Consider the following 72,089-nt stretch of genomic DNA (forward strand, 5'->3'; position numbering starts at 1 on the left):
ATCCTCCTCCAGCACATCGGCACTCTGCTGGGCTATATTGTGCAGGACGCAAAGACCACAACGATGCGGCCGTCTCTGCTTGCCTCGTATTGGAGGGCACCTCCAGAGTAGCCCAGGCACCTGAAGTGCATCTTCAGCACCCCGAAGCACCTCTCTATCACACACTTCCTCACACAATTGACATCATTGTAGCGGGTCTCCGCTTCGGTCTGTGACCTCTGTATAGGCGTCATCAGCCATGACTGCAACGGGTAACCCCGTTGCCCAGCTACCAGCCCCGCAGTCGGGGGGTTGTGTCCCTTGAACATGCCAGGATCAATGAATGCGCCAACACGATGAGTCATGCACACTGCCCGGGTACCGGGCGCAGATAGAACATAGAACATAGAACATAGAACAATACAGCGCAGTACAGGCCCTTCGGCCCACGATGTTGCACCGAAACAAAAGCCATCTAACCTACACTATGCCATTATCATCCATATGTTTATCCAATAAACTTTTAAATGCCCTCAATGTTGGCGAGTTCACTACTGTAGCAGGTAGGGCATTCCACGGCCTCACTACTCTTTGCGTAAAGAACCTACCTCTGACCTCTGTCCTATATCTATTACCCCTCAGTTTAAAGCTATGTCCCCTCGTGCCAGCCATTTCCATCCGCGGGAGAAGGCTCTCACTGTCCACCTTATCCAACCCCCTGATCATTTTGTATGCCTCTATTAAGTCTCCTCTTAACCTTCTTCTCTCCAACGAAAACAACCTCAAGTCCATCAGCCTTTCCTCATAAGATTTTCCCTCCATACCAGGCAACATCCTGGTAAATCTCCTCTGCACCCGCTCCAAAGCCTCCACGTCCTTCCTATAATGCGGTGACCAGAACTGTACACAATACTCCAAATGCGGCCGTACCAGAGTTCTCTACAGCTGCAACATGACCTCCCGACTCCGGAACTCAATCCCTCTACCAATAAAGGCCAACACTCCATAGGCCTTCTTCACAACCCTATCAACCTGGGTGGCAACTTTCAGGGATCTATGTACATGGACACCTAGATCCCTCTGCTCATCCACACTTTCAAGAACTTTACCATTAGCCAAATATTCCGCATTTCTGTTATTCCTTCCAAAGTGAATCACCTCACACTTCTCTACATTAAACTCCATTTGCCACCTCTCAGCCCAGCTCTGCAGCTTATCTATATCCCTCTGTAACCTGCTACATCCTTCCACACTATCGACAACACCACCGACTTTAGTATCGTCTGCAAATTTACTCACCCACCCTTCTGCGCCTTCCTCTAGGTCATTGATAAAAATGACAAACAGCAACGGCCCCAGAACAGATCCTTGTGGTACTCCACTTGTGACTGAACTCCATTCTGAACATTTCCCATCAACCATCACCCTCTGTCTTCTTTCAGTTAGCCAATTTCTGATCCACATCTCTAAATCACCCTCAATCCCCAGCCTCCGTATTTTCTGCAATAGCCTACCGTGGGGAACCTTATCAAACGCTTTGCTGAAATCCATATACACCACACCAACTGCTCTACCCTCGTCTACCTGTTCAGTCACCTTCTCAAAGAACTCAATAAGGTTTGTGAGGCATGACCTACCCTTCACAAAGCCATGCTGACTATCCCTGATCATATTATTCCTATCTCGATGATTATAAATCTTGTCTCTTATAATCCCCTCCAAGACTTTACCCACTACAGACGTGAGGCTCACCGGTCTATAGTTGCCGGGGTTGTCTCTGCTCCCCTTTTTGAACAAAGGGACCACATTTGCTATCCTCCAGTCCTCTGGCACTATTCCTGTCGCCAATGATGGCATAAAAATCAAAGCCAAAGGTCCAGCAATCTCTTCCCTAGCCTCCCAGAGAATCCTAGGATAAATCCCATCAGGTCCCGGGGACTTTCTATTTTCAGCCTGTCCAGAATTGCCAACACCTCTGCCCTACGTACCTCAATGCCATCTAATCTATTAGCCTGGGGCTCAGCATTCTCCTCCACAACATTATCTTTTTCCTGAGTGAATACTGGCGAAAAATATTCATTTAGTATCTCGCCTATCTCTTCAGACTCCACACACAACTTCCCATCCCTGTCCTTGACTGGTCCTACTCTTTCCCTAGTCATTCGCTTATTCCTGACATACCTATAGAAAGCTTTTGGGTTTTCCTTGATCCTTCCTGCCAAATACTTCTCATGTCCCCTCCTTGCTCGTCTTAGCTCTCTCTTTAGATCCTTCCTCGCTACCTTGTAACTATCCATCGCCCCAACTGAAACTTCACACCTCATCTTCACATAGGCCTCCTTCTTCCTCTTAACAAGAGATTCCACTCCTTTGGTAAACCACGGTTCCCTCACTCGGTGCCTTCCTCCCTGCCTGACCGGTACATACTTATCAAAAACATGCAGTAGCTGATCCTTGAACAAGCTCCACTTATCCAGTGTGCCCAACACTTGCAGCCTACTTCTCCACCTTATCCCCCCCAAGTCACGTCTAATGGCATCATAATTGCCCTTCCCCCAGCTATAACTCTTGCCCTGCAGTGTATACTTATCCCTTTCCATCATTAACGTAAACGTCACCGAATTGTGGTCACTGTCCCCAAAGTGCTCTCCTACCTCCAAATCCAATACCTGGCCTGGTTCATTACCCAAAACCAAATCCAACGTGGCCTTGCCTCTTGTTGGCCTGTCAACAAACTGTGTCAGGAAACCCTCCTGCACACACTGTACAAAAAACGACCCATCTAATGTACTCGAACTATATCTTTTCCAGTCAATATTTGGAAAGTTAAAGTCTCCCATAATAACTACCCTGTTACTTTTGCTCTTATCCAGGATCATCCTCGCCATCCTTTCCTCTACATCCCTAGAACTATTTGGAGGCCTATCGAAGACTCCCAACAGTGGGACCTCTCCTTTCATGTTTCTAACCTCAGCCCATACTACCTCGGAAGATGAGTCCCCATCTAGCATCCCCTCAGCCACCGTAATACTGCTCTTGACTAGCAGCGCCACACCTCCCCCTCTTTTGCCTCCTTCTCTGAGCTTACTAAAACACCTAAACCCCGGAACCTGCAACATCCATTCCTGTCCCTGCTCTATCCATGTCTCCGAAATGGCCACAACATCGAAGTCCCAGGTACCAACCCATGCTGCCAGTTCCCCTACCTTATTTCGTATACTCCTGGCATTGAAGTAGACACACTTCAAACCACCTACCTGAACACTGGCCCCCTCCTGCGACGTCAAATCTGAGCTCCTGACCTCTATACTCTCATTCTCCCTTACCCTAACACTACAATCCAGGTTCCCATGCCCCTGCTGCATTAGTTTAAACCCCCCCAAAGAGCACTAACAAATCTCCCCCCCAGGATATTTGTGCCCCTCAGGTTCAGATGTAGACCATCCTGTCTGTAGAGGTCCCACCTTCCCCAGAAAGAGCCCCAGTTATCCAGAAATCTGAATCCCTCCCACCTGCACCATCCCTGTAGCCACGTGTTTAATTGCTCTCTCTCCCTATTCCTCATCTCACTATCACGTGGCACAGGCAACAACCCAGAGATAACAACTCTGTTTGTTCTAGTTCTGAGCTTCCATCCTAGCTCCCTGAAAGCCTGCCTGACATCCTTATCCCCTTTCCTACCTATGTCGTTAGTGCCAATGTGGACCACGACTTGGGGCTGCTCCCCCTCCCCCTTAAGGACCCGGAAAACACGATCCGAGACATCACGTACCCTTGCACCTGGGAGGCAACATACCAAACGTGAGTCTCTCACGCTCCCACAAAATCTCCTATCTGTGCCCCTGACTATCGAGTCCCCAATTACTAATGCTCTGCTCCTCTCCCCCCTTCCCTTCTGAGCAACAGGGACAGACTCCGTGCCAGAGGCCCGTACCCCATGGCTTACCCCTGTGCAGGATCCGCATCTGGTGGTCACAGTCGGGGGGGTTCCTAAAAGGACATGCAGCGCCGGTACACACGGGGCCTCATCAGGGGCCACCACCCCCGCCTCCTCCTCCTCATCTTGTTCCTCCTCCTCCTCGCGGTCCTCCTCCTCCTCCGCGGTCTGTCGGGCAGGCGGCCCTCCAGCCAGCAGTTGCCACCTGTCCCTCTGCGGCCCGCTCCTCTGCTGCAGCCTCTGCCTCCTCACTGAGCCGCCAGGGCTGCATTAATGGGCAGAGGCCCCCAACACGGTGGCCAACATCGCTGGTCGGTAACCAAACATGATAATCTGCAGAGGGTGAGGGTGGAACATGTCATCATGGCTCATACGTTGATGCACAATCAGGTGCCATGGGCTACATGGTCACCACGGTTGGCGCCGCGCTTCCCAGCCACGCATGCCCCCACCCCTGCCCCACCCGTGGCCCCGCTCCTGGCCACGTCCCTGCTGCCAGGGCCACCGTTTCATGGGGCTGGTTTAGCACGGGACTAAATCACTGGCTTTGAAAGCAGACCAAGGCAGGCCAGCAGCACGGTTCTATTCCTGCACCAGCCTTCCCGAACAGGCGCCGGAATGTGGCAACTAGGGGCGTTTCACAGTAACTTCATTTGAAGCCTACTTGTGACAATAAGCGATTTTCATTTCATTTCATTTTCATTTCATTTCATTCACTGCCCTCACTGGGGGCTGCCATCGGTGTGGCACTGGGTGTTCCCCCCAGTGGGTGTCGCCGGTTGAGTGGGGTATCCGGGGAGGGGGGGGGCGGCACTCACCCATATGGCCGTTAACCCTTCGTTCACCCAGCTCCCGGGGTGGGTGACCAACAAAATGGCCACCGTAATGGGGCTCAGTATCTGGGCACCACCCTGTCATGTCGGTGGCTCCACGACTGCATGGCCTGCCCCCTCCCCCTTCCCCTCCCCTCCACCGACCCTGGCAGGCTTCCCTCCCCCGCAGAAAGCACAGCCGGTGTCCGTTACGACAGCCTGCAGCCCCCCCCCCCCCCGCCAACTCCTACCTCCTCTCACAGCCGCCTGAGCCAGCACAGCGGTATCACGATTTTTTTACAGGTGGTTAGATCCACGCTGTCGGGAAATCGGCCTATCCGGACCGAAGAATCGCTCAGGCCCCAGAAAATCGGTCGTCGGAGCACTTAATGCAATTCTCCAGCTGCGTGGCGGGCACTGCGATTCCGTTGTGTTGGTGCGTCCGGAGAATCTGAAATCGGCGCAAAACCGGCGTCAAAGACAATTTTGCCATCGAAGCCGATTCCCTGCCCGATTGCGTTTCGCAATTTCAGCGCAGAGCTGCGGAGAATCCAGCTTTATATATTAAACAAGGGACTGATGGATTATTCAGACAGGGCACAGATTTGCATCTCCTTCCCCATGGACTCACATGAGCAGAAAGAGTGAGAACTGGAATTTTATTGACTGGTGAAATTCCCATGTTCAGGGTATAATTGATATCGTCCAAGTGACTCCTTCGAAAATGTTTAAAATCTGACTTGTCTCAAATGCACAAAACATAGATGAGCTATTTAGTTGCACATTGATCTTGATTAGTGCAACAACAAGGCATTTGAGCGAGGAAATATTGTTGGAAAGTACATCCATCTATTGCTAAAAAGGCTATAATATTTTAAGGATGGATTTTAATTTGCCTTGGGTTTCCTGTGTGTGCTGGCAGGAGGAATTTTGACTCTCCCTGATCCATTGGAAAGGAACAAATGGAAGTGCAGTTAAAAAGGAACATCCCTATAATTGTTCTCTGTTCCCAATTCAACACAGCTGGTTTTGCTGGCGGGTGAGATTCCTTTCAGACTCCTCATTCAGAACTGTGAATTGGGTTCCTGGGACTCAGTTTGTCGGAGGTGTTTATGAATGAGATGTTTCATAGAGATCCCATCTACCTGTTCCAGTAATCATTTGGTGTACAGAAAGTTCCCCAGGGTCTTGCCCCCCAGAGCCCTCCCTCAACCAAAAGTGGATTATCTGGGCATTAATTTGCCGTTCACAGGACCTTGCCATGTGCATATTCGTTGATGTATTTGCCTGCATAATTTCAGGTGCCCCATTTATGTAACAGGATGTAATATGAATGTATGTCAGCATTCTCTCAAAGACCAAATGGATTATGAAAATTATTGTGACATATCAAAATGTATGTGCTGATGTGATAATTACATTTTCTCTGATGAGACACTTTATTGTAGAATCCATGAAATATTATTGTTGGCAGCCTGGTTCACATCAAATAACAACTTTGATTCAGAGCTAATGAGAATTCAAACAATATTACACAATAAAAAGACAAAGATCCATTAACTTATTTATTTTAAATCCTGGAAATGAAATGCGAATTCTAGGCAAAATAGTGAGATAAAGCTGCAGGGTCTGCCACTGCTCTTAGTTTAAAAAAGTGTTACACATTGTGGAACATACAGGATTAATAGAAACAAAATCCAATCCAACACATCATTTCTGGCTACTCAGAGAAGAATCTATTGCCAAGTAATAAACTATAAAGTTACACGTACATTATTACTCAGACATAAAGCTATTTGGAAAGCAGAATTCCAATTAATGCAATTAAATCATTAATAAAGAGTTGGCAAGCTTAAAAAATTATTGTCTAAATCTGTTCAATGTCAATGTGTTTCGGAGCTCCCATTCATTGAAACATACAAGAATCTGAAGAGGCTTTGACAGGATGGACACTGAGAGGTCGGCATGGTAGCACAGTGGTTAGCACTGTTGCTTCACAGCTCCAGGGTCCCAGGTTCGATTCCCGGCTTAGGTCACTGTCTGTGTGGAGTCTGCACGTTCTCCCCGTGTCTGCTCCGGGTGCTCCGGTTTCCTCCCACGAGTCCCGAAAGACGTGCTTGTTAGATGAATTGGACATGCTGAATTCTCCCTGAGTGTACCCAACAGGCACCGGAATGTGGCGACTAGGAGATTTTCACAGTAACTTCATTGCAGTGCTAATGCAAAGCCTACTTGTGACAACAATAAAGATTATTATTAAGTTGTTCCCCCTGGCTGGGAAACAAGGGGTCACAGCTTCAGGATAAGGGGTTAATCTTTTAGGACTGAGATGAGGGGACATTTCTTCACTCAAGAGAGTTGTGAACCTTTGGAATTTTCTATTGCAGAGAGCTGACGATGCTTCACCATTAAAAGGCTGAGATTGACAGATTTCTGATCATTCCGGGAGTGAAGGGGTATGGGAAACTGGTGGAAATGTGGAGTTGAGGCAGATGATCGGCCATGATCGTATCGTGTGGCACAGCAGGCATGAAGGGCCATTTGGTCTGCTGCGCCTATTTCTTATGCTCTTATGTTCTTATGTGCAATGGAGAGTAAAAGGAAGTAGAGACTTGCTGCAGCAGGTCTTCATGGGTTGTGGCTGCTCCAGCATTGAATGCATTTACGGCTGGAATATACAGATTTTTGGTCTCTCAGGGAATGAAGGGATATGGGGAGCAGGTGTGAAAATGAATTTGAAGCCCAAGATCAGCTATGATTGTATTGAATGGCAGAGCAGGCACATTGGGTTCTGTGATTTACTCCTGCTCCTGTTTCCTGTGTTCTTGTGGGACATCAAACATCATGTGTGTCCCAAAACACTGATGATGGGACCAATGTCAGGACATATCTCATGTAGGGCAATCTGTGGATTGCTCGGACAAATTGAAATAGAGCAGTACATCAGGCAACAATTATTTTTTTCCTTGGGGCCTTCTGGCTGCTGTACTATTCTTGTGCTGGTTTCATGCACTCCTGTTCCCATACCTGGGTTCTAGTGCAATCTTTTATATTGTGCATGAGACAAGAAAATTGGATGGACTGAAGTCTTGATAAACGAAACAGAATAATTGCTGGGGGAAGTTAGTGGAAGAGGAAAAATGGCTTCAGTGGGCTGAATTTTGCCATGAATGACAGGAAGCCAATGTCATTTCAGGGTTGTGAATGTGCTCAATACGGCAGCATGCTTTCTGGCTGGATTTCCTGGGAGGAGGTCAATTAGGAATGGCAGGCAAGTTCAGGACGCAAGGGCTGCAGGCAGTAAAGCCCACTGCACCAGAGGCCAGCAGCCCTCACTGTGTGTAATCAGTGGGAGCACTGCTGAGATTCAGGTAGCAGGAATGGGAGGATAGCGTGTTAAATCTGCCATCGGTATCAGGGAAGCAGCTGAGACTTCATTGAATCCATGATAATCAAAGACTTTTGTGTCCAGAAATTCCATACACATGGGAAGCTGTAACATGGGAAGATAGCAGCTTGCCATTTTCTGCTGGCAACCATTAAAACTCCTTCAGTTCTCGTGTAGCTCCACCCTCCTGGTGTGGAACCACTTCCATTAGTTGCCCAACTGTGGATAGACGGGTTGCAGGCACGGGCCAATTCCGCCCTTGGGAAAAGTAGCTGGAGGCATGACCTGGCTGGCAAACTGGCCCAATGCTGTTTTTGTGTTCAGAATTTGCTGGTGCTCCAGCCTCCAAAGGCCTGGGAAAATCTAACCCAATGTGCCTGGAAATTCTACAGCCTAATCTACTTGTTACATAGAATTAGATGGAATGTACAGCACAGAAACAGACCGTTTGGTTGGGCCAGTTCGTGCTGGCCTCCATGCTCTACTCGAACTTTATCCCATGCTCCCTCATCTAACTCTATCAACATTATTATCAGCTCTTTTTGCAATTTCATTGCTTGATTCCTCATAAATAATTGAACAGGAGCTTTCATTCACACTTACATTGTGCTTAAGTTTCTTCATCCAAATTACAGTACACAAAGTTTCAATTACCCTTTACCAGACTTCTCTTGTGGTACAAACAGATATTCTACTATCTGCTGAAATCACTTTTTTAATTGCTGAATTAAAATTATCCAAATCAACATAACCATTCTGATTAGAATCACTGTCAGCTGCCTTTTTTATACTTAAAAATCTAAATCATCCTCATCGAATTCAGTGTTACCAGGTTTCTTTGATCTGTTTTGCATTGAAGCTTCTTGATCTGGATCTGAATTGTTCCCTGCATCTTTCTCGTTTTCAGGTGCTTCAGGGCTTGTGCAGTTACTTTTTGTATCTTCATCTGATGAGCTTTGTGGGTACATTTGAGAAGATTTGTTTCCTGGACTGTTTGAGCTGCTACTTATAGCTTCTTTAGTGTCAATCTGAATATCACCTTCAGTGCCCTCCTTTGCAGAATTCTCTGGCATTCCTTCATCAGAGCGCTGTGGGCAACTATTGACATCTAAGGAATCACTCTGTTCTAGAGGTAACTTTGTATTCATGGTTTCTACCACCTCCTCATTTCGGCTTTTAATAACATTAGATTTTACAAGGATATCAGAAAGTTCTGAAACATTGTTATTCAAATGTTTCGCCTCATGTACCTCTTTGCTGTTATTCTCCACAGTATATCTTACATTGTTTCCTGACATCTCATATACTTGTTGACTATCAACAGAAAGCAGTTCTTCTAATTTGTTATTGTTTTCCATCTCAGGATCTGTATTATTGCACAACATATTATTTTCTTCATCCTGTTCCTTGTATTCCTCAGTTCTAATGTTAGTCACTTCATTATTGTATTCAGTATAATCATTTTCTTCTTTGCCATTTTTGTGCTCATTTTCGACTCTATAAACATCACCTTCTTCATCTTCATTAGGTTCGAGAGCATTTTCTGATGTTACACTTCGTGATTTTCCATCTTCACTTTTATCCTCATCTTTGCTTTCATTCACTTGTTTATTCTCATCAATATCCTCCAAATTCAAACCCACGACATGGTTACCAGTTGACAATTGCTCCTCACCCTGATCGAACATTCCATCTAATTTATGATTTTGACATTCGTTATTCACATCAATATTTTCTTGATTCAGATTCACAGGTTCATCATTTTGAATCACATTTTTTATTTTATTTTCAACAAGTTCCATGGATTCACTCTCACCACTATCTTGCTTATCAGTTTTCCTATCCAATAATTCCTCAGGTCCATTTGCGTCAGCGATATGTTTCTTTATTTGCTCATTAGGTCTACTCATTTTCATCCTAAGGATCTCTCTCAGGTCAAAGTCTTTAACAATAGGAATATTTGTCTGCATTGCATTTTTCACAGGTTTTGGAGTCTTGCTTTTTTCTGTGAAGGAATCGCAAGGACAGAATTTATCAGGACTAAATTGTTCATGTGAATCAGAATTGTCACCGAACATTGCACAAAAAGTCAATTCCTCATCACTTATCAGAGATGAAAAGTCTTTTGTGTTGTGTTCATGATCTGGTTCATTAGAATGTGGAGTAAACGTTTGCATTTTATACATAGCCTTTAGTCGTTTCCGTCTTTGTTCTGTTTGCTCAGATGATTCGCTTCTCCGTGGTTCCTGTGGAGGTGATGGCTTGTTTCTTCCTGCTCTACATTGGACTTTCTTTAGTTCTCTTTCAACGCTTTCTTGGATTCTTCTCCTAATATCTTCGCTTAAATCTTCAATCATCTGATCTAATCTATCATCAGCTTCTAAATTCCACCTAATTTTAAACTCATTCATTGCATCTACATAATCTGCAATAAACTGCATTTCCATTTTTTTCAGCAGTTTCATTAACCAGAATGGGTCAGGATTAAATGATTTCCTTTTTGTTGGCTCAGGTTCTTGGCCAGGCTTCACAGCTTGTGCTGCACAACAGTGACCCGATGTTATTTGCTGTGGTGCTTTTATTATTCCAATATTATCGCATTTTTCTGTTATTTTGTTATGCACAATTTTATCTTCCTCTGAATAGTTTACATCTACTGTCCCATTTTGGCCTTGCGTCTTAGTCCGATGAACTATTTCTTCCAAGTCACAGCTGGCCCCAGCTAATGGTTTCATACCCTCTCCCACTGAAGCAGATTGTTCCTTTAAGTTTTGGTTTGTGTCCTGTGGACATTTCCTAGTGTTGCTATAATTTCATCCAGATCCTCACTTTGATCCCCACTGCTCCATTGGACACGACAAGCTATGTCTGGAGTGACTGGACTGGATGGTGCAACATCTGACTGTGATACTTCTGAGGCTCTTGAAAGGGATCTTTTATCAATGTTATCATTATCCTCCGACTTGTTCGTTCCATTCCAGTTTCTTCGTTTTGGTTTCCTACAGGGAGCATCGGTCATTGGTGAACCTGCAGATGATATTGAGTAGTCTTCATTTTTCTTATTCTGTTCAATGCGTATCTCAGAATTCTCATCAGATATGTTTTTCATTAAAGAAGGCTGATTTTGTTTTGATGCATCATCCTTCTTGTTAGTATAGGTTTGTAAATATAAGTTACCATTTTTTTTCTCTCCTGTTGGAGGGGCATCAGTTACTCCACCCATACTACCATCTCCTGAACCCCCTGACCCACTATTGATATCCACTCCAGAGGAAGACAACGGGGTGACATTATCATCTGCTGAATTATGGCCTTTAAATGTTTTGGAATGCTTTCCAGAAGTTTGTGAAACCTCCCCCACATCTTCTATCATGATATCAGTAAACCAGAGTGACTTTAGGATACTTAGAAGCTCTTTTTGTGCAGAATTATTTGTCTTTATCAACTTGTTTTCGGAATCCAAGGATTCTTTGTCAAAGAATTGCACACTGGCGAGGCAAGTCAATAGGGCCTTCGCTGAATGGCTTAGTTTGCTTTTAAGTGTAAGATTTAAACTTGGCAGACTGTTTGATCTGTCCAATTTTGCCCTCTGTCCAGAAGAAAGAAGAACTTTTATAGCCTCAATGGAAGAATGCACATTGTTCCGCAAGACTTTCTCATGCAGCTGATTGGTCGTAGTCAATCCAGAACAGCAAGAACTTACTGGTTTTGGCTGTAAAGCATCCGCCTCTTGGACAACCTCTTGGCCAGAACTCTTAGCTTCTGCCATTAGGCTTCCACTGCTCTCCAACTTTACCATCATCAAATCATGTTTCTCCTTTGATCCCTGATTGCTGACAGTAGATTCGACTCCATATGGTTTCCCATCTAATGTTGTAAGAGCCTCTGTTTCACTCTTTCCCCCTCCTGGTATCACATCCGTTGCAGACTTTTCACACTTATCTTGGAATTCCTCGGTATTGTCATATTTCACGAGCATGTTTTCAGATGGAATTTTTTTCAGCCATTCGTGAACAATATCTTCAAATGAGGCATCGGGAAGTACACCGGGTATAAGATCAATCTTCCCACAAGCAACTGTACTAGTAAATGTGGATTTTTTGTTTTTATTCTTTTTATTATTATTGTTAACTTTAAATGTTTCTTTGCTGTTTACTTTTTCACTGCTTCTACTGCTGTCACTTTTAATGCCATTTTCTTTGTGGGGTTTATCAGTGGTACTCTCATCACTTAGATTGCATGTTGATGTTGTCGGCCTCGAGGCAGGAGGTTTACAACCTGTTACTTTATCAGTACTTATGATGCTTTTAGACTGGAGAGCCGGGTCCATTAATAACTGTCTAGTACTTTCACCACCAGCCATTCCCCTTTGTACAAAAGACTGAGGCCTACCCTCAACAGAAGCATCTTTGGTAATTGAGTTTGTGTGAGTCATTGTATCTTCAACTATTTTACAAGGCAAAAGTTCTAACTCGGCTAGATTTGATAATTTTGAAATATTGGTTTGATCTACTTGTTCTTGGCTTTTAGCTGCAGCTTTGTCTCTAGATGCTTTAGAAACAATCAAGCAAATGCTATGAGCCTTTTCACATCTCTCACACTCCATTTTTATATTGTCTTCTATTTGTAAAACCTCTGAAAAATCTGATGGATCTAAAGCTGGTGTGTTATCCTCATTACTTGTTTTTCCTTCTTCACCAACTTCTACATTTGGGTCTGAATTACCAGAGGCAGATGTGGGAAGCCTGCATTCATCTTCTGACTTGACTTTTTTACTTCGACAACTGCTACTTTTTAATGATTTAGAGTTTGAGAATTTCTTACTTTTGTTCACGGAGTTTGTCACAATTTCTGTATGGTCACTCAGTGACGATTGTTCAGACTGAATAGAAGTAGTTGGTTTCACCCTTTTCTTTTCATTGATGTTTTCTGCACATAAAACATAGCCACCTTTACCTGCAATGAGTGATGACGTCATCATCTGTGCTGCTGAGGATGTAGACAAACAAGAGGGAACAGAACATGTGGAGCCTTCATTTGCATCCATATTTTTTGTATGTTTATTGCTCTTTTTGGAAGATGAGTAAGTTGTGTTGCTTACTGGTCTTCCATTAGTGTCATTATTTGGTAAATGTAGTTCATCGTTGATGCCCAGGATCTCAGGAGATGATTGACTTCCTGATATATTCAAGTTTTGTTTAATATGACAGTCAATTTTGGATTTTTTTGAAGATAATAAAACATCATGACTTGGCCTATTGTCTTCGTATATTTCTCTATTTGAATTTTTATCACTGTGGAAGGAGCCACTGGATGCAATTGAATATGCTTTGCCTTCTTCAGCAAATCCAGCATTCCTAATGTCATTTGTTTTCCCATTGAATTGATTGGAGCAGCTTGATGAGGCGCTTGAACATAAATGGTTCAATGCAACTGATTCTTTACTGCTATCAACTGAATGTTTTGAACAGCTTGAAGATAGATTTTGAGCTCTCCTTTCTGAGTTCCGCTTACCTTTGCCTTGTTTGTTGCATTTCAAGTGACAAAATGATTCCGAGATAGTACTTGCTGGCTTATCACGTCCAACTGTACTATCAACTTCTTTTAAATCAACTGAAACCTCTTCTGAGTTGGTGCGTGATGTTGTTGGCTTGATATTTTCTCCTATATCTATTGTTTTGGTTGCAACCTTCCCCTTTGAAGAAGCTGTCGAATTGTTTGATGAAACACCAGAGGGGGATTCATCATGTCTGTTTTGGTGACTAATGTTTGTCGAAGAGCGTGATGAAATGTGGTGGCTGATGGTGCTCCTGGAAAAGGATGCTCTACCTTTGCGATATCCCCCATTTTTAGAAGCAGACGTGAAGCTACCACTTTGGCTACTACAGTGACTAACAGAGCAATATTCTATCCCTCCTTCTCCATCTTCCACAGTTTCTGAGTGATTTTCCATCTGCTGCACAAAATGCTGGGAATATTCCTCGCTAGATATTGTCTGTATGCTTTCAGCAGATTTCCTCTGATATGCAGCTTTCTGGTAAGGTGATGGGCCTGAGAAAGAGGACTGAGTGTACGTGCCATTTCCAGAATTTGCTTTTACAACTTGTCCAGCATACATTGGATTTTTCCAAATGTCATACCCCCGATCATATTTGCAGTTCTCACAGTGGTTTTCCTCAGGTTCTGTACAATCGAGCTTTGAAACGTAAAAGTCATCAGCATTGCATGGATCAACTGACCCATCAAAACCATTGTCAGTATTTCTTTGATCGTCCTGTTCCATGACAAAGTCTTCTACCGAACTTAAATGTTCATTCCTGGTTTTCCTTGCAAAACCAGACTTCCTGATCTGTGTTGACCATTGAAGTGTCTCACGATTCAGCAAACGAAAGCGAACCTTCATTTCCAATGAAAGGCTCCCATCCTTGTTCACATGCACTTTTTTCTCAATGTCATCATCTATCACAGAATTCATTAATTCACCATCTTTTTTGTGTGGGAGAGAGTCTGCAAATGAAGCATAACCACTGTTGCTCGATGACATGTTCGAACCCTTAGTATAAGATTTATCTGCTGAAATTGAAAATCTGGATGATCTAGAAGGTGATCTCGGATGTATTACACTTTTCTTGGCTTCCAATCCAAAGTTAACTATGAAATATGGAATGGTATTTCACCGGAATAATCCAAGAATCCCAAAAGTACCATTGAAGGAATATGTTTGCCGAGCAGTTTAACGTGAAAAATGGAGAGAAAAAGACAAAAGGAGAGAAAATGTAGTTAATTTCGGAAACAATAAAAATTTGGCTTGCATTAACCTTACCTTCTATAATAATATGAAGTGCACTCTACAATGAAGTAAGGACAAAGTTAGAGATATGGGCACAAAATTGGTTTCTGTGGCACTGCTGTTACTACTGCTATGGAAGCCCTGAGGCCAGCTTTGGAGCAGCAGGGAAAGGTATAGGAACCACGATTCTATCAATATCCACCAACAGCCCAATGTCAGTGTATGTCTTGTCATGTGAGACTACCTTTAAGACATGGATGTTTAAGCAATGTACCTTTAAGAAAACAGTGATGTCAGGGAGTGGGTGGAGTTGGGCTTTAGATCAGCCATTTTGAAGTTTCAGTTTGAAAACGAGCTTGAAAAATGAAAAAATGAAAATCGCTTATTGTCACAAGTAGGCTTCAAATGAAGTTACTGTGAAAAGCCCCTAGTCGCCACATTCCGGCGCCTGTTCGGGGAGGCTGGTACAGGAATTGAACCGTGCTGCTGGCCTGCCTTGGTCTGCTTTCAAAGCCAGCGATTTAGCCCTGTGCTAAACCAGCCCCTAATAATAATCACTTATTTGCTTGTGTGTGTCTGTGTGTTTCAAGAGAGCTGCAGTTTGGAGGAAAAGAGCTTGGGGAGTGTCTGTGTTTTGCAGTGAGCTGGATTTGCTGTGATGTCTGCCATGAAAGACTATCTCTGGATCATTTGGGTAATTTAAACTCATAATAGTAAAGCCTTTAACCTGATGTGATTCTGTTTAAATGTGTTAAGTCTCTTGGAAGTTTGAAGGAACATTTTGACGAATTATTTACTGTTGCAATATTTTCGGAGTTATCTTTGAAGTAAGGGGTGTTAAGAGATCCAATATTTATTTAAGATGTTAAGTTGAGTTCATGGAATAATCATTGTTTTGTGTTTAAAAACCCACGTGTCCATAATTGTAATCCCACACATAGGGAACAAGCCGTGTGCTAGGAAAAGCAACAAATACATTAAGGGGGGAGGTTGGTTGAACTTCATGATACATTTTGGGGTTCTGAAAATGCCTCTCCTATAACAGTCTGCTATCCCTGCAGTAGCCATGATGCATTCACTCTGTGGCAGTCAGCCTTACCATCATCTTCAGGTCTCCATGGAAAAGTAGAAGCTGGCTCCTTATAAACAAGGCACTTGTGGCTGGCAACCCCCTTCCACCACTCAATGATGTGAGGGCAGCAGGAATATAATGAGAGCTACAGAATCACAAGAAACATCTTGGAGCAGATAATTGACTTGCTCATGCAATCTTTCCATTGCCTTAACTGGTCAGGGAAGAGGGAGCTCTCTAATGCATCACAGTGTTGATTTTGAAGTAAGTGGTGATCTACAGCATCATCCATAATATCACCAACATGGGGGTGCAACTATTTTCTGTAGGAGTGCAGAGGCCCCCTCCCTATGGACAAGGAAGAGGAGGAGACAGGAGGCTGCATCGTGGACATCCTTGCTTTGGATCATCTACGGTTGCAGCCCATGCCAGGTAACAGGACGAGGGTAAGGGGAAGTTTGAGAAAGGGCATCAGATGGAAACATACTGTCATCCTGAGTCTTCTAGGTGATGTTGGATGCCTCTTTCTCTGGACAAGCTATCAAAGAGCTTTTTATCAGACTTCACTTTTGACAAAGCTATGTCCGTTGCCAAGTTTGGATTTCTCCCATTCCCACTGTTAAATCCTTCTGAAACGCCCTGTGACAAACATCTCTTTGCCCACAGCAACAATAAAGAACCAACAAAAATCTTTTCATTAATATCTTTATCCGACAATACATCCAATGATGCAAACAGAAATTAACTATTGCCTCTTGCGTAATACCCTCCTGAGGCAGCCTCCTGATTTTCCTTGCCCGCATTCTCTGTCTTATTAAGGAGTGTTGGTGAGCTCTTGATGCTACCGGCCCAATCAGATAGCCGGCAACTCTGGAGCCTCAAAAGCCACACTGGGAGAGGTGGCTGAAGCAGGTTGGTAACCATAAGGGTGGCACAAGATGGAGGAGTCCTCAGAAGCATAGATCAAAAGAAAACGTAATGAGAGTTGAAGCGAGTAGGCCGCTGAGAGTGGAGGAGATAGCCATGGAGGTCAATGTCTGGCCCCAAGAACTCAGATAGAAGAGCTGGAAATGTTCAATGACCTCACACGAGTGGTCAAGGGAAGTGAATGCATCATCGAATGCTACTTTTTACAAACTAACCTTACAGACTGCTCAATGGACCATACCCCTATCACTCACCATAAACAACCTCCAGCTGTCAGAACTCAGGCCTAACATTCAGGTACTCTACACCAACCTCAAACAACTTCCAATGCTATCAGCATTAAACCCACTTCTAACTGCTTCCACATACCTCCAGTGATACAATCATGGCAGGCACATCATCCAAACATATTGCAACCAACCCAGTCACTAACATTTTCCCTCTCCCTTGCAGGACAATGTGTCCCATTGCAGATGGAGCAGAGCAGAACCAGAAGAGGACAATTAGACTTGAATTATCTGCTCCCCCGGAGGGGATTTTATTCTACGTCATGAGTACAGCTATGATGGAGCTTTTGTATCTGGCATCACCTTGAACATTCAGGATGACGGTATTTAACTGTTTGATGTGCTTTCTCAATAACCTCCTTCACCCTCTTCCTATTTACTATCTGGCATGAAATACAAGCTGCAGATGATGGGACCATGGACCTTTTGTTTTACACTTCCCTCCCTTCAACTCTCCACTTATGCATTTATCCTTTCAGATACCCAAAAACTGGCCAATCACTGTAACATCATGAGGCAGGAATTGCACCATACGCCTGGTGAAGAGGTTCCATTACATAATCTGACACTTGAAGCCCTCATCTCAGACACTGAGACTGCACATATCTTAGAGGGTAGTATTGAATCAGGGTTGGCATACGGTGAGTCACTGGGCCTGAGTAGGCAGCAGCTAGGTCAGGACAGGGGAATGGATAAGGTGTGTCTCATTTAACTGGAGGGTGAAGAGGAAGGTAGATTTTGCTTCAGTAGACTCAGATGATGGGATGGTTTACATGAGAATGCCAATGGCGTACACATAAAGATGTTGCTAGCATTTTGCTTACAAAAGCAGAGGAATATCTGACAAGTATATTAATATTCATGCTTGAACATCTGAACAGCCTAATTTTAAGGCAATGCACCTTTTGTCGAACCACTTCAAGTATATTGCTTGTATTGCGTAATATATTATGTTTAAAAGAATCCAGCTAAATTACCTGTATTGGTTAATTTACTTGACTCAAATGACTTGCAATTACATTGAATATACAAGACAGGAACATAATTAAAAATAGAAAGTGCTGGAAATACTCAGCAGGTCAGGCAGAATCTGTGGAGGGAGGTACAGAGTTAATGTTTCAGGTTGATGAATTTTCATCAGACCCCACAGGAAAGTAATTTGGTCCAACCAGTCCTCCAAATGAGTAGTCCTAATACCACACACGCCATGTACTTTCATCGCTTTCCTCAAGCTCCCATCCACTCTGTTTTTAAATATAGGCATAGAGCTAAATGTTCCTGGCCTATTGGTGATTGACTGGGAGATGGAAAGGCTGGAAATATGGTCGGGGAAGAGTGTGTTGGGAAGAGGGGAGCCTTTTGGACATTTAGCATTTTGAACATTTCCTAAATTTAAAAATAAGCATCTCATTATCCTCGTTATTAGGAGCTTCACCAATGGCAGTGTCCCACAAAAGTCACCAGCCTAATTTGCATCCTGCAAGGCACCTTTTGTGGAGGCGATATCCTCTCGTCAAACATGAGCCTCATTCAAGTGGGCTGCTTATGTTAATGAGGCTCCAGACTGAATTTCATGAGATTTGATGAAGAATTTGCCAAAGCATGGCTCAGACCTCTATTGGGGAGAAGGGAAGAGAGCATTGGGGTCCTAAATGGGGGATGGGAGGCTGAAAACATTTTTCTGTGGCCTGGTGAGAGTACTCCTGCTCTCTTTGGCCTCCAAGAAATGTTGAAAAGAGCTGATCTTCATCAGTTATCTTGGTCAGCCTGCATCTCATGCCTTGGATCGGCTTGCTGGGCCTCCCACAGGTCAGGCCTTCCTTTCACTTACTGTGAGCACAAATTGAAATGGAAACATTGCATTTACGTTATTTGCATTCACTGCAATCAAACCTCCAGTCACTTATTACATATTATACAATATCACAGACTGAGTTGCTTCCTTCCATAAGTATAGTTTAAAAAAAATGTATTTTATTACACCACTGCCAGAAGTATAGTTATGTGCAACTCACTGTTCAAGATAACAGCCGTCCTTTAAGAATTGCCAGCTCACCCAAACTTGCAGCAATCCAGTTTTCAAACTCGACTGACTGCACATTTTCCACATGTAAGGAGGTTATTGAAATGAAATGAAAGGAATTTCCGAATTCAGTTTAGTCAGCCAAAGGGCAAGTGTATCCCTCACTTTGTTAGACTTTTACAGGTGGAGCTATTGATCTAACTACTCCCGAAGTAAAGCCATATGGATTATATCATTACACTTTTAATGGCAGGTTTTGTTCACAGTTGCATTCCATTTTTTACATTTCAAAAAATGAAACGAAAGAAAATTACTAACCATTTCTCTTCATATCATCTGATTCGTTATTGACGTCGGCACGAGATCGCCTTGACAGGCCAGGCATCCTTTCAGAAAGTCTCCTCCTGAATTTTTCATTCAAAATTGGTTTGAATCTTTCATGTCCAACACATACCAGAACACCTGGGCAATGGAAAAGAGCCTGTAGGGTGTCAATCTGTAAAATACAAGCGTTATATTTTTCAGATTAGGGAATATTATGAAATATGTTGACATTTATTTTCCCTTTAGCAATATGTCACCATTCAATGAATGAAGTGCCATATTTCATCACATCTCCCCCCCCCCCCCCCCCCCCCCCCCCCCACACCCACCCACTACTCCCGCCAGCCCCATCCCAAGCTGCAGAACGCCTGATATCAGCAGCCTGTTCCAGTGCTATTGGCCAGAAACCGAGAAACACAGAATGAAGCCTGATGGACATGGTATTTGTCGTGTTAATCACCCTGGGGTAACACGGACTGCAACTGGATGCAGTTGTACTTGAAAGTAGACTCCAAACTTTGGTGTTGGTTCAATACACTTTATTGAACTTGTTAAGCAGCGCACACAGTTCGCTGTGGGTTTGACACTCTACGAATCTAAGCGTGCTTACTATAACTAACTAGAACAGAGTAGCTCTGAGCCACGTGTAGAAGGTGCTAACTGATATATACACCCTGACTGTCACGACAGTTGTCACCAGTGGAAAGAGGCGGAGTGCTGATGCCTCGTGTGTTTTATAGTGGGAAACCACCTTCTAGTGTTCTGCCTGGTGATTGGTTATCATAGAATTTACAGTGCAGAAGGAGGCCATTCAGCCCATCGAGTCTGCACCAGCTCTTGGAAAGAGCACCCTACCCAAGGTCAACACCTCCACCCTATCCCCATAACCCAGTAACCCCACCCAACACTAAGGGCAATTCTGGACACTAAGGGCAATTTATCATGGCCAGTCCACCTAATCTATTATTTTTAACCAAGAATATTCACTGGTGTGTTTTACTGAAACAATGTTTGCTGTTGGTGACCAGGCATTATTTGAGCACTGAAAGATGAAATAGGACCGCATGTATTTTATTCAAGGTTTACACATTATCCTTCCTGGATTATTACGACCTGGGGAAAAAAAAGCAAATGCATCAAGTCTTAGGCTATTGTGGTTAACGGTCATCACAGTGGGTGGACAATATAATAGTCCTTATCGGGAAGGGCATTCCAGTCTTACTGCTACCTTCCTGGTGGAAACCCTGCTTCAGGTAAAAATGTCAGTTCTGAACTGTGGAGGCAGTTCAGCATCTTCCTCACAAAATGGCCGCTTCTCAGCTCCATGTTTGACATTTCATGTTGCAGGCTGTAGCTGTCCTTTATAGACGTACTCCAGGGCAGTGGCGATAGTCCTCATGTCCATCTCAATAAAGTTATGTTCTGTCCTGTGTGTTGATTGGTTCTACTGGGTTTCTGTCACTGCCTGTCTGTATCTCGTTATGTGCATGAGTGCATATCATGACAGTATTGGTCTGAAATTCCATGGAATCGTCCATGAGGGTGGACGTGCAGTGTCTCAGGACTTCTACCCACAGGTTTATTTTGTCAGTGAGCCTATGCAAAATCCCAGGGATACAGCAATTAAAATGAGACAGATATGCCCGTTTCATTAAAGCAATGAAAATCACAGTGAAACCCTGTCGCTCCATGAAGATGATTCCAAGCACTGAAGAATAGGAACTAATTACAAGGAAATGCTTTGAAATGTGATTGATCATTGTGGTGGTATGTATTAGGGGTAATACGGTACACCATGATGCCGAGGGGCTATTGGTGGACAGATACTGGGTCCTGATTGGATCTGCCGCCTACTGGGCTCCACCCAGAAAGGTGGGGTATAAGAACCCGGTTTCTCCCAGCAGCTGCATTCTGTAACTGAGCTGCTGGGGAACAAGTCTGCTCAATAAAGCCTCAATTGAGTTTCTCTACGTCTCGCCTCGTGTGTTATCGATGGTGCCACAATTTATTGAGCAGACTTAAAAAAGGAATATGGAGCTCCGGATCGCCCCGGAGTGCCTGCGAATCGGCCCTCAAGCAGCTAACTCCGCATTGGCGTTTAAGCACTGGCTGGCGTGCTTTGAGGGATACCTCCAAACGGCTCCCGGCAGACCTACAGAAGACCCAGAAGATGCAGGTCCTACACTCCAGGGTGAGTCCCGAAATCTACTCGCTCATCGAGGACACGGAAGCTTTCCCAGCGGCGATCACCTTGCTGAAAGAGACCTACATTCGGCCCGTCAACCAGGTCTACGCACGCTATCAGCTCACGATGAGACGACAAATCCCCGGGGAATTGCTAGACGAATTCTACAATGCTCTAATGATCCTGGGAAGAAACTGCAACTGCCCAGCTGTAATGGCGAATGAACACACGGAGCTCCTGATCAGAGACACGTATGTAGCAGGTTTGGCATCATCGCAAATTCGCCAGAGACTTTTAGAGAAAGACTCTCTCGGACTCACAGAGGCACGGGCCCTTGTGGCCTCCCTCGACGTGGCCTCCCAAAACGCCCACGCCTATGCCCCCGACCGCGCTACAGCCCCTTGGGCTCCGTGGACTCCCACAGCGATCGACCCCCCGGCACCCCCCCCCCCCCCCGCAAGCGTGCACGGCCAGAATCCCAGACCACCCGGGGGGGCCCCGCTGCTATTTTTGCGGGCAGCCAAAACACCCCCGCCAGCGCTGCCCAGCCCGCTTGGCCACCTGTAAAAGCTGCGGCAAAAAGGGGCACTACGCAGCGGTGTGCCAGTCCCGCGGGGTCGCCGCTATCTCCGGGGAAGAAACGGGACCACGGACTCACCCCCCCCAGCGACCCATGTGCGGCCAACGGGCGCCGCCATTTTGGACCCCGGACGCCACGAGGGGAGGACGGGCGCCGCCACCTGGTTACCCGCGGGCCACGTGCGACCCATGGGAGCGGCCATTTTGTCCACCCCCGACCGCGTGCGATCCATCTTGGCTGACAGGCCAGGACCCCAGCGTGGACGGCTCCACACTGCCTGAAGACAATGACCAGATGCAGCAACCACATTTGGCATCGGTGACCCTGGACCAGTCGCGGCCCAGGACGCTCCAGACAACAACGACGAAGGTGCTGGTGAACGGGCACGAGACGCCGTGTTTGATCGACTCGGGGAGCACGGAGAGTTTTATTCATCCGGACACGATAAGACGCTGTTCCCTTGTAATTCGTCCAAGCACCCAAAAAATTTTCCTGGCGGCGGGGTCCCACTCCGTTGAAATCAAAGGGTTCTGCATCGCAAACCTAACAGTGCAGGGGAGAGAGTTCAAAAATTACCGGCTGTATGTCCCCCCCACCTCTGCGCTCCCACCCTCCTGGGGTTGGATTTCCAATGCAACCTCCAGAGCTTAACATTCAAATTTGGCGGCCCTATACCCCCACTGACTATCTGCGGCCTCGCGACCCTCAAGGTTGAACTGCCCTCCCTGTTTGCGAACCTCACCCCGGATTGCAAACCTGTCGCCACTAGGAGCAGACGGTACAGCGCCCAGGACCGGACCTTCATCAGGTCAGAACTCCAGCGGCTGCTGAGGGAAGGCATAATCCAGGCCAGCAATAGTCCCTGGAGAGCCCAGGTGGTAGTTGTTAAGACCGGGGAGAAGCAGAGGATGGTACTAGACTACAGTCAGACCATCAACAGGTACACGCAGCTAGATGCGTACCCTCTTCCCCGCATAACCGACATGGTCAATCGGATTGCACAGTACAAGGTCTTCTCCACCGTGGACCTTAAGTCCGCCTACCACCAGCTCCCCATTCGCCCCGGTGACCGCAAGTACACTGCCTTCGAAGCAGACGGGCGGCTATACCACTTTTTAAGGGTTCCATTCGGCGTCACGAACGCAGTCTCAGTCTTCCAACGGGAGATGGACCGAATGGTTGACCAGCACGGGTTGCGGGCCACGTTCCCATACCTCGACAACATCACCATTTGCGGCCACAACCAGCAGGACCACGACGCCAACCACCGAAAATTCCTCCAGACCGCTAACGCCCTCAACCTCACCTACAACGAGGAAAAATGCGTGTTTAGCACCGACCGTCTAGCCACCTTGGGCTACGTAGTACGTCATGGAGTGATAAGCCCCGACCCTGAACGCATGCGCCCCCTCATGGAGTTCCCTCTCCCCCACTGTGCCAAAGTCCTGAAACGCTGCCTGGGCTTCTTTTCTTATTACGCCCAGTGGGTTCCCCAATACGCAGACAAGGCCCGCCCACTAATCCAGTCCACTACTTTTCCCCTGTCGACAGAGGCCCGCCAGGTCTTCAGCCGCATCAAAGCGGATATCGCAAAGGCCACAATGCGTGCCATCGACGAATCCCTCCCCTTCCAAGTCAAGAGCGACGCATCCGACGTAGCTCTGGCGGCCACCCTCAACCAAGCGGGCAGACCCGTGGCCTTTTTCTCCCGGACCCTCCACGCTTCAGAAATTTGCCACTCCTCAGTAGAAAAGGAGGCCCAAGCCATAGTGGAAGCTGTGCGACATTGGAGGCATTACCTGGCCGGTAGGAGATTCACTCTCCTCACTGACCAACGGTCGGTAGCCTTCATGTTCGATAATGCACAGCGGGGCAAGATAAAAAACGACAAGATCCTGCAGTGGAGGATCGAACTCTCCACCTACAATTATGAGATCTTGTACCGTCCTGGAAAGCTGAACGAGCCGTCCAATGCCCTATCTCGCGGCACATGTGCCAACGCACAAGTGTACCGTCTCCAAGCCCTCCACGAGGACCTCTGCCACCCGGGGGTCACTCGTTTCTACCACTTCATAAAGGCCCGCAACCTCCCGTACTCCGTCGAGGAGGTCCGAACAGTCACCAGGAACTGCCAAATCTGCGCAGAATGCAAACCGCATTTTTTCAGGCCAGGTAGAGCGCACCTGATAAAGGCTTCCCGTCCCTTTGAACGCCTCAGTTTGGATTTCAAAGGCCCCCTTCCCTCCACCGATCGCAACATGGACTTTCTTAACATCGTTGATGAATACTCCCGTTTCCCCTTCGCCATCCCCTGCCCCGACATGACCGCGGCCACGGTCATTAAAGCCCTCTGCACCATCTTTACCCTGTTCGGTTTCCCCGCATACATCCATAGCAATAGGGGGTCCTCCTTCATGAGTGGCGAACTGTGTCAATTCCTGCTCAGCAAGAGCATAGCCTTGAGCAGGACGACCAGCTACAACCCCCGGGGGAACGGGCAGGTAGAGAGGGAGAACGGAACGGTCTGGAAGACCGTCCTACTGGCCCTACGGTCTTGGAGTCTCCCAACTTCCTGCTGGCAGGAAGTCCTCCCGGATGCCCTTCACTCTATCCGGTCCCTGCTGTGTACCACCACTAACCAAACGCCTCACGAGCGCCTCCTTGTCTTCCCTAGCAAATCCGCCTCTGGAACGTCACTTCCGACCTGGCTGGCAGCCCCGTGACCCATCCTGCTCTGGAAACATGTGCGGGCGCACAAATCAGACCCGCTGGTGGAAAAGGTACATCTCCTCCACCCAAACCCGCAGTACGCCTACATGGCGTACCCAGACGGCCGACAGGTCACGGTCTCTCTGCGGGACCTGGCACCCACCGGAGCTCCCCACACCCCCCCAACACCAATCACCACCCCCTCACTCCCGCCGGTGCACCCCACAGCCACCCCCTTCCCAGAGGGATTGGTTCTCCTCCCAGGCCCGCCCAGGAGAAAGGAAACAGGGATGGACAGCGCGATGCTCCCAGAGTCGACCAGACCCGAGCCAGCACCACCACCACCAGCACCACCACCACCACGATCGGAAAGGGCGACCACGGCACCCTCTCGACTCATCAAATCGGTTTAAGATGTAAATAATTCAGTGGCCCAGTAAAAGCGGCATTGTTGTATATAGTTAAATGGTTAAGGCACCATACCGACCCTGTAAACCCCTACCACCATAGCATCCACCACCCCACCGGGTTCCTTTTTAACAAGGGGTGAATGTGGTGGTATGTATTAGGGGTAATACGGTACACCATGATGCCGAGGGGCTATTGATGGACAGATACTGGGTCCTGATTGGATCTGCCGCCTACTGGGCTCCACCCAGATAGGCGGGGTATAAGAACCCGGTTTCTCCCAGCAGCTGCATTCTGTAACTGAGCTGCTGGGGAACAAGTCTGCTCAATAAAGCCTCGATTGAGATTCTCGTGTGTTATCGATGGTGCCACATTCCTTCTGAAAATAATTTTTTTGCGAAAGCAGTGGGACCTTCCTTCTGCTGGGCCTGTGAGACATTAGCTTTGAACAAAATGGGTAAATTAGCAATTGTCCCTTTAGAGTGCGATTTCCAGCAAAACCTAAAGTGGTGAGGGCTTGGGGGTTGAGGGGGTGAAATAAATCTGGTTGGGCTATCAGTAGAATAGCATCACAGTTTTGCCTTTCCCGGCTCCCCTGAATTTCAGGGCCAATTCTAATTTTGCTGGCCTTTCCCATAAAACAGATTTCCTCCAGTAGCTGGTGCTGGGACATCTCTGGATTGAGGATGTGAACTCACACACTACATAGCATCACATTGTTTGGACCATGATTTGATTACATTTTACGTTTTACTCTATAACCCAATTAACGATTACTCTATAAATGTAAGAACATAAAGTAAAAATGAGAAATGCTAGATTGCTAAAAATAGTTCTCACAACCAAGACAATCATATCATTTAACTCCAATACTTAATGTAAACACACAAATAAAAATAGAATAATTCAATGCACTGAACGTATATAACACTACTGTGTGGCACTAGCTAAGATTTATCAATATGTATAGCTTCAGGTGTCGGTTTGGACCCGCATGGAAGCAGAACATTGGATGGAAGTGAAAGTGAAAGGGTTGGAACAATTCAAAAGTTTGACAATAATTCCAACAACCTTGGAAAATGCACAAAAGATATAGGGCGGGATTCTCCGACCCTCCTCCGGGTCGGAGAACTATCGGGGGGGGGGGGGCGTGAATCCCGCCCCATCACCCCGACACCAGCTGCCGTATTCTCTGGTGCCGGTTTTCGGGCGGGTGTGGGATTCACGCCATGCCGGTCGGGGGCCGTTGGCAGCGGGCCCCCTGCAATTCTCCTGAGCGGCCGCCCATTTTTGGCCAGTCCCGCCGGTGTGGATTGGACATGGTCCCACACAGTGGGACCTGGCAGGTAAGTTGGCTGGTGCAGACCTCGGGGGGGATGGGGGCCCACGGTGGCCTGGCCCGTGATCGGGGCCCGCCAATCTGCGGGCGGTCTGTGCCATGGGGCCACTTCTTTCTTCCGCACTGGCCCCTGTAGGGCTCCGCCATGGCCGGCGCGGAGAAGACAACCTCCTGCGCATGCGCCAGAATACGCCGGCCGGTCTGCGCATGAGCGGAACCATGCCGGCGGTTCTGCACATGCGCTAACACGCGCAGTCCCTTTGGCGCCAGCTGCTGCGGCGCCAACCCCTCCGCCGCCGGCTTAGCCGCCGGAAGTGCGGAGAATTCCGCTCCTTCCGGTCAGCCCAACGCCGGAGTGGTTCGCGCCGTTTTTGGCGTCGGGCCATCGTGCTGATTTCGGTGAATCCCGCCTATAGAGAGTATCTGGAATTGATTCAGTAGGATAATGTCATGGGAGAAAAATTATATTTATGTAAAGAACTCTGCGATGCTGGTATAGTGTCCACCCAAGCCCGGGTGGTTAAGAGTAACTTTAGTGAGGTTTTTAAAATTATGAATGGTTTTATAGAAAGATTATGGCACCGAGGGATGTTATTTGGCCCATTGTACCTGGGCCAGCATTGCAAGACCAACTCAAGTAGCCCCACTCAATCCTCCATCTTTCCTGCTAGTTCTGCAACTTCATTTCCCTTCTGATTATTATTCAATACTGATTTGAAAGTCACGACTGAGCTTGCCTCCACTACACTCTCTGGCAGTGTGTTCCAGATTCTCAATGCGTTGCCAAGATTTTCCTTCTATTGCCATTGGTTCTTTTGCCATTCACTTTAAATCGGTGTCCTCTCGGTCTCAACTCCACAACCAATGAGAACAGTGTCTCCCTATCTACTCTGTCTTGACCTCTAATGATTTTAAATACCTCAATCAAATCTCCTCTCAACCTTCTCTTCTATACGGAGAACAACCTCACCTTTCCCAATCCACTCTCATAACTGAAGCCCCTCATCTCTGGAACCATTCTTGTAAATCTTTCCTGCACCCTCTCTAATTCTAAAGTGCGGAACCCAGAATTGTACACAAAATCCCAGTTGAGGTCCAACAAGTGCTTATAAAAGATCAACATACTCATTTTGGTGTATTCTATGGAAGCGTTATAACTAATAAAAAGTTGATTCTTGATGGGAATTGAGGGGTTGTATCCGGCTCTAAAAACACCGGGAACAACCCTGCTATCCACTAGCACTCTTTTTTTCCAGCCCTGGCGAGGAATGATCCGCTGAGGCCGCACTTAACCTCATAATCTCAGTGGAGGAAGAGGTCGGGACGGCATTTTTAAATGACGCCCCGATCTCATGCCCAATCCATGGCTTGGGCAAAATACCAGTTTGGTACCTTGGCACTGCTGACCTGGCACCCTGGCAGTGCCCCGGACAATTTGGCACCTGGGTGTCACTTCCAGGGTGGCAGTACCAAGGTGCCCGGATGACTTCAGTAGTGCCAGGGTGCCAGCCTGCCAAGAGACCAAACATCCGGGGGCCTCCAATCATCTGGGTGACCAGACTCCCCCCACTGGTGCCGTTCCATCTGGTCTCCATTTAAGTGCACCGGTGCTGAACCGCGCCTGGCTGGCATCTCCTTGGAGACACCAATAGATGACAGGTGACCGTTTGAGCTGGCAGCAGCATAGCTGAGTGAGTTTCTAAACTCTTTTAGCTATGCAAATTTGGATCCTGCCCATTGTGGGCGGGACCAAAATCACGACGTCTCACAAGATCTTGTTGTATCTCGCGAGGCGGAACGACCGTCAGGAATCCCGGGAGAGGCGTCTCCTGGGATCTACTGACGTCCCGTCACGATTCTGGCAGGTCGCGGCCGATAAATCACGCCTTTTGTCTCTATTTAGAAATGCCAGGATCACTGGATTTATATAACTTTTTAAAAATAAATTTAGAGCACACTATTCTTTTCCAATTAAGGGGCAATTTAGTGTAGCCAATTCACCTATCCTGCACATCTTTGGGTTGTGGGGGTGAGACCCACACAGACACGGGGAGAATGTGCAAACTCCACACGGACAGTGACCCGGGGCTGGGATTGGGACTTATATAACTTATCAGCCACTTTCTCAACCTTCCCTGTCACCTTAACCGATTGTGCACATATATCCCTGGATCTCTCTGCTCCTGCATGACCTTTAGAATGATGTTTTTTATTCAATATTGCATCTTCTCATTCTCCCTCCTGAAATGTTCACAGGTTTCGACATTAAATTTGACTTATTCCGCCAACCCGTCTACCTTTTCTTGACATCCATCACTGTTCTCTTCACAGTTCACAATGCTGCAAATTTTGAAATCGTGCCCTGCTCCCTTTTGATAGAGTGAAAGTGATAAGATTGGATTTCTGGTGTGGAATGTAACAGAAGAGTTGCACGAGTGGGAGCTCCAGGCAAAGATTGCGGTTTAGGCTCTTTTCACTTGGCCAGCAATGGAAATTGGACCCCAAATTTTTTTTAACTTAATGATGTAAGTGTTCCACAAGGGGATGCACAATCAGTACCAAACCAGGCAACAAAAGAAGCTTCAAAAGTGGAGGCTTCGAGTGCCTTGGTAGCAAATAAAATGGTGAAAGTGAGTACGGTGCCAGGGGCCAACCGTTAACTGCCGAAATTCTACCTGTGCAGTTGCGTCGAGGGGTCTCAGGTGACCATGAAAAGGCGATCGAGGTGGCGATTTCCTCAATCCGAGGGGCTCTGGCTAAGCTGGACGAGGTGGTGAAGCAGGAGGATGCAGAGCTGCAGGAGGTTGGGGTTGCTCTGTCGAGGCAGAGCGACCAGGTGTCCTCTCTGGAGGTGGAAATGGCTGACAAGAAGAGCCTGAGGGCTAAGGTGGACAAACTTGCAAATGGTTCGAGAAGGCAGAATCTGAGGGTGGCCGGATTGCCAGAGGGCCCAAAACCGACCAAGTTTATATACACTGGAAGATGATGGGGGAGGGGGAAATGGGACCCCCTCCCCCCGAGCTGAAACATGCCCACAAATCATTGAGGCAGAGGCCTCGTGCTGGGGCTTATTGTGCGATTCCACAACTACCAAGATAAAGAGAGAATGTTACGGTGGGAAAAGGAGCATTGATAGAGCAGATGGGACGACCACGAGATGAGGATATACCAAGATGTTGGAGCGGAGTCGACCAGGATGCATGCAACTGTTAACAAAGCCAAGGCAGCAATGTACCAAAATAAAGTTTGGTTTGGCGTGGTTTACCGTGCATGTCTTTGGGTGACTTATGAGAATAAGAACCACTAATTGAAACTCCAGAGGACGAGGAGGCGTTCATCCAAAGAAATGGACTGGGGTCGAAATAATTGTACTTTGTCCGGGTTGCGGGATGTTTGTTTGGAGTTGGGTGGGGACTGTTTGGGTTTTGATTTGTCTGTCTTTTCTTACAAATGGTTGAAGAGGTGTAGATGTAACTTCATATTTGGAATTGATACTGTGGGGGTTGTTGGGGCGGATGTTGTTTACTGTTAATGTTCTCTTTTGAAATTAATAAAGTTGGTTATAGGCAGGGGGTGATTTGGTGTTCTGGAATTTTGAGGTTGCAAAGGGCCAGAGCTACCCCGCTAACGAGATTAGTCAGTCAATTGAAGTGAAGAAGTGGGGTTAGGGTTTTGAATGGTTGGGGTTTGGTGAGGGAAGGTATTTGGGGCCTGGTTGTCGTTACTTGGTTGTTTGGATGTGATGTTAGTGGGGGAGGGAGGATTCGTTTTTTTACGGTGGCTGGGGACTTTTCTTTGTCTGGTTGTTTTGGGGGATCTGGCAACCATCTTAGGAGGGCCTGATGTCGGCCCTTTTCGGAGGGTGGCTGGACTGCCTCATGAAGCAGAAATGGCTGATTGTGCTAAGGGGGGTAGACAACCCCCAATCTAGCTGGTCGCATGGAATGTAAAATGTCATAATATACACCAGTATATCATGGTGCACACTGATGGACACACAGCGGGACCAATCAACACACACAACACCGCAGCCAATCACCAGTTAACACTCACTATAAAGACAGGGGGCATCAGAGTTCCCACTCATTCGGGATGCAGCCTCTCAGAAGGACAGAGCTTACAGCTTACAGCACAGATCTTCACCATGTGCTGAGTGCATAGACTGGTTAGACAGGCATAGGTCTTTAGTTTAATCTAACATTGTGTTAGCCCACAGTGAAAGTATGATCAACAGTTTCTAACTTAATAAAATAGTGTTGTACTATTTTAAGTGTTGGTGGCCTGTATGTGTTCCACGGATCCAGAACACCCAACACATCATGATACCAGGAGTTGAGGGATATTAGAACTTCTTAGACCTACCTGCAAGTGACCTGCCTTCCACCAGCATACAGTCATCCTGCAAAATGGACAGCGTCCGCCCGCCGCCGCCGCTCCGCATCACTGGTAACCTAGGGGCCAACTGGAAGATATTCAAACAACGCTTCCAGCTCTATCTTGAAGCCACAGACCGGGAAGCTGCCTCAGACACCAGGAAGATCGCTCTCTTCCTATCCACGGCCGGGGAACATGCCATCCACATTTTCAATTCTCTCACCTTTACTGATGGTGAAGATAAATCAAAATTCAAGACGGTCCTCCCCAAGTTTGACACTCACTGCAGCATAGAGGTGAATGAAAGTTTCGAGCGCTATGTATTCCAACAGCGTTTGCAGGGTAAGGATGAACCTTTCCAGTCCTTTCTCACCCACCTTCGCATCCTTGCGCAGTCCTGTAATTACGGGCCCACCTCCGACTCCTTGATACGCGACCAGATCGTTTTCGGTGTTCAGTCGGACCCCCTACGCCAGCAGCTCCTCAAGGTAAAGCAGCTCACCCTAGCGACCACCATCGAGACCTGCGTGCTACACGAACACGCCACTAGTCGGTATTCCCACATCCAAGCGGCTGAAACAGTGCGGCAAGGACCCCACGAGGCAGAACGGGTCCAAGCAATCGAGCAACTCCAGGGCCTCAGCCTGGATGAGGGCGGCCATTTCGCGTGCTTTTCGCCGACTCCCACGCTTGTGCGCACCGAACGAGGGGACGCCGACGAACGTACTGTGCAGGTGCGCACCACGCACGACTGCACCGCGCATGCGCGGTGGTGCAGCGAATGTACTGACGCTACAATGTGTGGCAACTGTGGGTCCGCCCACTTAAAGCGGCAATGTCCTGCCAAATCCCGACGATGCCTGAGATGTGGCAAACTTGGACACTATGCTGCCTTATGCAGTGCAGCTCAGCCTGCCAACTCACATCGCTCCAGCCAGCTTCGCAGGAATTTCCGGGCCATTCAACCCACGGTCACCGAGTCCGATGCGGACCTGCTACCCGATACTGAGACCGAGGACCCGAAGGCGCCTTTTTGAGTCGGTGCCGTTACAAAAAACAGGATGTCCCCGAAGCAAAGAATCCAGCCTCTATCGGTATACAGCATCGATCCAGACGATGAGTGGTGTGCCACCCTGACAGTCAACCGATCCCAAATACGATTCTGCCTGGACACTGGTGCCTCCGCCAATCTGACCTCCAAAGCCTTCGTGTCAAACCAGCCATCCTCCCATCAGCCTGCCAGCTATTAGATTATAATGGCAATGCCATTGATGCCAGCGGCTCCTTGCAACTTGAAGTGACGCACAGGTCACGCAAAGCCATCCTTCCCTTTGAAATCGTGGGCTCCTCGAAAGCCTCCCTGCTTGGCGCGCAGGCATGCAAGCTGTTGAACCTAGTTCAGAGAGTTCACTCTCTCTCTCCTGCTGACGCGTCTGCCTTTCAGGACACTGACTTCAGGGCGCAACTCGACGCCATTATCAACCAGTACCACGACATCTTCAACGGCATGGGCACGCTCCCGTACACCTACAGGATTTTATTAAAACCGAATGCCACGCCTGTGGTGCACGCACCTCGCAGGGTCCCAGCACCCCTTAAGGACCGCCTCAAGCAGCAACTGCAGGACCTCCAGAACCAAGGAGTGATTTCCAAAGTCACGGAACCGACCGACTGGGTAAGTTCCATGGTATGTGTAAAAAAGCCTTCCGGCGAATTGAGAATTTGCATTCATCCCAAGGATCTAAATCGCAATATTATGAGAGAGCACTAGCCAATTCCCAAGCTCGAAGAGCTCACATGTGAGATGTCTCGCGCCAAGCTCTTTACCAAACTTGACGCCTGAAAAGGATTCTGGCAAATCCAGCTCGATAAATCCAGCAGGAAACTCTGGCATTAACACCCCCCTTTGGAAGATATTGTTACAACAGAATGCCGTTTGGGATCATCTCTGCATCAGAAGTGTTCCATAGGATTATGGAACAAATGATGGAAGGCATTGAAGGTGTTCGCATCATCATTTGGTCCACCACCCCGCAGGAGCATGTTAGTTGCCTCCAGCGCGTATTCAGACGTATACATGAGCATGGCCTCCGCCTCAACAGGGCCAAAGGCTCTTTTGGTCAGATGGAACTCAAGTTCCTCGTGGACCACATCTCCCAATTGGGTATGCAGCTGGATGCGGACAAGGTAGCTGCCATCACAGCTATGAAAACACCAGAGGACAAGAAGGCGGTCCTCCGATTTCTGGGCATGGTCAATTTTTTAGGGAAATTTATCCCTAACCTCGCCTCTCATACCACGGCTCTCAGGAACCTGATCAGGAAGACAACAGACTTCCAATAGCTCCCTGCCCACGAGCGCGAATGGAGAGAACTCAAAACAAAACTGACCACGGCCCCGGTCTTAGTTTTCTTTGATCCAGCAAAGGAGACCAAAGTTTTGACCGATGCCAGTCAATCCGGCATTGGGGCAGTGCTCCTTCAACGTGATGAGGCCTCATCATGGGCCCCATTGCATATGCGTCACATGCGATGACCCCCACGGAGCAGTGCTATGCGCAGATAGAAAAGGAGTGCCTGGGCCTTCTGACCGATGTGGTTAAGTTTCACGATTATGTCTACGGACTTCCTCAAATCACCGTCGAGAACGACCATCGCCCGCTGGTCAATATAATACAGAAAGACTTGAACGACATGACGCCTCGCCTCCAGCGTATTCTTCTCAAGCTCCGACAAAATGACTTCCAGCTGGTATACACCTCAGGCAAAGACTTCATCATTGCTGATGCTTTCTCCAGGGCAGTCAACACTCCATGTGACCCAGCGGGATTTGTCTGCCAGGTTGACGTCCATATGGCATTCACAGCCTCCAATCTACCTGTCTCGGATGAGCGCCTCGTCCAAATTCGCCGCGAGACGGCGGCTGACCCCTTGCTACAGCGTGTCATGCGCCACCTAACGGACGGGTGGCTCAAGGGCCAATGCCCTCAGTTCTATAATGTCAGAGAAGATCTGGCGGTAGTAGACGGGATTCTTCTAAAACTGGACCGCATTGCCATCCCGCATAGCATGCGCCAGCTTGTCCTGGAACAACTACACGAGGGCCACCTTGGCGTGGAAAAGTGCCGCCGACGGGCCAGAGAGGCAGTGTACTGGCCCGGCATTAATGAGGACATAGCCATCACAGTGCTCAACTGCCCCACTTGTCAGCGCTTCCAGCCGGCCCAACCACGTCAGACCCTGCAACCCCATGGGTTGGTCACGTCACCATGGACCAAGGTGGGCATCGACCTGTTCCATGCGCTGGGTAGAGACTATGTCCCGATCGTGGACTACTTTTCGAATTACCCGGAGGTGATACGGTTGCACGACATAACCTCATTTGCAGTCATTCGTGCATGTAAAGAAACCTTTGCTCGACACGGCATCACGCTCATGGTTATGTCGGACAATGGCCCCTGCTTCGCCAGCCAGGAATGGTCCAACTTTGCCAGGTGGTACAATTTTGCCCATGTGACATCCAGTCCCCTGTACCCCCAATCCAACGGCAAAGCGGAGAAGGGAGTACATATAGTCAAACGGCTGCTATGCAAGGCTGCCGATGCTGGGTCCGATTTCTACCTTGCCTTGCTGGCTTATCGCTCCGCCCCGCTGTCCACTGGCCTGTTGCCAGCCCAGTTACTCATGGGTCGCACCCTGAGGACGACGGTGCTGTCCATCCATGTCCCAGACCTCGACCATGTTCCGGTCCTTCGCCGGATGCAGCTGTCTCGTGCACAGCACAAGGCGGCTCATGACTCCCGTGCAGCTGATCTCCCGTGCTCTGGCTCCAGATGACAACGTCCGCGTCCATCTTCCGAATGGTGGCTGGTCTGCAACCGTTGTGGTCCTTCAGCAGGTTGCTCCCCGCTCGTTCCTGGTTCGTCTACCGGATGGCTCTATTCTGTGCCACGATCGACGCGCCCTTCGTCTCGTTCCACGCTCGCCACGTGATCCTCCACTGTCGCCTCGCCATCCTGCTGACCCTGCCACGGACTATGCAGAGCTCACTGTCACTCTGCATCCCCCTGACTCTGATGCAGTCCAGCCCGCTCCTGAACCGGCGGCTCTCGTCCACCCTTGAGGCGATCAACCAGAATTCGTCGCCCACTTCAGAGACTTAATTTATGAACTTTGCAGACTTATAGACTCTCTGAATTGTTTTGTTGCTTTGTTTGATCATTTCCCTGGTTTCTATATAGTGTTGATCTCATTATCCTTGTTGCATACTGCTTCTCTGCACCAGGCACCTTCCCATGTACGTAGTCCTGTAAATATGTCTTCGCACCCCACACGTAGTTAGGAACATTCTCACCATACATTATTTATTGCCACACACATACATTCTTTTATAAAAGGGGGATGTCATAATATACACCAGTATATCATGGTGCAGACACACACACTGATGGACAACAGCAAGACCAATCGACACACACCACACCGCAGCCAATCACCAGTTAGAGCACACTCACTATATAGACAGAGGGCATCAGAGTTCCCGCTCATTCGGAATACAGCCTCCTACAAGGACAGAGCTTACAGCTTACAGCACAGGTCTTCACCATGTGCTAAGTGCATAGACTGGTTCGGACAGGCATAGGTCTTTAGTTTAATCTAACATCGTGTTAACCCACAGTGAAAGTATGTTCAGCAGTTTCCAACTTAATAAAATAGTGTTGTACTATTTTAAGTGTTGGTGGCCTGTATGTGTTCCACGGATCCAGAGCACCCAACACATCATAAAGCAGTTAAGTGGCCCAGTAAAGAGATCCAGAGTGTTTACACACCATAAGACTTTGGAAGCTGATGTGGTGCTGTTTGCAGGTTAGAGGTCAGATAAGGTTATGGAAGGGCGAGGTGGGACAGGTGTTTAATTCGGGGTTTGATAGTAGGGTCCGGGGAGATTAATTAAAGGGTAAACTTTATGGCGGGGAAGATTTTGGCGGATCCGAATGGGAGGTACGTAGTGGCTAGTGTGTTGTTAGCGGGTACACTGGTGGTACTGGTCTACGTGTATGTCCCAAAGTGGGACAACCCAACTTTTATAAATAGGCTGTTGTCATTGACTCCGGATTTGAATTCGCACCAGCTAATCATGGGCGGGGACTTTAATTACATATTAGATCCCCGGTTGGATTAGTCGAGGCCTAAGGCATAGAGGACTTCTGGAATTGCAAAGTCACTGTTGACCTTCATGGAGCAGATCGGGGGAGCTGACCCTTGGATATTTCTACATGCTAGGGAGAAGGATTTTTCATTCATTCCTTTTTCAGGTTCACCAGGTCTATTCCAGGATTGTGGTAAGTAGATCCTTCCTGCTAGGGGTAGTGGAGTTGGGATGCTCGGTGATAGTCATTTCTAATCATGCTCCACATTATGTGGATGTGATGATTGGGTCAGACCCTAGTCAGCGGCCCCTGTAGAGGTTTGATGCATCGCTGTTAGTGGATAAGAACTACTGCACGAGGATCTCCTCTGCCATTAAGGAGTATTTGAGATTTCATAGGAGTGAGCAGGTTTCCCCTTCCACGTTGTGGGAGGCGTTGTTGTTTAGAGGGGGGATTATTTCTTTCAAGATGCACAAGGAGAAGAATGAAATGGGGGGGGGGGGGGGGTGGGGGGTGGGGGGGAGGCAGAGGTTGGCGGTTGCCAGCTTGAAGGTGGGCATTCAATACTTGATCAATCAGACACCGGAATTACTAGCCAGTAGAAAAAGTTACAGATGAAGTTTAAACTGCTCTCAACGAATACGTCAGTGTGCTTGTTGCAACGTTCAAGGGGTGCTTTTTACGAGCATGGGGAAGAGGCTAGTCGCTTGTTAGCGCACCAATTGAGGCGACAAGTTGCCTCTCGGAAGATTCCGCAGGTCAGTGATGTGAGGGATGAGCTGGTCTCTGCCCTGGCCCAGGTTAATGAGGTGTTTGAAGCATTTTATCGCACCCTTTATGAATCGGAGCCCCCAAAGAATGGGTCCTCAATGTTTGAGTTTTTGGATATTCCGGTGATGGAACAGGAGAAAAGGGCAGAATTGGAGGCTCCTCTAACTTTGGAGGTAATGAAGGGTATGACTTTGATATAGTCGGGGACGGCGCCGGGACCGGACAGGTTTCCGGTTGAATTTTATAAAAAGTTTGCTAGGTTACTGGCCCCAGTGCTACTTGGGATGTTTGGGGTTTCTATGGCTCAGGGTCTCGTTGGCGCAGGTGACTATTGCCCTGATACTAAAGAAGGATTGGGACCCAACATAGTGTGGAGTCGTACTGCCCCATTTCATTATTGAATGTGGATGAAAAGCTGTTGGCGAAGATCGTAGCTAGGCATATGGAACACTTTCTCCCTGGGATCATATCAGAGGAGCAGGCGGGGTTTGTTATTTCATTAGATGTGGAGAAGGTGTTTTACCGGGTGGAGTAGGGCTATTTGTTCGAGTTTTGGGGTCAGTTGGCTTTGTGCTTAGATTTGGTTCTGGCTCTTGTATAGGGACCACCCTGCGATGTCCACACAAACGCTTTAAATTCAAAATACTTCCAACTGAGGAGAGACACGAGACAGGTGTGTCAACTGTCCCCAATATTGTTTGCCTTGGCAATTGAGCGTCTGGCTGTAGCATTGAGGTCATCCATGAAGTTGAGGGGGATAGAGAGGGGGGAGAAGGAGCATTGGATGTCATTATATGTTGCTGTATGTGGTAGACCCTCTCTCCTGTGCAGAGGAGATAATGAAGTTGCTTGAGAGGTTTGGCTCCTTTTCTGGGTACAAATTGAATCTGGGTAAAAGCGAATGCTTTCCAGTGAATCTCCCAGGGAGGGGAGCCAACCTGGAGAAGTTGCCTTTTCGCTTGGCCAGGTCCAGTTTTCGTTATCTGGGAGTCCAGGTGGCCCATGACTGGGCCTTGCTACAGACGTTAAATTTTGGGGACCTTAAAGTGATGAAAGAGGACCTAACGAGATGAGATAACCTCCTGTTGATTTTGGCAGGGAGAGTGCAGTCAGTCAAAATAAATATCCTCCCAAGGTTCCTAGTTTTGTTTCAATGCCTTCCAGTTTTCATTTCAAAATATTTCTTTGCGGGAGTCAATAAGATCTTATCGTCTTTTACTTGGTTGGGTAGGACTCCACGGGTCCATAGGTTTTTTTTTTACAAAGGGGCAGGCAGCCAGGGGGCCTAGCATTGCCCAACATGTTATACTACTATTGGGCAGCGAACGTTGAAAAGGTGCGGGGATGGTATAGGACGGACTCCATGTAGGGACGGATGGAGAGGAACGACTGTAACGGCCCCAATTTGAGAGCATTGGTCACGGCTCCCCTTCTGTTTTCTCTGATGAAATGGACTGCCAATCAGGTGGTGGTAGCTACCTTGAAAATATGGGGACAGTTTAGACGGCACTTTAAACTGGGTGTTATGTCGGTGCTGGCCTCAATTTGTGGAAACCATCGTTTTGTGCCAGGAGTTTTGTATTCGTCCTTCGGAACTTGGAGGAGGGGTTAGACTGGTTTGGTGATTTGTTGTGGGTGGTAAGCTTGCTAGTTTTGAGGAGTGGCGGGGGAAACATAAGCTACCAGGACGTAACCAGTTTTGATACTACCAAGTGCAAGACTTTGTGTGTAAGGAGGTTGCTTCCCTCCCTTTGTTCCCCCCCTGCTCTCGTTGATGGACAGGGTCCCACGTTCAATTCCCGGCTTGGGTCACTGTCTGTGCGGAATCTGCACATTATCCACGTGTGTGCGTGGGTTTCCTCCGGATGCTCCGGTTTCCTCCCACAGTCCAAAGATGTGCAGGTTCGGTGGATTGGCCATGCTAAATTGCCCTTAGTGTCCAAAGTTGCCCTTAGTGTTGGGTGGGGTTACTGGGTTATGGGTGTCATAATATTCAAACACACACATCATGGTAGACACACCAACAGACAAATCAGAACACACAACACCACAACCAATCACAGACAAAGTCAGGGACAGTATAAAAGGACAAACACGACACCTGGTGGGTAGTAGATTTGGGGACAAGGACAAAGACAAGACCTGTTTTAACATCACAGACAGGGAGTCCCCACGTGCAGAGTATCAAGACAAAACTGTAGATAGTAAGTTTGAATAAAACAGCGTTGTACCAAATGCAACTGTGTTGGCTCATCTGTGTGTCAGAACGCCCAACACCACATGGTACAGGAGTGGATCGATACCTGCCGACTAACCTGCCATTCTGGACATGGACCTCACCAATAAACCGCAGCCGTTGCAAGTCGCGGGGAACCTTGGTACCAATTGGAAGCTCTTCAAGCAGCGATTCGACCTGTACATCCGAGCCAACGAGAAACAGAGTGCCTCGGACGAAACAAAGATTGCGATGCTCCTCTCCTACGCAGGTCAGCACGCCATCGATGTCTTCAACTCACTGGTATTCGAAGAAGGCGAAAACCAATCCAAGTACGACACAGTCATCCTCAAGCTAGACCAGCACTTTAATGTTGAAGTGAATGAAAGTTTTGAAAGATACCTCTTTCAGCAACGCCTGCAAGGTAAGGAGGAGCTTTTTCAACCCTTTCTGACGCACCTCCGAATTCTAGTGCAGTCCTGCGGTTACGGCAACACCTCAGAGTCCATGATCAGGGACCAGATTGTTTTTGGCGTTGCCTCCAGTGGCCTACGCCAGCAGCTTCTTAAAATCAAAAGCCTCACCTTAGCGTCTGCAGTGGAAACCTGTGTCCTCCACGAGAATGCAACCAGCCGTTTTGCCCGATTTCAGGCGTCCGAGTTGGCACGGAGGGGGTCCCCAGCCGTCGAATCGGCAAGCCAGGCCGCCCACGATGCCGAATGCATCCAGGCCATCGATTATCTCCCGACCCGCGGCCCCGACGAGAGCGGCCCCTTCCCGCGCTTTTCGCGGTCTCCCGCGCTTGTGCGCGCCAAAACCAACGGCAACATTGAGGGACGCACCGCGCAGGCGCGCCCAATGCAAGATCGCACTGCGCATGCGCAGTGGCGCAACGAATGCCGTGACGTCATGACGTGCGGCAACTGTGGAGCTGTACACTTAAAAGGGCAATGTCCTGCTAAAAACCGACAGTGCCTCCGATGTGGCAAGATGGGCCATTATGCTGCCTGCTGTCGTGCGGCTCAACCCATGGATCCTACAATCTCGCAGACATGTCAGGACCGTCCAGCCCACGCATCAAGACTTCCAGCTAAATGATGCAGATGACCAGGATGCCTTCCGGGTTTCCGTCATCAATGTAAACAGGGTCAACGCCATCAATCCGGCCGATGAGTGGAGTGCCACCCTAACGGTCAACCCGAATTCGTCGCACACCCATTAGACTGGACTTATAATACTGTTCATACGTTTAAAAAGTTAAACACTACTGTATTATAACCTGTTGTTGTTTATCGTTCCAGATATCGTTTGACCGGACCACTATTCAAAGTTTTTTTTCGCATTCATGTTTTGTTCTGGTACAACCTCGTTAGCATGACGCACCCGACATCGCCCCATGTAAATAGTTACGTCATATGCACATGCTGTACACAACACACACACACTCTTAGATGCACTCACGACACGATTATATTTATAACCACGTAGGCACATATCTTTGTAAAATGTATGTGTCGGGAACTTGGAGGAGTTTTGTGGTAACGGTCCCTGCACTGAGGGACTGCAGACAGCAAAGTTTTAAAGTTTTAAGAAGTAGAGAGGACCTCAACTGGTTTAAAAGAAAATAAGTTAGAGAGTTTAAAAAATGGCCCCTTGGATCTCGAGTACGTGGGATCTTCCTCTGAAATTGACTTTAAAAAAGCAGAAAGAAAATGGACTCTCCATTCAGCCAAAGGAAAAGAAAGCTTCAGAGAAAGTTGAACAAGAAATAGGACAAATCCAACCCAGCCAATGACCGCCCTATCAGTCAACTCTCCATCATCAGCAAAGTGATTGAAAGAGTCATCAACAGTGCTATCAAGCGGCACTTACTCAGCAATAATCTTCTCACGGACACTCAGTTTGGGTTCTGCTCAGGTCACCGAGTATGGCATTAAGGAGCCCGAGCTAAACTGGAGTCAATGGGAATCAGGGGGGAAACTCTCCGCTGGTTGGAGTCTTACCTAGCACAAAGGAAGACAATTGTGATGGTTGGAGGTCAATCATCTCAGTTCCAAGACGTCACTGCAGGAGTTCCTCAGGGTAGTGTCCTCGGCCCAACCGTCTTCAGCTGCTTCATCAATGACCTCCCTTCCATCATAAGGTCAGAAGTGAGATGTTTGCAGATGACTGCACAATGTTCAGCGCCATTAACACCTCCTCACATAATGAAGCAGTCCATGTCCAAATGTAACAAGACCGGGATAATATCCAGGCTTGGGCTGACGGTGGCAAGTTATATTTGCACCACAAAAGTGCCAAGGCAATGACCATCTCCTACAAGGAGGATCTAACCATCGCCCCTTGACATTCAATGGCATTACCATAATTGAATCCCCCACAATCAACATCCAGGGGGTTACCATTGATCAGAAACTGAACTGGACTAGCCATATTAATACTGGGGCCACCAGGGCAGGTCAAAGGCTAGGAATCCTGTGGTGAGTAACTCACCTCCTGACCCCCCAAAGCCTGTCCACCATCTACAGGGTACAAGCCAGGAGTGTAATGGAATATTCTCCACTTGCCAGGATGCGTGCAGCTCCAACAACACTCAAGACACCATCCAAGACAAAGCAGCCCGCTCGATTGCTCCCCCTTCCACAAACCATTCAATCCCTCCACCACTGCCGAACAGTGGCAGCCGTGTGTACCATCTACAAGATGCACTGCAGTAACTCACCAAGGTTCCTTGGACAGCACCTTCCAAACCCACAACCACTACCGTCTAGATGGAGAAAAGCGGCAGCTATCTGGGAATCCCACCACGGGGAGGTTCCCCTCCAAGCCACTCACCACCTTGGAAATATATCGCCGTTCCTTCACTGTCACTGGAGAAAAATTGGAACTCCCTCCCTACCTACACCTCAGGGACTGCAGCGGCTCAAAAAGGCGACCCACCACAGCTTCTGAAAGACATCCCGTAAATGAATTTTTAAAAGGATTGCTAGAAGTAAAAAGGAGAAGTTTTGGAGGCTTGGAAGAAAAGAGCAGCAGGTTTTTTCCAAAACCTCAAAAGTGCGGGAAAAGCACATAGAGAGAACCGACAGCTGCCGATAGTTTTTAAAAAGTTAACAGTCTTAAAGAGGTAATCCATTTAAAGAAGAAATGCATTTAAAGAGGTACTGCATTTAAAGGAGTTTAATGTGCTGTATAATACCCCACTTCTGGTGGTGCGACACCCCCACCCCCCAACTCACCCTACCCATCCACATCCCCTACCTACCCACCCCCCCTACCTACTCCAGTGCCTTCAGTTTTCCTCAATGATCCTGGCCCTCCTAGTTCTACCATTACATCTAGGTGTTTCCCCAAGATGCATATCTGAGGTGGAGGCTGCCAGCTGCCTATCTCGTCCCGTGGCCTTCGATACCCCTGGCAGGCGTCCTCTGTGGGCTCCGGGGCAGAGGGCCCCGGCTCACTTGGCGGCAGCACATGCACAGCTGTGCCGCCCTGTCCTGTGTGCCGACCTCGAGATGTGGCCTCATCAGAGGGGTAGAACTTTGGGGAGCTGGTGCCACCATCACCACTCCATGGGACGGGTCCGGGTTGCCACTCTTCCCGATAGATGCCTTTCAGATAGAGGGGCGGCTGATTTGAGCCCTGGCTGCCCCTGCATAATTTGGCTCTGCCAGCCCTGGTGACTCTCCATGGTCTGCACCATCGGTTCCACACCTTCGGCGATGCTCCTCAGTGACTGGGACATGCTCTCCAGTGCCTCGCCCATGCCCATTTGAGAGCGGGACATGTCCCGCAGAACCTCATCAAGGTCAGCCTGATACTGGGTGACATCCCCCAGCAAGGCGGTCATTTTGCCGAGACCCCCAGCCATGGCCGTCACCGACTGTGCATCGCCTTGGACACCTTCACTCATGGTGCCGACGCCATGCACCAGGCTCTCCACTGCAGTCGCCATCCTAGCAATGTTGGCCTCGGTGCCACTCATAGCCCGCGCCACCTCCTGCACCCATAGACTCTGGGACTCCTCCTAGCGGCTATGGATCTGTTGGAGTGACGCTGACATCTCCCTCTGTATGTCCTGGCTGCTCCCTATCGCCTTCATCAGCTCCACTTCCACAGGCTCAACATCAGGCTGGGACCCAGCTGGATCCTAGGATGCACCAGCCATCCGACTTCTGGCTTGCCTGGGGGTTTCTGCCTCCACCTGATGTACATCATCAGCAGTGTGGTGCTCACCAGATTGTGCCCCAGAAGCCTGTCTACTAACATATCCCACCGAGGTGGGTCTGCGCTGGTGGAGGGGTGGAGATGACAACTGTGCCGCGACTACGGTGGCATCCTCGGAGCACTCCACCTGGCTGTTCTCCTCGGAGTCAGGAGAGGGGGCCACCTAGGATGGGCCGGCACTGTTGGCTGGAGGACCTGCAGGAGAATGGACATGTGGTCAGTGGGAGGGGTGGGTCAGTCAGTAAGGCACTAACAACTCACGTTTCAAAGGTCCTCCAAGTGGAGCCCGGTGGTTCCTCAGCTCTGCGGCATCCGCCAGCCTCCACGTGGGTGACCGATCTGCCCTCGGCCACACCAGTCACCTCCAGGGCCCGCTCCACGAAGGAGGTGAGGATTCTTATGTCTGGCACCTTCTTTCTTATGTGGGCCCTCTCCCAGAGAGCTTTTGCTGCCGGGATACTGAGGCGGCATGGTTAGCCGCATGCATGGTTCACTGTGGTGGGAGAGAGGGTGAAGGCGGGGTTGGGTGGTTGTGTGGCGGCGGGAGGGCTAGGGGTCGTATGGGGAGTTGGGGGGTGGATGCCTCCCTTGGAGAAAGGGGGCGTTGGTATCTACTCACTTGTGCTGCCCCGCGTAGTTCGTTGACCTTCGTCCTGCACTGCTGGCCAGTCCCCTTGGTCATACTACTCGGTCTCCTGGGCGACATTGTTGTGAGCTGGCTGGGGTTGGCCGTGCAAGTGCAGCTTAAGTACTGTTCGATCTTGTTAGTGGGGGGCTGGCGAACACGTTGGCGGAAAATCAGCTGGCGAGCCGTTATTTGTAGCGAGAAGCTCGTGAGGCCTCATTAAGTGAACCAATTGATATTTAATTTTGTTGCCAGCCTTGCTGGGCCGAGCACTGGGAAGCTTGTTGCAATTCCCACTCGCTACTACACTGAGAAATTTTTCCGGAGAATTACGTCTGAGATGACCAAATAAAGGGCAACGAGGGAATTGCAGAGACCTTTGTCGGAGACAGACCTGAACAACACTGAAGCTGAAAAGGGTTTAGCTGAAGTTAAAACAAGTAGAAATGAAGGTTCCATTTGTGAAATGTATATGTCCAGTCAGAACCTGATGGATTCACCTCGGAAGAAACACAGAAATTAAAGACTTCAAAAGGAACTATTGAACATGAAGAGGAATCAGCAAAAAAAAATTAAAGCTCCAGAGAGGACATTAAAACAACACCATGAAATGGCTGACCGCAAATTTGGAAGCAAAAATTTACAAAATTAAGTTAAGAACAAGGGGCGAAATTCTCCGGTATCGGCACGATGTCCACCGACCGGCGCCAAAAACGGCGCTAATCAGTCCGGCATCGCGCCGCCCCAAAGGTGCGGAATCCTCCGCATCTTGGGGGGCCGAGCCCTAACCTTCAGGGGCTAGGCCCGAGCCGGACTGATTTCCGCCCCGCCAGCTGGCGGAAAAGACCTTTGGTGCCCCGCCAGCTGGCGCGGAAATGACATTGCCGGGTGGCACATGCGCGGGAGCGTTAGCGGCCGCTCACGGCATCCCCACGCATGCGCCGTGGAGGGAGTCTCTTCCGCCTCCGCCATGGTGAAGACCGTGGCGAAGGCGGAAGGAAAAGAGTGCCCCCACGGCACAGGCCCGCCCGCGGATCGGTGGGCCCCGATCACGGGCCAGGCCACCGTGGGGGCACCCCCCGGGGCCAGATCGCCCCGCGCCCCCCCCCCCAGGATCCCGGAGCCCACCCGTGCCGCCTTGTCCCGCCGGTAAGAGAGGTGGTTTAATTCATGCCGGCGGGACAGGCATTCTAGCAGCGGGACTTCGGCCCATCCGGACCGGAGAATCGCGGGGAGGGGGGCCCGCCAACCGGCGCGGCGCGATTCCTGCCCCCGCCGAATATCCGGTGCCGGAGAATTCGGCAACCGGTGGGGGCGGGATTCACGCCAGCCCCCGGCGATTCTCCGACCCGGCGGGGGGTCGGAGAACCTCGCCCAAGAACTCAATAAGACAATGGAGAATAAGCTCGACTCCATGAAAAAGCAACATGAAAATAAGAACAAGACCAGTGAAGAATTGAATCGTGAGAATAAGAGCTTGAAGAAAGGAAGTTTGGCAATGAGAAATTAACTGAACAGGTCAAAAGAAACATTGAAATTGACAACAGAATCAGCAAAATCAGACAAAAAAAGAAACTGAGATTACAGTGCCAGAACAAAACAGCTGAAATGGTCACGTGAATGGAGAAGCACAAGAACCAATATAATAAAATGGTCGATGTAAGAGATGACAAATTGAAATTCTGGAAAGAGAAGACTCCACATTGAAAATTAATTTATGGTTCCAAACAAATATCACTACCTGCTTTGGCTAAGAAACATTCAGTTTGCTCTTTTCCAGCTGACTGATTCATTATTGCTTTGAAAAGCTATTATCAGCGTACAAGACTGGGAGGAATGCAGATCCCAAAGTCATGATTGCTGACTAATGTACCAGATACCTTTGTCACCAGAACTACTTTCACCTTATCCCCCAAATTTCTGTTTAATCATAAGTGCATACTTAGAATTTATTTTGCAACTGTAAATTGTAAAATTGGCCAGAACCAAGTAAATACTTACATTTGTTCCATCCATTGTGTAAATTTTTCTCACACTATACTGCATGAGCTCAGAGATTTCACCCAGAAAACCTCTGAAACTGTATGTATTTCTCTTGTGGAGAACAATTGAGTAATGAATACCAACATTCCCATTTTTAATGAGTATTATATTTTTATGTGCCATTTGAGTATGATGTGCATGACTGTCTTCCTGCCTTTCCCTCCGTGTGGAATGTCGACGGGGACTTATCGGTTTCTGTCCCTGCCATGTAACTTTCCCAGCTGAGATTGGCTTAACATGCTTTTTATGAGAACAGATATACGAGCCTCCATCTTCCAGCTGCTCCAAACTGTTGATGCCGTGAACTCCATGAGGGGTTGTTACTGTCCGCACGGCAAATGGAAGTGAAATCTTCTGGCTGAGGTCATCTAAGAGGGCATCAAAGGTCTTGAAGGCCCGTTTGTTTACGGTCATTTTCACTCCAGTAAGCTGAGGGTCTCCACTCTTGTAGAAGGTTATTTTCTTAGCTGGAGTTACCTCAGTGAGGTTGGTGGTCTTGGCCACCGAAGACAGAGGCTCCTCAAAGTTGAATGGAAAAATAGCAGAATACCTCAGAGAAGCTTTGTTCATCTTTGTTCTGTTAGATAAATCTGAAAACAGAAAGTGGTACATCTCTTAGATCTTAATACAAAGGAATTCATTTTCCATACATCCCAGCATTACTAGCCCAGTTTTTCTCCTCTTCTCTCCAACAGTGTCAAGTCAAGCTAGGAGCAGCAGTCATTCAGTAATTTGCTCAAGTGGCAATTGTTCGGACATTAACTGTGATTTTGTGGGCTGAATTTTCCCGACCCCATGGTGTCAGGTTTGGTGGTGGAGGGGCCAGAAAACCGGTGCGGCTGGGTGGAGAATCCTGCCCGTTAACTCTGTTTCTCTCCCCAGATGCCAGACCTGCTGAGGTTTTCCAGCATATTCTGTTTTTATTAACCTGCCACTATTATCTGGCCTGGTCTGCCTGCCCCACATTATGTTGTTGAATTTAATAACTTAAGTTCAGCTAGAAATGGATAATAAATATTGTTTTGCCAGTATTGTCACTATTCCAAGAATAAATGATAAAAGCCACAAGGGATTAATATGTGGAATGCAGTGCAGGTTTAAACCCTGGTATCGTTCAGGAAACACAGATGTAGTGGTGGAGACTGCAGGATTTTCTAGATAGATGAACCCAGATGGAATGAATGGTCTTCTACATCTATTTGCATCGACTGATCTAGTAAGAACTATGACTGAGAAAAGGCCATTCAATCCATTGTGTCCAAACCCTGTAACATTTTATTAATCAATTGGGGTGTTTCTTTTTTAAAACAAGTGTTATTTATTTTTTAATCTTGTGTATTCCTTACCTAGCTGCTCTTCCTTCAGCTAAAATGACTGGATGAATGAGTCTGGCCAAGGTGGCCCCGACAGGCTAACTGTGCTTCAAAGTTTATATTTTTGGCCATTTGTTCTGAATGGGCAGATATTGCTGATGACATTTATTAGTTCTGCGATATAATTGTTCAATTAAATGTGAAAACAAAATTTCAGCCGTGTTTTAGCCTAAGAACCACCGATGATACCCACTGAAACAGCCAGTGTATCTAAACAGTTCTGGCATATTGCTGTGTAGCTATTTGATGAAATCAGTGTAATGTCAGTTTTCCCCCTGCCTTTCCCAACTCCTGAAGTTGGTGGGTTACTTTAGAGTCCATTCGGTAGGTAAGAGTGGTTCTCCAGCAGATAAGGTTTACATTAAGACAGTTGATGGTTCATGCCGTGAGGAGAGGTTGAATAAACTCGGTTTGTTCTCACTGGAACAACGGAGGTTGAGGGGCGACCTGATAGAGGTCTACAAAATTATGAGGGGCATAGACAGGGTCGATAGTCAGAGACCTTTTTCCCAGGGGAGAGGGGACAATTACTAGGGGGCATAGGTTTAAGGTGCGAGGGGCAAGGTTTAGAGGAGAGGTAAGTATTTTACACAGAGGGTAGTGAGTGCCTGGAACTCGCTGCCGGAGGAGGTGGTGGAAGCAGGGGCGATAGTGACGTTTAAGAGGCATCTTGACAAATACATGAATAGGATGGGAATAGAGGGATATGGACCATGGAAGTGTAGAAGATTTTAGTTTAGACGGGCAGCATGGTTGGCACAGGCTTGGAGGGCCGAAGGGCCTGTTCCTGTGCTCTACTTTTCTTTGTTCTTTTTTCTTTGTGATAATTATTTTACAACCAATATCTCCCTGAGTAGTTTGGTTCATCTGCAAGTCTGGGTAGTGAATGTTGTTTAGAATTTTAATAGTTACCTTCAGGGAACAGCAACCTATAGGTCCTTCACATCCCACCGACAAAAAATGCTGACATTAGGGTAGGCCACTTTTACATTTTTGCTGATTAAGAAAGTTTGCCTGCTTTGGGCTGGACGTTTACCAGTTTTATTTTGTCTGCTGTAACCCTGTCCCTTGTATATATGCAATGTTCTGCACTCTCCCACTCCACTGTGATGCGAGTAGAACTGTAATTTCCCCCAAGTTACTACGCTTGCTGGGGTTTCCATGTCATGATTGTAAGAACTTGCCTGTAACATGTAAAACTTCAAGATTCCCGAAGGTCGGGGAATATAGGGCGCAATTCTCCCATCGGGAGACAAGTCCCGACGCCGGAGTGAAAACCGGAGTGTTTCACTCCGGCGTCGGAGGCCGCTCCCAGCCCCCTATTCTCCCGGCCCCGGTGGGCTAGGAGTGGCGCCGCATCATTTACGTGCGCCGGGCCTTGGCGCCGTGTGAAGGCGGCGCCGCGTAAATGGCGTGGCCAGCGCCGCGTACATGACGTCACCCGCGCATGTGCGGTTGCCGTCCTCCCCGCGGCTGCCCCGTAAGAAGATGTCGGCTGGATCTTGCGGGGCGGTGGAGGAATAGAGGTCCTCCTTCAGAGAGGGCAGTCCGCCGATCGGTGGGCACCGATCGTGGGCCAGACCCCTTTTGAGCCCCCCCCCCACCCCCACCCCCGGTGCAGGAACCCCCCTCCCCCCCACAAGCCACCCCCCCAGCGTTCCCGCGCTGTTCCCGCCGGCAGCGACCAGGTGTGGACTGCGCCGGCGGGAACTTGTCGTGTTGGGCAGGCCGCTCAGCCCACCTGGGCGGAGAATCGCCGCTCGCCCGTTACAAACGGCGATTCTCCCAGTGGCCTGCCGTGATTCTCGCTGCGCCGGTTTGGGGGGGGTGGGTGAATCGCGTGCGGGTGCCAGGGCGGCGTGGCGGGACTCGCGCGGCACCCCGGTGATTCTCCCACCCGCCATGGGGGGGGGAGAATTCCGCCCATAATTTTCAATGGCAATTGGTATTTCTTTTTATGATCATCAAGATGAGAGATGTTGGTGAATAATATTGTAATTAATACATTTCAAAATTGATGACTCATTATGAGAAACAAGAAGTAACAAAGAAGAAATAGTAAGTGCTTTGTTAGAGTACAGCTCCCCACACCGTGTGGTGATGTGCATCAATGTAAATACATGTAGGCTAGCTAGACACTAGAGGGAGCACCAGTGACATCACAGACACACACTCAACCAATAGATCAGATAGATAGGATACGACCAATGGACATTCACGATACACATGGAGGTGACACGACCACAGGGAGGCATTACACCAACCCATATATAAAGGACACCACACACATGGGGCGAAATTCTCCGGAAACGGCGCTATGTCCGCTGACTGGCGCCCAAAAGGGCGCCAATCAGACGGGCATCGCGCCGCCCCAAAGCTGCGGAATGCTCCGCATCTTTGGGGGCCGAGCCCCAACATTGAGGGGCTAGGCTGATGCCAGAGGAATTTCCGCCCCGCCAGCTGGCGGAAACGGCCTTTGTTGCCCCGCCAGCTGGCGCGGAAATGACATCTCCGGGCGGCGGATGCGCGGGAGCGTCAGCGGCCACTGACAGTTTCCCACACATGCGCAGTGGAGGGAGTCTCTTCTACCTCCGCCATGGTGGAGACCGTGGCGGAGGCGGAATGGAAAGAGTGCCCCCAAGGCACAGGCCCGCCCGCGGATCAGTGGGCCCCGATTGCGCCCCCTCCCCAGGACCCAGGAGCCCACCCACGCCGCCTTGTCCCGCCGGTAAGAGAGGTGGTTTAATCCACGCCGGCGGGACAGGCAATTTATCGGCGGGACTTTGGCCCATCCGGGCCGGAGAATCGAGTGGGGGGGCCCGCCAACCGGCACGGCGTGATTCCCGCCCCCGCCGAATCTCCGGTGCCGGAGACTTCGGCAACCGGCGGGGGCGGGATTCACGCCAGCCCCCGGCGATTCTCCGACCCGGCGGGGGATCGGAGAATGTCGCCCATGATCTGCCTCTTTCCAGTGGAGACAGTCAGTGAGTACAGAGACAGGGTTGATTCAATATTACACCCACCACGTGGATTGCAGCAGCTGGTTAGTCAGTCTGGGCAGCTATAGTAGGATTAGCAGTAGTGTCGAACCCAAGTAATAGAAGTGTAAATAGTTTAACAAACGTGTTGAAGTTATCTCCACGTCTGAACCTTCCTTTGTCAAGTGCACCACAAGGAAGCCGCTTATGTTACACCTACAACATAACAAATCATGATACCAGGAGTGAACTATTTCAATCCACATAGCCATACCTCAGCGTACAGTGACAACCAGCAATGATACCCAGGCAAGATGTTCGAGATCCGGGTTCCGCAGCAGCTCCAGTGCCACGTTGACTCCGCGAAAACTGGCGGGCATTCCGGCAAAAGTTTGAAATCTTCCTGGTAGCAGCCGAACTAGAAAACCTGGCCGATGCTGAAAAAACAGAGCTTCTCCTCACCATCGCCAGTGCCAGAGCAGAAGAAATCTTTTAAAAATTCAAGTTCTCCAAGGGGCAAAACAGGAGCGACTTCCAGGCAGTCCTGGACAAATTCGGCAAATACTGTGAGGAAAACACACTCCAACCAGCAAGAAAAGGTAAGAGAAGCGCCAATACTCACCTCGAGGCTGAGATCCCGGAGCAGAGAACGATTTTGGTTGGTGGCCATCTTTCTAAAGGATCTGCACTTGAACGAGAAGTGCGCAGAACGGGAAGGTCCGTTTGCGCATGTGCGAGACGCTGCGTATGCACGATCACGAAAACGGCCATCAGTAAAGGGATAGCGATCTGCGCATGCACAATCGCTTCCTACGCGCTATGTCACATGCATCATGACGTCAGAGGCCCCGGACCACGCCCATTTAAAGGGGAAACGTCCCAAATCAAAGAAAAAATCTTTTAAAGCTGTAAAACAACCTTCCTTCACCTGGAATGACAGCACAATGCCTCAAATTGAACCAGGAAATGAAATTAACCTCCGAAGAACGCTGCAACAGCAGTTACCTACGCCCAAAATGATGATTCCGACCTTGAATACTTCGATACCGACCTTTACCAAGGTGCCACACAAAAGGTTGTTGCATAAGATAAAGATGCATGGCATTAAGGGTAAAGTAGTAGCATGGATCGAGGATTGGTTAATTAATAGAAAGCAAAGAGTGGGGATTAATGGGTGTTTCTCTGGTTGGCAATCAGTAGCTAGTGGTGTCCCTCAGGGATCAGTGTTGGGCCCACAACTGTTCACAATTTACATAGATGATTTGGAGTTGGAGACCAAGCGCAATGTGTCCAAGTTTGCAGACGACACTAAGATAAGTGGTAAAGCAAAAAGTGCAGAGGATATTGGAAGTCTGCAGAGGGATTTGGATAGGCTAAGTGAATGGGCTAGGGTCTGGCAGATGGAATACAATATTGACAAATGTGAGGTTATCCATTTTGGTAGGAATAACAGCAAAAGGGATTATTATTTAAATGATAAAATATTAAAACATGCTGCTGTGCAGAGAGACCTGGGTGTGCTAGTGCATGAGTCGCAAAAAGTTGGTTTTCAGCTGCAACAGGTGATTAAGAAGGCAAATGGAATTTTGTCCTTCATTGCTACCAAATCCGAACCGCAACTAGACGTGTTGCACATTGGCAACCCCCGTATTGAATCCGATGCAGATGCGGATTTGTGGATCTTCAGCCCAGCAGATATGACATCCCAACTCGTGAGTGCAGGATGATGCTGCAGCCTGAAACCAAGAGACAGAGAGTGGTACAAGCCCACAGAGAGCGGCCTGCTGCCACACAGAGCGTGGTCCACGCACCGCTCAGGGTTCCTGACTCTACGAAAGAAGACACGCAAGACTCCACACCGCAGTCCTTGCATGAACAAGAAGTGACTCCAGTGTCACAAGCCTCTACAGCGAGCTCCTGGACAGCCTCCACGATAAAAGCAACGCAAGATTCCGACGCGCAGTCCTTGCAGGAACAAGACCATGAGGGTCTAGCAACCTCCTCTGACCAACTAGCAGCAGACGATGCAAGTCTGCCATGCTCAAGCAAACAGCAAGAAGACTATGACAGTCTACTACGCTCCAGTGCACAACAGGACGACCATGACGGTCTATCATGCTACAGTGAAGAACAAAGCGACAATGACAGTCCAAGCCCAAATGAAGGACAACGGCAAGACAATGACAGTCCACCCACATTGTTTGCGCCACCAGATGAAGACTCTGACAATTTACCCAACCCAAGTGAACAACAAGCAGCCACTGAGGCTCTACTCACGGTATGTGAGACGAGTGACGACAGCATCCCACTTCCCATGCAAGATGTGCAAAGTGACAGGCCTCAGCTAGTGTGTACAGAGGCACTCGACGATCACTGTGAGACCACTGGTGACTCCGGTGACACCATGATACTTCCACCCTCATTCGCTTGAACCTCTCCACAAGTCAATGCATTCCTGCATGTTCCGACTCCAGACGTGCAGCTTCAAGAAATCTCAGCTGACTCCAGTGAACCTGCTAAGACTCCGGACGGGGAGCATCAATAAACCAACACTGACTCAATTAAAACAGACCAGACTCCAGATGGGGAGCACCCGAACGCCGACTCTGATTCACGTAAGTCGGACTTTACTCCAGACGGGAGTGCCACAACCCCAGTGATGGCACGCTCAGGGTGACAGCAGATGACACAACGACAGGAGATGGATCACTTAACAATTACACTGGGTCAGTAATAACAAGCAGCGGCTACAGTCCAAGAGGAATACACCAATATTCACCACAGCAATATCCACACATTTATTCCACACCAGCCGTGCAGCCAATGACAGCTCATGCTGGACAAACCCAGTATTCAGGCATGCTGCAGCCAGCAGTCTATGCAGCATATTCTCAAACAGGCCAGCACTACAGATTGGCCACTAATGGAATCAAGACCGAAGGAGGACTACCGCAAGCGCAATCTGCACTCCAGACTGGATGCCTTAGTTACAGCCCAGGATTTGCTGCACCCCAGCCTGGCCAGACAGCATATTCCTATCAGATGCAAGGTTCTAGTTTCACACCATCACTAGGTATTTGTGCGAGCAGCAATTCTGTTTGCAATTCGACAAGCTTCAACGGTTCTCAGCAGGATCACCCTTCCAGCACAGCATGTGGCCAGAACCAGTATGTAGTCTTATCCAACTTCACCATATGGCACATCCATGACCTCAAATAATACTGTTGGTGGTACCTCTTCAACGTCAACACCTTATCAGCTACAAGATGCCATCCGACAGCACCATCACAAACATCGAAAAAAGGGACTCCAAATCAGACAGCAAAGTGATTTGACCACTTCTTGGTTCCTGCGGCACAGGGTCGTTGATGGCGTTCATAACCAAGAGAGACATTTGACCATGATGATTGATGGTTTATGGACACACACAAATGATTTGAACTTATTGTTTAATCACTGTTCCCATGACTTGTATATACCTTACCTTATCTACCTGTTCTTTGTTCAATTTTCTTAAAGTGTACAGAAAATATGAACATATAAAAAAGGGGGGATGTGGTGATGTGCATCAATGTAAATACATGTAGGCTACTTAGACACTAGAGAGAGCACCAGTGACATCACACACACACTCAACCAATAGATCAGATAGATAGGATACGACCAATGGACATTCACGATACACACGGAGGTGACACGACCACAGGGGGGCATTACACCAACCCATATATAAATGTTTTATTGAAAATTTTTTCCCAAACAACAATTTTTCCCCTCTTACAAAGCAAACGCAACAATAACAATACAGAAATTTTAAACAATACACAAGTAACAAAACCCCTTTATCTTTGACCTAAACTAAACCCCCCCTCCCCCCCCCCCCCCTCCCCCTGGGTTGCTGCTGCTGGTCATCTGTCTTCCCTCTAACGTTCCCCTAGGTAGTCGAGAAATGGCTGCCACCGCCTGGTGAACCCTTGAGCCGATCCTCTCAGGGCAAACTTTATCTGCTCCAGTTTAATGAACCCCGCCATATCATTTACCCAGGCCTCCAGTCCGGGGGGTTTCGCCTCCTTCCACATGAGTAGGATCCTGCGCCGGGCTACTAGGGACGCAAAGGCCACAACGTCGGCCTCTTTCGCCTCCTGCACTCCCGGCTCTTCCGCAACTCCAAATAGAGCTAACCCCCAGCCTGGTTTGACCCGGGCCTTCACCACCCGCGAAATCACTCCCGTCACTCCCTTCCAATACCCTTCCAGTGCCGGGCATGCCCAAAACATATGTGCGTGGTTTGCCGGGCTCCCGCCACACCTCCCACATTTGTCCTCCACTCCAAAGAACCTGCTCAATCTTGCTCCCGTTATGTGTGCTCTATGTAGCACCTTAAATTGAATCAGGCTAAGCCTGGCGCATGAGGAAGAGGAATTTACCCTGCTTAGGGCATCAGCCCACATACCCTCCTCTATCTCCTCCCCTAGTTCTTCTTCCCACTTTCCTTTTAGTTCGCCCACCGACTCCTCCCCCTCTTCCCTCATCTCTCGGTAAATCTCGGACACCTTGCCCTCTCCGACCCACACCCCTGAAAGCACCCTGTCCTGTATCCCCTGTGTCGGGAGCAATGGAAATTCCCTCACCTGTTGTCTAGTAAATGCCCTCACCTGCATATATCTCAAGAAATTTCCCCGGGGCAACTTATACTTTTCCTCCAATGCTCCCAAGCTCGCAAAAGTCCCATCTATAAATAAATCTCCCACCCTCCTAATTCCCAACTGGAACCAGCTCTGAAATCCTCCATCCATTCTTCCTGGGGCGAACCTATGGTTGTTCCTGATTGGGGACCCCACCAGGGCTCCCCGCACCCCTCTCTGTCGCCTCCACTGTCCCCAGATATTCAATGTTGCCGCCACCACCGGGTTCGTGGTAAACTTTTTAGGTGAGATCGGAAGCGGCGCCGTCACCAGCGCCTCTAAACTCGTCCCTTTACAGGACTTTCTCTCCAGTCTTTCCCACGCCGCTCCCTCACCCTCCATCATCCATTTACGTATCATTGCCACATTGGCGGCCCAATAGTAATCGCCCAAGTTCGGTAGTGCCAATCCTCCTCTGTCCCTACTACGCTGAAGGAACCCCCTCCTTACTCTCGGAACTTTCCCTGCCCACACGAAGCTCGTGATGCTCCTGTCTATTTTATTAAAAAAGGTCTTAGTGATTAGTATAGGGAGACATTGAAATACAAATAAGAACCTCGGGAGGACCATCATCTTAATTGCTTGCACCCTGCCCGCCAGCGATAGAGGCTGCATGTCCCACCTCTTGAAGTCCTCCTCCATTTGTTCTACCAACCGTGTCAGATTAAGTCTGTGCAAGGTTCCCCAGCTCCTAGCGATCTGAATCCCCAGGTATCGGAAGTTTCTTTCCACTTTCCTTAGAGGCAAGCCTTCTATCTCTCTACTCTGGTCCCCTGGATGTATCACAAATAATTCACTCTTTCCCATGTTTAGCCTATACCCCGAGAAATCCCCGAACCCCCTCAAAATTCGCATAACCTCTATCATTCCCCCCGCTGGGTCCGACACGTATAACAATAGGTCATCCGCATATAACGAGACTCGGTGTTCTTCTCCCCCTCTAATCACCCCTCTCCATTTCCTGGAGTCTCTCAACGCCATGGCCAGAGGTTCAATTGCCAACGCGAACAACAATGGAGACAGCGGGCATCCCTGTCTTGTTCCCCTATATAGTCGGAAATACTCCGATCTATGTCGACCTGTAACTACGCTTGCCGTTGGAGCCCCATAAAGAAGTCTAACCCAGCTAATAAACCCGTTCCCAAACCCAAACCTCCTTAACACTTCCCATAAATACTCCCACTCCACCCTATCAAATGCCTTCTCTGCGTCCATTGCCGCCACTATCTCTGCCTCCCCCTCCACTGGGGGCATCATTATCACCCCTAATAGTCGTCGCACGTTAACATTCAGTTGTCTCCCTTTTACGAACCCTGTCTGATCTTCGTGCACCACCCCCGGGACACAGTCCTCTATCCTCGATGCCAGTACCTTTGCCAACAATTTGGCGTCCACGTTCAACAATGAAATGGGTCTATAGGACCCGCACTGCAACGGATCTTTATCCCTCTTCAAAATTAACGATATCGTCGCCTCCGACATCGTCGGGGGTAGAGTCCCCCCTTTCCTGGCCTCATTGAACGTCCTCACCATCAACGGGGCCAACAAGTCCACATATTTTCTGTAATACTCCACCGGGAACCCGTCTGGTCCTGGGGCCTTCCCTGCTTGCATGCTTCCCAGTCCCTTAATAACCTCGTCCACCCCAATCGGTGCCCCCAGGCCTACCACCCCCCGCTCCTCCACTTTCGGGAACCTCAATTGGTCCAGGAACTGCCGCATCCCCTCCTCTCCCTCTGGGGGTTGAGACCTATACAGTTCCTCATAGAAGGTCTTGAACACCTCATTTATCTTTCCTGCCCTTCGCACCGTGTCTCCCCTTTCATCTCTAATTCCTCCTATTTCCCTCGCTGCTGCCCTCTTTCGCAATTGATGAGCCAACAGGCGACTCGCCTTTTCCCCATATTCATACCTCCTCCCCTGTGCCTTCCTCCACAGTACCTCCGCCTTTCTGGTGGTCAGAAGGTCAAATTCCGTCTGGAGTCGTCTCCTCTCCCTGTACAATTCCTCCTCCGGGGTCTCTGCAAATTCCCTATCCACCCTTAAAATCTCCCCCAGTAATCTTTCCCTTTCCTTGGCCTCTGTTTTCCTTTTGTGGGCCCCAATGGAGATCAGCTCTCCTCTGACCACCGCTTTTAGTGCTTCCCATACCACTCCCACAGGGACCTCGCCGTCGTCATTGACCTCCAGGTATCTCTCAATACACCCCCGCACTCTTGCACACACTCCCTCATCCGCCATCAGTCCCACATCTAATCGCCAGAGTGTTCTCTGCTCCCTTTCCTCTCCTAATTCCAGGTCCACCCAATGTGGGGCATGATCCGAAACCGCTATGGCTGAGTACTCAGCTTCTTCCACCCTAGAGATCAACGACCTTCCCAAAACAAAAAAATCTATCCGGGAGTACACTTTATGGACATGGGAGAAGAAGGAATACTCCCTAGCCCTAGGTCTAAGAAATCGCCATGGATCCACTCCCCCCATTTGGTCCATAAACCCCTTAAGTACCTTGGCCGCTGCCGGCCTTCTTCCGGTCCTTGAGCTGGATCTATCTAGCCCCGGGTCCAGCACCGTATTAAAGTCCCCTCCTAAAATCAAGTTTCCTACCTCCAGGTCCGGTATACGCCCCAGCATCCGTCTCATAAATCCCGCATCGTCCCAGTTTGGGGCATACACGTTAACCAACACGACCTCCATTCCCTCCAGCCTGCCACTCACCATTACATATCTACCTCCGCTATCTGCTACAATGTTCTTTGCTTCAAATGCGACCTGTTTCCCCACCAAAATGGCCACCCCTCTATTCTTTGCGTCCAGTCCTGAGTGGAACACCTGTCCCACCCATCCTTTCCTTAGCCTAACTTGGTCCGCCACCTTTAGGTGCGTCTCTTGGAGCATAACCACGTCTGCCCTTAGTCCTTTCAAATGCGCGAGCACTCGGGCCCTTTTTATCGGTCCGTTCAGGCCTCTCACGTTCCACGTGATCAGCTTCACTAGGGGGCTACCTGCCCCCCTCCCGTGTCGACTAGCCATTACCTTCTCTAGGCCAGTCCCATATCCCGCCTCCGCGCTCCCGCTCGCTCCCCCAGCGTCGCACACCATCCCCGCCCACCCACTCTTTAGCCATTTCCTTTTGGATTTCCGCAGCAGCAACCCAGTTGTCCCCCCCCCCCTTCTCCCTCCCTGCTCCCCTCCCCGCTAGATCTCTTTCTAGCTTGATTGCTCCCCCCATATTACTTCCGTAAGTCAGCTGACTTCAACTGACCCCGGCTACTCCTGCTCACTCCTCGACCTCCCCATGTGGGGAACTCCCATCCGCCTTGCGCCTGTCTTCCCGCCTTATTCTTTCTGGTGCGGGAACATCCCTTTACCTGACCCGCCTCTTATGGCGCAGCTCCCTTTCCCCTCCCCCTCCCCTTCCCCATTCTCCAACTATGTCCCGTCTTTCCCCCCTCACCGGCGCCCACATTTCCCCAATGTCTGCCCCCTTCCCTGTTTACTTCTCAATTAACTTCCACCGTAACATTATCAATAACATTTCCTGCAGCATCAGTCCCTCAGTTCCGATCCAATTTCTCTTCTTTGATGAAGGTCCATGCTTCCTCCGCCGTCTCGAAATAATGGTGTCTCTCCTGATACGTGACCCATAGTCTTGCCGGCTGCAGCATCCCGAACTTCACCTTCCTTTTATGCAACACCTCTTTGGCTCGGTTGAAGCTCGCCCTCCTTCTCGCCACCTCCGCACTCCAATCCTGGTATACCCGTACCACTGCATTCTCCCATCTGCTACTCCGCACCTTTTTAGCCCATCTCAGGACCTCTTCTCTATCCTTAAGGCGGTAAAATCGCACGATTATCGCCCTGGGTGGTTCTCCCGCTTTTGGTCTTCTCGCCGGAATCCGATTTGCCCACTCCACCTCCAAGGGGCCCGTAGGGGCCTCAGCACCCATCAGTGAGCTCAGCATCGTACTTGCGTACGCTCCACAGTCCACTCCTTCCACACCCTCGGGGAGACCCAGTATCCGAAGGTTCTTCCTTCGCGCTCCATTTTCTAGGGCTTCGATCCTTTCAGTACACTTTTTATGAAGTGCCTCGTGCGTCTGTGTCTTAACCGCCAGGCCCAGGATCTCGTCCTCAATATCTGTCACCTTCTGCTCCACCACACGGAGCTCTGTCTCCTGGGTCTTTAATGTCTCCTTGAGCCCCTCAATTGCCTGTAGCAACGGGGTCAGCACCTCCCTCTTCAGCAGCTCCACGCACCGTCTCACAATTTCATGCTCAGGCCCCCATGTCGCCTGCGCTTTCTCCGCCGCCATCTTGTACTTCTCTCTTTCTGACCCTTTGGTCGACGATTCCTCGCGCTGCAGCCGCCGCCGCCGGTTTTTTCCTCCTTCGTTTGGGGGGGACTCCCTTCTCACACGCCCCACACCGGGTTGCGTCGTCGAAAAATTCCCCGTTGAGGCTCTTAAAAGAGCCCGAAGGTCCGTCGGAGCTGGAGCCGCCGAAGCGTGCGGCTAGCTAGGCATCACCGCAACCGGAAGTCCCTTCAGTGGCCTTGATGAGGTCTTTTCACAGTTGTTCCCTCTGCTGCTAGAATTCACCTTTGATACAGGCCCTCAGGTCAGCTTGCAGCTTTAAGCTTGCCCTTCCCCCGCCTGCATGCTGGAAGAGGCCCTGTTTATCCTGTAGTTGCAGCCAAATCTTTCACTGTTTCTGCGTGTGTCTGGCAACCAAGAGACATACCCTTCCTGGGGGACACTGTCGGGGGAATATTGCCGCCTTCTTCCCACACCGGGAAATGTCAAACAAATGCCGTGGGGGCCCTGTAAAAGAGCCCAAAAGTCCGTTCCAAGCAGGAGCTGCCGAATATGCGACCTAGCTCTGCATAGCCGCACCCGGAAGTCCACCAACCCATATATAAAGGACACCACACACATGATCTGCCTCTTTCCAGTGAAGACAGTCAGTGAGTACAGAGACAGGGTTGATTCAATATTACACCCTCCACGTGGATTGCAGCAGCTGGTTAGTCAGTCTGGGTAGCTATAGTAGGATTAGCAGTAGTGTCGAACCCGAGTAATAGAAGTGTAAATAGTTTAATGAACATGTTGAAGTTATCTCCACGCCTGAACCTTCCTTTGTCAAGTGCACCACAAGGAAGCCGCTTATGTTACACCTACAACATAACAAATCACACCGGTTGCTTTAATACCAACTTCACAAATAAGCTGGATTTCACAGTGCAGTTAGAAATAACCTACAGAACCTCCTCGGTATCACAGGTGGAAATGCATTGCCCAGCCTACAGTTACATGTACAGATCAGAAAGAACATATACTTCATATTACTGTGATAAAGGGCAGCACGGTGGTGCAGTAGTTAGCGCTGCTGCCTCACGCGCCGAGGTCCCAGGTTCGATCCCGGCTCTGGGTCACTGTCCGTGTGGAGTTTGCACATTCTCCCCGTGTTTGTGTGGGTCTCGCCCCCACAACCCAAAGATGTGCAGGGTAGGTGGATTGGCCACGCTAAATTGCCCCTTAATTGGAAAAAAAAAAGAATTGGGTTCTCTAAATTTATAAAGAAAAAAATATATATATATGGTGATGTGGGCGCCGACGTGGTCACCCGCGACTCCGGGACCATGTTGTCCTCATCTTCGTCACCCCTTAGTGAATCCGGTGGGAGGACAGATCCCGCTGGGGTGGGGGCTGCAGTGAGGTTCACTGGTAGACGGGTGGGTGGCGCAGGGGTGAGGGAGGTAACCGGGGAGGGGGGGGGGGCAGTGTCAGGTCGGGGGTCGTGGGTGGGGACCCAGCGGGTGTCAGGTCCCGGAGGGAGACTGTGTCTTTGCGCCCGTCGGGATGTGTCATGTAGGCGTACTGCGGGTTTGCATGTAGGAGATGGATTTTCTCGACCAAGGGGACCGATTTATGGCTCCGCACATGATTCCGGAAGAGGACGGGTCCAGGTACTGTCAGCCATGTTGGGAGCGAGACCCCGGGGGTGGACTTCCTGGGGAAGGCAAACACACGTTCGTGAGGGGTCTCATTAGTGGCGGTGCAGAGGAGCGAGTGGATGGAGCGGAGCACGTCGGGGAGGACCTCCTGCCAGCGGGAGACCGAGAGATTTTTAGACCGCAGGGCCAGCAGGATGGCCTTCCAGACGGTCCCGTTCTCCCTCTCCATCTGCCCGTTTCCCCGGGGGTTATAGTTGGTCGTCCGGCTCAAGGCGATGCCCTTGCTGAGCAGGAACTGACGCAGATCATTGCTCATGAACGAGGATCCCCGATCGCTGTGGATGTAGGTGGGGAAACCGAACAGATTGAAGATACTGTGCAGGGATTTGATTACCGTGGCAGAAGTCATGTCGGGGCACAGGATGGCGAAACTTGTCAATTACGTTGAGAAAGTACACGTTGCGGTCGGTAGAGGGGAGGGGCCCTTTGAAGTTCATGCTGAGGTGTTCAAAGCGGCGTGAGGCCTTCACCAGATGCACTCGATCTGGCCGGTAGAAGTGCGGCTTGCACTCTGCGCAGACTTGGTAGTCTCTGGTGACGGTCCTGACCTCCCAATGGAGTAGGGCAGGTTGCGGGCCTTGACAAAATGGAAGAACCGGGTGGCAGAGGTCATAGTGGAGAGCCCGGAGTCGGTCCACTTGTGCGCTGGCACATGTACCGCAGGATAGAACGCAGGGAGCTCGTTGAGCTTCCCAGGGCGATACAAGATCTCATAATTACAGGTGGAGAGCTCGATCCTCCACCTCAAGATCTTGTCATTTTTGATCTTGACCCGCTATGTATTATTAAACATGAAGGGAAACGACCGTTGGTCAGTGAGGAGAGTGAATCCCCTGCCTCCAATGCCGCACAGCTTCCACAATGGCTTGGGCCTCCTTTTCGACAAAGGAGTGCCGAATTTCAGAGGCATGGAGGGTGCGGGAAAAGAAGGCCACGGGTCTGCCCGCCTGGTTGAGGGTGGCAGCCAGAGCAAGTCCGATGCATCGCTCTCCACCTGAAAGAGGAGGATCTCGTCGACCGCGTTCATCGTGGCCTTGGCAATGTCCGCCTTGATGTGGTTGAAGGCCTGGCGGGCCTCAGCCGTCAGGGGAAAAACTTGATGAGTGGGCGGGCCTTGTCCGCATAATTAGGGACTCACTGGGTGTAATACGAGAAAAACCCCAGGCATCGTTTGAGGGCCTTGGGGCAGTGGGGGAGGGGGAGTTCCAGGAGGGGGCGCATGCGGTCGGGGTCGGGCCCTAGGACTCCATTTTCCACTACGTAGCCAAGGATGGCTAAGCGGTTGGTGCAGAATACGCATTTCTCCTTATTGTATGTGAGATTAAGGAGTTTGGCGGTATGGAGGAATTTTTGGAGGTTTGCGTCGTGGTCCTGCTGATCGTGACCACAGATGGTGACATTATCTAGGTACGGGAAGGTGGCCCGCAACCCGTACTGGTCAACCATTTGGTCTATTATGCGCTGGAAGACCGAGACCCCATTGGTGACGCCGAAGGGAACTCTGAGGAAGTGATAGAGGCGGCCATCTGCTTCGAACGCAGTGTATTGCTGGTCTTCCGGGTGGCTGGGGAGCTGGTAGTAGGCGAACTTCAAGTCAACTGTAGAGAAGACTCGACACTGCGCAATCTGATTGACCATGTCAGATATGCATGGGAGGGGGTACACGTCCAGCTGCATGTACCGATTGATGGTCTGACTGTAGTCAATGACCATCCTGTGCTTCTCCCCAGTCTTCACTACCACTACTTGAGCTCTCCAGGGGTTGTTGCTGGCCTCAATGATCCCCTCCCGCAGAAGCCATTGGACCTCCGACCTGAGGAAGGTCCTGTCCTGGTCACTGTACCGTCTGCTCCTAGTGGCGACGGGTTTGCAGTCCGGAGTGAGGTTCGCAAACAGAGAAGGTGGATCGACCTTAAGGGTCGTGAGGCCGCAGACGGTGAGGGGGGGCAGGGGTCCGCCGAATTTCAAAGTCAGGCTTTGGAGATGGCATTGAAAATCCAGGCCGAGCAACAGGGCAGCGTAGAGGTGGGGGAGGACGTAGAGCCGGAAGTTGCAAAATCTACGGCCTGGACGGTGAGGGTCACGATATAGTACCCCCGGATTTCAACGGAATGGGATCCGGTGGCCAGGGAGATTTTCTGGGTGACGGGGAGTACAGTGAGGGAGCAGCGCCTTACCGTAACAGGGTGTATGAAACTCTCTGTGCTCCCGGAGTCAAAGAGCCAGGTCGTCTCATGCCCGTTGATCTTCACTGTCATCGTAGCGGTTGCGGGGTTGCGGGGCCGAGACTGATCCAGGGTGATGGAGGCGAGCTGAGGAAGATGTTGAGAGGTCCCGGGCTGATCAGCAGTGGCGGAGGTAGCAGTAGGCGGCGAACGGCCAGACGAGCCGCGGTCCTGAGGCGCGGTCCAAAATGGCGCCGAAGATGGCGGTGCCCACGGAGCGCACATGGCGGGTGGCATCAAAGATGGCAGCTCCCATGGGCTGCAGGTGGCTTGCGGTGGGGAAGATGGCGGCGCCCACGGGCTGCACATGGCTTGCAGAGGAGAAGATGGCAGCGCCCCTGGGTCGCACGTGGGGGGTGTAGGAACGCCGGGCCTGGAAACAGCGGCGACCGACCGGGCCTGGCAAACAGAAACAAAGTGTTGTTTCTTCCCACACCCGTAGCAGGTCGCGCTCCACGCCGGGCAGCGCTGCCTTGGGTGTTTGCTTTGTCCACAAAAATAACACTTGGGCCCCCCAGAGTTGGCTGGCTGCCGCGCGGCGCAGGCTTGCGGTGAGCTGGAGTCGGCAGCTGGTGGGGCCCACGATGCCCACGAGGGTGCCGCGCGGTTGGGGGTGTAGGACTCCAGGTTACGGGAGGCCACTTCTAGTGAATTTGCAAGCTGCCTAGTCTCCGCAAGATCAAGCTTACTCCCTTCCAGTAGTCGCTGGCGAACGTACGTAGACTTCATGCCCGTGACATAAGCGTCTCTGATTAAAGGTTTGCTGTTTTGGACTGCCGAAACTGCCTGGCAGTCACAGTTCCTACCTAGGATCTGTAGGGCCTGCAAGAAATCATCCAGAGTCTCCCCGGGGAGGTGCCTGGCGTATACTTGGTTCACCTGTTTAACGTAATGTCCCTTTAGGAGCGTCATCGCTTCTGAGTAGGTGGGCGCATCCTAGATGAGGGGGAAAATTTCCGGGCTCACCCGCTTCTTTGAGTCCAAAGGTTCTTCGGTGGCTGCTCTGAGGTAGCCTTCGAAGCAGGCTAGCCAGTGGTCAAAGGTGGATGTGGCATCGGCTGCATGAGGGCTCAGCTGCAGGCGATCAGGCTTGATTAGGAGATCCATCTTTTAAAATCTTGTGCAATAAATTGACGTACCATCAATTACCACGAGACGAGAATGGTGAAACAATTGAGGCTTTATTGCACAAGATGTTGTGTCTCCCGCAGCTGGAACCAGAATGGAATCAGCGCAGGAGAGCACACACTTTTATACGTCGCCGGCTGGGCGGAGTCAGCAGACAGGGATTGACCGTCGTACCTGTAATATACGGGCAGTGCCATAATACATACAATATATCATTAGTGGTGTCTACCACAGTATGCCCTATGTTTTTTTTCATGTATGGAATGATCTGTCTGGACTGTACGCAGAACAATGCTTTTCACTGCACCTTGGTACACATGACAATAAAACAAATACAATACAATACATCTTTGGACTGTGGGAGAAAACCAGAGCACTGAGGAAACCCATTCAGACACATGGGGAAGGTGCAAACTCCACAGACAGTCACCCAAGGCCGGAATTGAACCAGGTCACTGGCACTGTGAGGCAGCAGTGGTAACCCTTGTGCCACCATAACAGGTTTTAAGGATTCTTTTGTGGCTTTCTTTGCCACACAAATTACTCACACAAAGATGAAATTTCTGCCCAATGATCCGGGTAACTATTCCATCACTTCAACCACCACCTCAAAGGTCTCCCTGCCCAGAATGGGGGTCGTTGCATTCAAATTAGAGGTTAAAACCAGGCAATACCATCTAACAGATTTCTCTTCATTAAAATGCCTTAGAAATGCTAGGCACCAAGAATGCCCTGTGATTTTGGTATCAAACATCACTAAGGGAAAGGAGAATGGGTTTCAGTTTAGAGGACTGCCATGCTGAGAGGACTAAATCTGAATGTATTTTTGCAGGGTGGTATCGCTGGCCATGCTGTATCATGCTAGATAGAGGTAACATGGAGAGGATGTTTCCACTAGTAGGAGAAACTAGAACCCGAGGGCACAGCCTCAGACTGAAGGGACAATCATTTAAAACCGAGATGAGGAGGAATTTCATCAACGAGAGGGTAGTGAATCTGTGGAACTCATTGCCACAGAAGACTATGGAGGCCAAGTCACTGAGTGTCTTTAAGACAGAGATAGATAGGTTCATGATTAATAAGGAGATCAGGAGTTACGAGGAGAAGGCAGGAGAATGGGGATGAGAAACATATCAGCCATGATTGAATGGAGGAGCAGACTTGATGGGCTGAATGGCCTAATTCTGCTCCAATGTCTTGTGTTGCAGTCAATTCCCCTACCCACAGGACTTGCACCACTGAGGTGGGCAATTCAGCAGCAGGGTAAGTACTGCCAACACTCTGCCACCTGCTGCAGTCAGCATTTACTAGAATTGCTGAGCGCAGCGCCTGCTCCATCTCTACCTCAGCAGGAAAAATTGATAAATCTCCGGGCCCAGATGGGCTACATCCTAAAGTTCTAAAGGAGATAGCTGAAGAAATAGTGGAGGCGTTAGTCATGATCTTTCAAAAGTCACTGGAGTCAGGGAAAGTCCCAGAGGATTGGAAATTCGCTGTTGTAACCCCCCTGTTCAAGAAGGGAACAAGGAAAAAGATGGAAAATTATAGGCCAATTAGCCTAACCTCGGTTGTTGGCAAGAGTCTAGAATCCATTGTTAAGGATGAGATTTCTAAATTCTTGGAAGTGCAGAGTCGGATTAGGACAAGTCAGTATGGATTTAGTAAGGGGAGGTTGTGCCTGACAAACCTGTTAGAGTTCTTTGAAGAGATAACAAATAGGTTAGACCAAGGAGAGCCAATGGATGTTATCTATCTTGACTTCCAAAAGGCCTTTGATAAGGTGCCTCATGGGAGACAGCTGAGTAAAATAAGCTCCCATGCTATTCGAGGCAAGGTACGAACATGGATTGACGATTGGCTGTCAGGCAGAAGGCAGAGAGTTGGGATAAAAGGTTCTTTTTCGGAATGGCAACCGGTGACGAGTAGTGTCCCGCAGGGTTCAGTGTTGGGGCCACAGCTGTTCTCTTTATATATTAACGATCTAGATGACGGGACTGGGGGCATTCTGGCTAAGTTTGCCGATGATACAAAGATAGGTGGAGGGGCAGGTAGTATGGAGGAGGTGGGGAGGCTGCAGAAAGATTTAGACAGTTTAGGAGAGTGGTCCAAGAAATGGCTGATGAAATTCAACGTGGGCAAGTGCGAGGTCTTGCACTTTGGAAAAAAGAATAGAGGCATGGACTATTTTCTAAACGATGACAAAATTCATAATGTTGAAGTGCAAAGGGACTTGGGAGTCCTAGTCCAGGATTCTCTAAAGATAAACTTGCAGGTTGAGTCTGTAATTAAGAAAGCAAATGCAATGTTGTCATTTATCTCAAGAGGCTTGGAATATAAAAGCAGGGATGTACTTCTGAAGTTTTATACAGCATTAGTTAGGCCCCATTTAGAATACTGTGAGCAATTTGGGGCCCCACACCTCAGGAAGGACATACTGGCACTGGAGCGGGTCCAGCGAAGATTCACACGGATGATCCCAGGAATGGTAGGCCTAACGTACGATGAACGTCTGAGGATCCTGGGATTATATTCATTGGAGTTTAGGAGGATGAGGGGAGATCTAATAGAAACTTACAAGATAATGAATGGCTTAGATAGGGTGGACGTAGGGAAGTTGTTTCCATTAGCAGGGGAGACTAGGACCCGGGGGCACAGCCTTAGAATAAAAGGGAGTCACTTTAGAACAGAGATGAGGAGAAATTTCTTCAGCCAGAGAGTGGTGGGTCTGTGGAATTCATTGCCACAGAGGGCGGTGGAGGCCAGGACGTTGAGTGTCTTTAAGACAGAAGTTGATAAATTCTTGATTTCTTGAGGAATTAAGGGCTATGGAGAGCGAGCGGGTAAATGGAGTTGAAATCAGCCATGATTGAATGGTGGAGTGGACTTGATGGGCCGAATGGCCTTACTTCCGCTCCTATGTCTTATGGATAACTGCCACATCAGATAATCGCCCAAGAGCTTTAGAGGTTGATAAATTAAATAATTAGCTTGGAAAGCACACACGGTGAAGATGGTTTTTAACAATTATATTAGTTACCTGATAAACATGTCCGATAACGTTAACAGCCTTTAATGTAATTGTCATTGCTTTCTGGGTTACATTATCATTTTAATAAGTTCTATGTTGTAGCGAGAATGGAAAGTTTACTTTTCAAAATGTCCTCTGAATACCAACAGCATGAAACAGAAAATTAAGTAAACTGCAATTTGTTTTTGACCTACACTGGCTTTATGAATACAATGCAAACTCGTATCAATATAAGCTGCTTGAAAAATATTTGGGAACCGCTTTAAAACACATCTACGAGGAAAAATAGATTCATCCATTGTGCAATGTAGACAGTGGGCGTGACTCTCCAGCCGTTGGGATTGTCCCTTCCCACCAGCAGTTTACCCACGCCCACGGATTTCCCGCCGGCGTGGGGTGATTTCAATGGGAAATCCTATGGCGCGCCACCGAGGAACAATCGACTGGGGGACCGGAGAATCCCGCCCGGATATGTTTTCATTCACATGAAATGGCTTTTTTACACAGCAATCCCATGCATCAAATAACAGTAAGAAATTATAGGAATGCTTTAAGTGTGATCTGAAGATATGTAAAAACTGCTCAAATTGTATGGTACAGTTCAACAAATATTCATGATTCTTCAGCCTTGCAATTTTACAATAAAAATGAATTGATGTGTTTCAATCTGCAGTGAACATCTTCAGCCTGATGTGCGGTACACAAATGAAGGCCAACCCAACTGTATCCTTCAACATGGCTGACAATCATAAGGATCTAATCAGTCTTACATTATAGGAAGGATGTGGAAGCATTGGAAAGGGTGCAGAGGAGATTTACCAGGATGTTGCCTGGTATGGAGGAAAGATCTCATGAGGAAAGGCTGAGGGACTTCAGGCTGTTTTCGTTTGAGAGAAGGAGGTTAAGAGGTGACTTGATAGAGGCATACAAGATGATCAGAGGATTAGATAGGGTGGACAGTGAGAGCCTTTTTCCTCGGATGGTGATGGCTAGCATGAGGGGACATAGCTTTAAATTGAGGGGAGATAGATATAGGACAGATGTCTGAGGTAGGTTTTTTACACAGAGTAATAGGGGCATGGAATGCCCTGCCTGCAACAGTGGTGGACTTGCCAACACTAAGTGCATTTAAATGGTCATTGGATAAACATATGGATGATAATGGAATAGTGTAGATGGGCTTTAGAGTGGTTTCACAGGTTGGCGCAACATCGAGGGCCGAAGGGCCTGTACTGCGCTGTAATGTTCTAATGTCTAATAATGCCGGTCATTGAACTGTAAACGATCAAAACTCTTAGCACAAGCTTCAAAAGCTCTGGAGCAATTAATACAGTAGTTGAAAAACTGCAGTCGTCTGTAATGTGAATTTACAGAAATTACAACAAAATGTTACTTTTTGTTAATGCCTATGTGTGTAGTATGTATATGAAGGCAAATTAACTTGACAGTAAGTAAAATAAAATGTGAAGTAAAAGCTATGCATTTAGTCTTAGCTTTGATTTAAAAAAATAAAAAATAGGTTACATTTGGAAATGTTACATTATTCTAATATTTTATAGCTATTTCTGTAACTTTAGGTCTCACTCACCTCTCATTAGGATTCAGTTATTTCCCAAACCAGTTTTTATCCATTGTCCTTTTCAGTGCGTGACCGCTGAATTAGAGCTCAGCTAAGCTCCTATTTAACATTAGATAAATAAGTGCATGCTGTAACTCATTTGGTAGTTGCAGCTGTGCAGGATTTTGCAACATTTCTAAAAAATAATAAAAGATTTCTTATAATCCAATGAAAAAAAATCTCCTAAATCAATAAATTCTTCTCTCATAAATTGCCAACTGGTTCTTCTTTGGCCAGGTCCTTGTGGAGAAGATTAACTTGTGCATAAAGAAGATTATTACTTGAGACATCTGTACGCTGCATAATTAACCCATAGATTAACAGCATCTCAATGCAGCTCTGTAAACAAAGCCTGTAGACCAAATGCTCTCAACCTGTTTGCATCTGAGGGCCATTCTCATTTTATAACAATTTCACAGGCCCTCTGTCATGCAACATATGTATTTTTTTGACATAAACATTCTCTCAGCATAGCGCTGCTGCCACTCACCATGTTACTGCTGCTGCTGCTGATGATATCTCATCACTGCAGAAAATACTGGACCCATCCACATGAATCCCAATTACCTGACACCGTGCCTTCCAATTTCACCCCATCTAAGCTCGACTGCTTCACTAACTGATTTTCAGCACCTTAACTGGTCCCAGCTCTCTGCCTGACTGTTGGTCAAACAAGATTATTACCTATTGGCTAGAAATGATTTAAATTTTCTCATTGCTGTTGTGATATCGTCTGAACCTCTCAACAACTTACGATCAATTTCATTCTTCTCAATATAAAGTTTTCAAAGCATTTACCGATGGTGGCTTTGCAGACTTGCAAGGAGAGCCGCTTTACTAGACTAGTAATTGTTTAAGGGTTTTATTGTTCAATAACTACATATGCAGTACCATTAATGAAATAGGAAGTAAACATTAGACTTGCATGTACATTTACTGTGCATTTTGATCTCTGAATTTCCACATTCAACGTAAAATAAATCGTTTAAACCATATAATCTCTATAATCTCACAAACGCAAGAGAAACAAATATCCAAAAGTAATTTTGTATGAAACTACAGTATTATATGGATTGGGAATATATATTATTAAGATCTTTAGAATCATAATCCCTACAATGCAGAAGGAGGCAATTTGTCTCATCGTGTCTGCATTGATCCTCTGACTGAGCACCCTACACAGGCCCAATCCCCTATCCTGTCCCCGTAACCCCACCTAACTTTTGGAAACTAAGGGGCAATTTAGCATGGCCAATCCAACAAACCTAATCTTTAGTAAACACCCTTTTCATATTGACTGTGCAATAAATCCATCCGCTATCCGCTACAGGTATTTAGTTCATGCTTTGTTAATTCATTCATTGCGGGAACTGCTAGTGGAGAGGGGCGGCACTAAATTCTTTGGCCGCGATCCTACTGCCACGCTGCGCTGGAAAAGCAGCTAACTGCAGTACAGTGTGTCCATTGAAACCTGGGGGACCTCGCTCCCGGGATCCACCCAGCTCACCGCGTCTCGCGAGATTCAATGGGCGGGATCACTTTTTGGCAAATCTGCATATTAGAGCGAGACAGCCTTGATTCCCAAGTGCAGATTCCCAAGGTACCTGAGGTTTTGCGTCAGAGACTTCGGGCAAGTGTCATTTGCTACTGGTCCCCACCAACGGGATCGGAGGCCCCCTGCTGCAAGCCTCTTGGGCAGGGTGGTGCTGGTGCCATCTGGTTGTCAGCATGGCACTCCAAAGCTGGCATTTTTATGCATGTGCAATCGGATGGGGGTTACTTGTTGGGGGGGGGGGGGCGTTCGGGGAGGGGACCCTCCGAGGAGGGGACCCTCCCACAGTGTGTTCGGGCTGAGAGAGAATGTTGGGGATTCTTTTGGGGGCTTGTTCCAGCAAGTGGAGCTCCCCATTGTAAAAAACAATGCTATGTGCGGCATTGGCTGCACGTTCCCCTATGAAGCCCCTTTTTCAACACGAGTCGCAAGTCGCAATGAATAGCCATGTCTTTCTCGGCACTGCGTGTGCTGGAAAACACCCGCTAAACACGCTCACTGGGGGACCTTGTTCCCTTTTGGGAAGAACATAAGAACTAGGAGCAGGAGTAGGCCATCTGGCCCCTCGAGCCTGCTCTGCCATTCAATGAGATCATGGCTGATCTTTTGTGGACTCAGCTCCACTTTCCGGCCCGAACACCATAACCCTTAATCCCTTTATTCTTCAAAAAACTATCTATCTTTATCTTAAAAACATTCAATGAAGGAGCCTCTACTGCTTCACTGGGCAAGGTATTCCATAGATTCACAACCCTTTGGGTGAAGAAGTTCCTCCTAAACTCAGTCCTAAATCTACTTCCCCTTATTTTGAGGCTATGCCCCCTAGTTCTGCTTTTACCCGCCAGTGGAAACAACCTGCCCGCATCTATCCTATCTATTCCCTTCATAATCTTTTATGTTTCTATAAGATCCCCCCTCATCCTTCTAAATTCCAACGAGTACAGTCCCAGTCTACTCAACCTCTCATCGTAATCCAACCCCTTCAGCTCTGGGATTAACCTAGTGAATCTCCTCTGCACACCCTCCAGTGGCAGTATGTCCTTTTTCAAGTAAGGAGACCAAAACTGAACACAATACTCCAGGTGTGGCCTCACTAACACCTTATACAATTGCAGCATAACCTCCCTAGTCTTAAACTCCATCCCTCTAGCAATGAAGGACAAAATTCCATTTGCCTTCTTAATCACCTGTTGCACCTGAAAACCAACTTTCTGCGACTCAGGCACTAGCACACCCAGGTCTCGCTGCACAGCAGCATGTTTTAATATTTTATCATTTAAATAATAATCCCTTTTGCTGTTATTCCTACCAAAATGGATAAC

At 48.7% G+C, this 72,089-nt stretch overlaps 1 protein-coding gene across 1 annotated transcript; it reads right to left on the reverse strand.

The window, feature by feature from the left end:
• Window positions 1–6,311: 6,311 nt before the first annotated feature.
• Window positions 6,312–46,750, reverse strand: LOC140411444 (uncharacterized). Its single transcript, XM_072500548.1, has 4 exons — window positions 46,123–46,750; window positions 19,534–19,711; window positions 10,923–14,767; window positions 6,312–10,878 (listed from the first exon to the last, which is right to left on the reverse strand). Exons 1-4 carry the CDS (start codon window positions 46,732–46,734, stop codon window positions 8,908–8,910), a joined length of 6,606 nt encoding a protein of 2,201 aa, XP_072356649.1. The 5' UTR covers window positions 46,735–46,750; the 3' UTR covers window positions 6,312–8,907.
• Between the last annotated feature and the right edge of the window lie 25,339 nt (window positions 46,751–72,089).

The sequence above is a fragment of the Scyliorhinus torazame genome, chromosome 4 (genome assembly GCF_047496885.1).
Source record: "Scyliorhinus torazame isolate Kashiwa2021f chromosome 4, sScyTor2.1, whole genome shotgun sequence".
In the NCBI taxonomy this organism is placed as follows: Eukaryota; Metazoa; Chordata; class Chondrichthyes; order Carcharhiniformes; family Scyliorhinidae; genus Scyliorhinus; species Scyliorhinus torazame.

Bases quoted from the DNA above. Each gene is read 5' to 3' on its own strand.
- LOC140411444 (XM_072500548.1), bottom strand. From the start codon at position 46,734: ATGAACAAAGCTTCTCTGAGGTATTCTGCTATTTTTCCATTCAACTTT. The intron at 14,768-19,533 runs GTTAGTAATTTT...CATATTTCATAG, and splicing joins AGATGATATGAAGAGAAATG to TTAACTTTGGATTGGAAGCC. The intron at 10,879-10,922 runs GCAACACTAGGA...CAAAACTTAAAG, and splicing joins AGGATCTGGATGAAATTATA to GAACAATCTGCTTCAGTGGG.